This window comes from Fundulus heteroclitus, chromosome 20, assembly GCF_011125445.2.
Source record: "Fundulus heteroclitus isolate FHET01 chromosome 20, MU-UCD_Fhet_4.1, whole genome shotgun sequence".
Lineage (NCBI taxonomy): Eukaryota > Metazoa > Chordata > Actinopteri > Cyprinodontiformes > Fundulidae > Fundulus > Fundulus heteroclitus.
This window is the reverse complement of record NC_046380.1, coordinates 20,980,372-21,052,460: the sequence shown is the minus strand read 5'-3', so window position 1 is coordinate 21,052,460 and position 72,089 is coordinate 20,980,372. Positions and strand designations below refer to the sequence as shown.

The window sequence follows — 72,089 nt, the reverse complement described above, 5'->3', positions numbered from 1 at the left end:
CGCTTGAGCGGTTGATATTCCTACCAATGAAGCAAAGCCAAAGGCAACATAATCACGCTTAAACAGAGGGGAGATGTAAAGGCTGATTTTACAAACCACCACAAACTAATACAAAATATGCTTGCTACATCCGTCCATTCTGTCTAAGTGTGGTTTTACCTTTCCTGTGGATTTGACTCCCTTCCAAACACAAAAGTAGCAGATAATCCAGGACAGAAGAAGGCACAAAGAAAGTTCCCATCGTATATTTCCCAAGCTCTCGATGCCAGTGGACAAATTTAAAACTCGCCGTCTATAAGATCAAATACACTTTAAGGGCATACACATAATCATTTCAAACATGGTATAGTTTCTTTTTGCATGGTATAATATATTTTCACTTCTGAATATAAGAGTTGTCTGAACAAGGTTCTCTGTCTATGCTATAGCCCAATTAGAATTGAAATATAATTACGTTGCAACTTTATCATTTTTTCATGTTCGGTATTTTTGTAACAACAGCAACAACAACAAACAAACAAACAACAACAGTGGGCCCCGCTCCCACTGCAAGGAAATGTGGCCCAAATTAGATTTTTCAGAGGTGAAGGGACCAGGTCAGGCTTTTTAGAGCCGGTGGGAATGCTTAGATCTGTTTTTTCTTTAAATCAGATTTGAGCCACTTCCATATGTGGTCCTGAATCTGTGTGTGACTCCAGTAGGAACAACCAAGATGGATTTGATGCGACTTTGACGTCACTTTCCATCAACATCTGTCAGAACTTTGGCAGTTGGAAGTGATAGCAGCTAGCATTAGCAAGACAGACGGCAGCTGCTTGCCACAGCACTGCTCAGTGGAGAGACAGCAAGATATTAAACCTCATTAATATATGGAGAGAAACCATAATTCAAACCAAGTGGGCCACTCGCATAGGAACTGTTTGGTTAAGGGACATAGCAAATGGCTGGGCATAATTTTTGTACAGGCATTTTAACAGGTGGAGTGTGTTGTAATTTGCCCCCGTTGCTACAAAGGGTCTTTGTTTAGTAGTCAAGAGGAAAGGTGCTGGTATATAATTTTAAAACTTGCTCTAGACATCCTAAAGTAACAAATGTACTTGGTTTCTGTGAAGTTGGTAACAATCCCTGTCGACCATTCCTGACTGCATCCCCTCATCCAAATAGATCAATAAAGCTCAATAAAGCTCAATAAGCTCGATGCCAGTATACAGTGTTTCACTTTCCTTTCCCCCTTAGCACCTGCTGATACAGTAAAAGGCTTCACTTGGACACTTTAAACCATAAAACCTAGTTCTTCCATGATTGCTGGACCAAAGTGTTCTGGGTGTGAAGTAACTGTTATCGTTCTTTTGCGCATGCCAGTAAGTTTGAAGTTGCAAACGGTTCACGCTGGAATCAGATAGGTAGCATTTTAAAAGGAAAGTGAATGACCCACCAAAAAAAAAAAAAAATATCTAATTTTAGAAAAAAAAAAAATCACAACTGAGCATTAAGAGCTGCAGTGGGAACAATGCCATAGTTATTCAAGAAAGCAAGTCCAAATCTCAGAAACATAATTGTACTAAAATGTTTCTTAACAGTGAAAACAAAAGGTAATGAAATGTAGCATGCTATTGACAATTATTATTATATGAATGGATTTTATTGGCTTTTTATTGACCGTATTCACTTGTTTCAGTGAAAAAAAACAATGTGAATTGAGGCCATATAAATACGCTCAAATAATGGTTTTGAATTACATGTCGTCTTAGTAAATAATCAAATGATTGTCTCATTTATTTAAAAAAAAAGCCATTCAAACTATTGTGTGACAACCTAGAGCAGTTCATTTGTTTTCAGACAGACTAAAGACAGCTACGCTATTGCTTGCAGCCAACTGTCTCTCGAGATGGGCTCTCCAGCTGAACCAGTTTGATTACCACCATCTAATATCATAAAATATCATACCACGTTAAGATCTTTGATGAGGATGACAGTGACATGGTGTGCACAATCAGAACAATCAGAGTCTACAGCTCCTATACCTAAATGTGTTATTAAAAGTTCTTAACATATTTGGTACACAGGTGTTTTCCATTATATTGGGCGATTCGATATCAGTGCAAGCAAGAGGGAGCAAGTAATCTTATATGAGTGATGAAAAGAATCCAGATAAGTCGTGTATGTCCAAAATGTACCAGAACTTACTGCCAGAACTCCAGAACCGATGATGACAAAGATGCGTTCACTGAAGACGTCCAGTTAGCAGAGCCATTATAGTTGTTTATTACCACACAGTGATCTGGAATATATTAAAGGGTTTTTGAACATGCATGTCCAGTCAATGTAAAATGTAGTCCAAAAAAACAAATAAAACCGCAGTGGGTTGCAAAAAACATTTACATGTTTCGTCACACAACAATAAAAACTTAAATTTATGTTTTGGCACCTAATGCAGTAAATTACCATAAAATGTGCATACTACTATCAAGTGGAAGTAAAATTAAAAATGTCCATGATCTTTTTACTCTTGACCAATGACCCCCCCCCCCCCCCCCCCCCTTCCACAATGCTGCACTGATAAGTGGGTATAGGTAATGGATGGATGGATATTTTTTACTATACATATGCACAGATCTGATTTTTTAAAATCAGATCTGTGCATATGTATTCAGCCCCCCTGAATTGTCACTTTGTCAAGGCCTTTTGTGGGATATCCCTATTAGTTTTGCACATCTAAACACTAAAATTGTTGTCCCTTAATCTTTGTAAAGTGGGATAAACTCGCTTGGATTATATGAAGAGCTTCTCTGAACATCTAATTTTAAGTCTTCCCACTGATGCTCAATTGGATTTACATCTAGGCTTGGACTAGACCAACCTAAAACATGAAAATACTTTGATCTATCTATGTCATAACTATTCATCAGTAAGACCCTTGTGCAGATAACAACTATGGACTACAGGAGGTTTAAACGGTTTATTCACACAAAAGAGAAAGTGTTTCTTGCAGATTTGGGAGCGGCTCCAAGGACGACTCTAAGGAGGAGAGATAAGTGATTATCATACAAAGTGACGTTTGGTAATTTGCAAAGATGAGTAAGAAGAGCCTTGAGTCTTACTGCAGTCGGAAATTAAGGGAGTTCCGGGAAAGAAGTGAGTATACCCATGAGTGCTGAAGGTCGACAGGTTGTAGTGTGTGTAACGGATTGCTGATGGTGTTTGTTTTCGTGTTCCAGGAGGGAGATGGAGTGATGGAGGGAGGACGGGTGGGTGATTAATTGGTAATAATTAGGGAAGAGTGGAGAGGTCCAAGTATCGGACCCAGGGCAAAGTGAACAGAGGAGTGGTGAGGAGATTCTTCGGAGAGTATCACAGGGTGTGAACACCAGCGAACTCCGGGAAATGATGAGGCAGTGGGTTGTGGACTGGAGTACAGGGCTTCCTGGAAGGTGCACACAAAAGTTAAGCTGGGAACATAAGCGCTAGAGAGCAACAAAGTATATGAGGCCTGATTTACCTCTCTGCGAGTGAGAACAACCTGGCATCTGCCTCAGGGGAATCTGGTCTTCTTCAAGCTCCTCCTGATTGGTCTAAATGAGCTTCAGCAGTGAAGACACACCTACCTCTAAGAGGTAAACCACACACACACACACACACACACACACACAAATACAAATGCATGTACACACACACACGCATGTATGCACATACACACATACATACATAAACCTGCACATAGCCCTGTGGTTATGAAGTTAGCCATTCCACTGAGGCTCTGTTTATGCTCCTGCTAGGCTTAAAGGTTTTCTTCTAGCAGAATTTTTTCATCCCCTAGATTGCCCTATATTTAGCTCCATCCATCCTTCCCATAAACTCTTCCCAGTTTCCCTGTCCCTGCTGAAGAAAGCATTCCCACAGCGTTCTAGCCTGGCCAGCCAGACCGTATTACACACGGACTGTAAATCAGTCTGGTAAGGCTCCATTCCCTCCGTACCAATCACAGCACGAGAGGCGGGACTTTACGACGAGTCACTCTCAGCGGCAGAATTACCCATAATGCAGCAACGCTTTTCTGCTTCCATTAACGGTCAAGACACACATATAGAGATTTTTGTTGCTTGGCGCCTTGGAAGATTAAGAAAGTGCATGTCAGTACACCGGGTCTCCTCAGATTCTTTTAGACAAAAGCGGCAAAAAAAAAATTGTTCACTGGAGAGTTTGTTCAATGGCATGACATGTTTGACGGTCTACAAATTGAAAAAACACAGCGCATTGATTGGAGTTATTTTGCGTTACATCTGGAGTTATCCGATTGGTTCCAACCTCTTGACGCTGACCCTGTTAGCTTCGTCTTTGAATTCGGGCTCTACCAGCTCCTCACTAGACACACTGTGTATCAGTCTGGCTGGCCAGACTAACAGCATTCTGCTGCCACCACCACGTTTCACCTTGGGAATGTTCTGGCTTGAGACGTGTAAACATAATGTTTTGCGTGTAACACTAAAGGTTCAAATTTAGTCTAATCTGACCAGCACATCTTCTTCTGTGCTGCATCTGGCTTGAGGCACAGCGCAGACAAAACTTCTTTTGGCCGTCTTTCAACATTGACTTTCTTCTTCTCACTCTTACATAAATGCCAACTTTGTGCAGTGCTCACTAATAACAGTCTTATCCCACCTTAGTTGTAGATCTCTGCAGATCTTTCAAAGAGAACATGGACCTTTGTTTAACTCCCTCCTTGCCCAGCCTGTCTGTTTAAGAGCAGATGTGCTCTTTTCATGTTTCAGATGTTAGTTTAAACAGTTTTCTGAAAAATGTTAAAAGCTGATATTGTTTGACATCACTCGGCAATAACCCTCTATAAATCTAGATAAAAGTCTGCGTTTTCTGATTTTAATTTGGAGAATATGTGCCATTCCTGTATCTTTTTTTTGGTCATAATTATGAATTACATTATTTTTATTTCAACAGGACAAAATATTGAAAACTTCAAGGAGTAGGAATACATTTGAAAGTAGTTCTACACCGCTTAAAGTGGTTTACGCCCTTAAGCAGTATACGGTTCAATTAATTGTTATGGCATATGTAAGAGCGATGTGTTGTAATTTATGCATTTACCAGTATTCCACGCGTTGTTACAACTTGTCCAGGGCAACTCTCCGGAAAACGAAGCGAAGAAGTAGAGAAAAGCCCAGGCCAAGACTACAATGTAGCTGATACTAGCATAAAAAATTATCATCTGGCTGGCATATCCCAATCCTGGAAATAACATGGTTTAGTATTTTTGAGTTTTTCTTTAAATTTGATCTGGTGAATTTTAATCCAAATGTCAAATTCTTTGTGAGCTTGCTTACCTTCAAACAAGGGGCAGATCTTCCTCCAGCACATGATTCCCCCCTGACTGGTGTACTGACCCAGTGATGTTTCCAGTATGAACATGGGAATTCCACAGGTAACGAGGAACAGGAAGTAGGGAATGAAGAATGCTCCTGAAAATGCCATAAATTTGTTAATTCAGATTGAACATTTTGTCAGACCCGAGTAAATACAAAACACAGTTTCCAAAGGTAAAAAAAAAAAACAATCCAAACCAACCTGACCATATATAACAGTGTTTCCTTTGTTAAATCAAGAATCACATGGAATTAAGCCAGTGTTGTGCCAGTTCATCCTTGACAAGAACTAGTTCTTAATGTCAAACAGAACCCTGGAAATGTTGTTTTTTTCATTAACCATATTGTGGCAAACTTGCCATTTGGTGTGTTTAGATTAGATTAGATTCAACTTTATTGTCATTACAGAGGTACAGGTACAAGGCAACGAAATGCAGTCTATACAGAGCCTATATAGAGGAAAGCTGTATTTTTCACCCTTTCTGTGTTTTTCTCAGGCGCTGCCATCTTGCCATTCTGTCACTCAAATCACGTGAGAATATTCCTTATTGTGACGTACCAAATGCACCATGCCCTGGAACACGAACATGCAATAGATCCAAGGCAATAGTCCCTGTTTTCAAACTATAAACTGTTTGGTGGGACTTCCCATTTCCCTTTTGATGTCAATACTTCTTCCCACTGTGAAGAAGCCTTAACTTCCCAGTATTCCATTTGAGATTGGGATGGAGGTTCACCTTCTAGGAGGACAATGACTTGAAGCAATCTGCTAAAGCAGCAGTCAAGTGGTTTAGATTTTGGAGAAACATTTTAATGTGTTGGAATGGCCTAGTCAAAGCTCAGAGAATTGACGATCTGTGGGTACTGCTCTTCACAAGCTAAAAACCATCCAACATGAAGGAGCTGGAGCAGTTTTGCCTTGAGGGACGTACAAAAATCCCAGCGGCAAGATGCGGCGAGGTCCGATTTATCCAAAAGTCACTGGCAGCTGTAATTGACGCAAAAGATATTCTAGAAAGTACAAACTTTTCTTTGGGGGAGGGACGGGGGTGGTTTAAAGCTGTAATGTTGTATTATCATAGTTGTTGTTTGCTTCACAAAAAAAGTTAATTATGTGTTTTAAAAGTTTTAGGCATATTATGTAAGTAGATAGGCACAAACTTTGAAAACACCCATTTTAATTCATGTTACTTTCTTATAAATTTAACTTGTTTTTCCTCTACTTTCTGCTAGTCTTATACTACCTGTTGTTGCTTAACAAACTGCTACCTCCCACCATTATAGAACGGCTCAAAGGATCAATTTCCCCCTGCTGTACATGGCTTCTGTTGACAGACTGTCTCTGGTGACTGACGGCTTAGCTCTTCGGGGCACTGGGACAAGTACAACTTGTAAGTAATTAACTGAACCCCAAGGGAAAGTTTTATTTTTATGCTGTATTTCATGGTGCTCTCTGCCTGCATCAGTTTAGAAACGGGGCTTGCTTTTGAGGGCAAAACGTTAGCGGATGCTGCTGCTGTTGCCAGACCGCTTGTTTTGTCTTTCTTCTGTGGAATTTTATCTTTGTAGTGGATTTAAAATATATTAAACGGACGTTGTCGCTTTACCTGTAGTTAATTTGAGCAGATAGATTGAGTTAGCTGTTCAGAATTTAAAAAAATTCCCCTCGACCTTTGTTAACTGTTGCATGGGTTTAAACAGCAGATTGGCAACTGTGTCTAAGTTATGGTTTAAACTGTATTTAGATTATGAAAAGGAAACAATAATTAAAAGCCTGATGTTGGAACCAGAACTGTCCACGTTGATGCAGTTCCCTCCATCACAACACATTAGATCACCGACTATAAGAGCAGTGCTACAGAACTAATTAACAGAGTTTCTTGTCATTACATATTTTCTTTCAGCAATTTTTTTCATTTATTTCTCATGCTAAGAAGGAATATAGCAAAAAACAAATAACATCAAGCATAGCATGTTTGTCTTTTTTATTGTCTTTGTACACTTTTAATAAGATTTTATTCAATTGAACAACTTAGATAAACTAACAAATTTAGAAAAAGCAATACAATTTATAAAAATGTTACATATCATAAAACATATACATTTCTTTTTATATTATTGAATGCTCATTTATTTTAGTAACTCAACAACCTATGTGAACCGCATCATATAGGTTAACTACACACAGCTAGAGTTTTTAAAGCTTTTATTTCTGTTGTAATGATTTTATGCTTATAGCAAATTAAAACAACATTAAAGATTAGAATACTACATCAGATCGATAAAATATATTTCAAAAACCAAAATGTAGGCTTAATAAAAAGTATGTTTATTATCTGCTTAAAGGTTATTATTTTCAAAAGGCATTTTTTATCTGGAAACCCAGCCTCATCTGAATCCATGTTCGAATTTGTTGGCTCTAGCTTTATTTTATTTTATCAAATGTAATAAATGCATGTCATTACCAATGTTATTGATAATACACCCTTGTCTAATCGGTTAATGTTTTAATAAAACATGGCATTCAGAATAAATCAACCCCCACCCAACCCTCACAAGAAAGACAGAAAGAACAACCAAATAATAGAGAGAAAGAAGAAACTAAAGAAAGCATTCGTGACCGAGTCAGTTATAATCATAGAAATGTACTTCTAAAAACTAATGTTTCTATTCCTTTTTTTGAACACTTGTCTAACCCGCTTATATTATTTTCTACATTAAAGTATTACAAGTGCTGAAAATGTCAACTTGCTCTCAATCACTTTACTTGGTTGTTTGAAGGTTAAATGAAATGGACAAAAAGTAGATAAGATAAATAAACCATGAATTACATTTTTATCGGTATACATAGCATGTTTCTTTTTAGATACATTTGAAAAAAGGAAAATGGTAAATATAAGATATAAAACTCATTGTTTTTCATATAAGATATCAGAATAACTTTCAAATAGTAGAGAAAATGTAATGTTAGTGTTCATGAATAATCAAGCTGGGTTAGTCCAACCACTGTACGACATCACTTATGGTAAAGATTAAAATTAGATTAGATCCAAACAAGTTTCGATTTCCTTTGAAAAAACACAAGTAGCATTTTATTTTCACAACCTTTGATTAACAATTAAACTCTTAATTCTGACAAATTATAAACAAATAGACAAGACAGCACTGACCTCCTCCATTCTTGTAGCAAAGGTATGGAAATCTCCACACATTGCCAAGTCCAATAGTGGCACCAGTCACAGACAGGATAAACTCCTTTTTGCTCTCCCACTTTCCCCGCTCCTTAACAGACCGTGAAGCAGTCTTTGTCGGGAGGTGGCACAGCTTCCACAGAGAGTCAGCCATCCTGACAGGTGAACAATTGTAAAATGACGGATGTAGAGCTTCCGCGTATCAATTGTCTTCCTGGGGAATGTAAAGGAGAATTATGGGTTACCTAATAGTTACCTAATTGACAGACTGACCTTTAGTTAAACCACAAGGGGGACCTCTCGCTGCTTCCTTATTAGAAATTTTCTGGCATATAAACCACCAGTGAAGGTTTAGGTTGATTTTTTTTTTCTTTTTTCTCTCCTTTTTTCTTTTTTTGCCATAACAAAAAGCACACCAGAGTATTCAAAAGTAAGATGTGGAGTATTTTTAGTAGACAAACAAAGATAAAAAAATCAACAAATGAACAAGACAGAGGAATGCAAAAATTGAAGAAATTTTTTTTTTTTTTTTAAATGCAACTTAGTAAAAAACAAGCAAAAACACAAAACAAAACTTTTTTGGGTGCTTGCCACAGAAAGATACACTTTACTTACTCTATTAAACGCCTTTCACAGACAAAGCAATCACAAAATGCTGTAAAGAAAACTAATAAAACAATTAAAATAAAATGAAATAAATTCAACAAAATGCCTGTTTAAAAAAGTTTTTAACCGCTTCTCAAAAGAGTTCACAGAGTGAACTAAACGTAGCTGCAGAGGTAGGCTGTACCACAGCTTTGGTGCCACGGACTGAAAGGCTCTCCGTTTGTTTTTAATCTGGTACGTGGAACAACTAACAAAACCTGAGCGTCCCAACAAAGGGAACGAGCAGTGGTATATTTTGTAAGAAGATTACGTAAGTAATCTGGGGCCTGGTTCTTTAGTGCTCTGTGTTAGTATGATAATTTTAAAGCGGATCCTGGTAGCCAGTGTAAGAAATATGAAATGGTGGTGATATGATCTCGCTTTCTGGAGGAGTCTGGCTGCTGCATTTTGTATGGTTTGGAGGTGTGAGAGTTCCTCAGAAGGGACAGCATGTACCTTCTGAGCATTACAATGATCTAAGCACGATGACGCAGTTTAGAAATGGTCTTGAAATGAAATAGGAGCGAGACAGAGATATCACATGTGTGTCAAGGCCCAAAGAAGAATTACAAATCACACCAAGATTTTGAATGCTGGACGTCCGAGTTGGACAAAATGAATCAAGAGCCTGACTGATTTTACAATGAAGTGAAAGCCTATAATAGCAAACAACAAAGGACCCATAACCGACCCTTGGCGTAATCATGTCCTTGAGTTTCTGCTTGTAGCTGCTAACAAGTTAACATCAGTGTATAATTTTTATTGAGACCTCTATTACTTTGTTACCAACTAAATATATGTAACGCAAAACTACTACAATCTGGCAACGCCTGATCTCCATCTCACGTGACTTCAACCTACTAGTCCTATTGGTGCAGAATCCTTTCATGTCAGCGCTGGCATCACAACCAGAAGTAAATATTTACATATTTTGGACCCAACAAAAATTTATAAAATAACAATTTATGTACTATATTTTTATTTTTCTGTACAATTAATACTTTTACAGCACCACTCTAAACGTTCTCTGTGACAAATCACCCTTAGACTCTGGAGACCCAATAATTCAGCCGACACAAAATTTAAGCGTGTAAAAGAGTTCATTGAGCAATTGGTGTAGCTGGAACAGAAACTGACTGGAAACGATATCAGGATCACTGCAAAGATGATAATTAGGTTAGTGGAAGTAGTCAGTGAGAATGTGGAGACACTGAATAAACGGCACTAATCTGTTCAGGAGCTGGGAGGTTGCACTGCCTCTGAAGATTGATCCAGTCAGTTCAGTCTTGGTGATCTGGATCACTGGGTGACTGATTCGGCTCTTGGTACTGCTAGGCAGGACAGGGGCTACCAGGATAATCATGCACGGATTATATAAAAGCATTATATAAAAAGCTACCGTTGGCCAACGCTGCTACCAAGCAAGAAATAAATAAAAACTAAACAAAAAGAAAACTCCACTACTCATGCAGTTTTGTTATGTCATATGCAACAGAGAACACATTGCATGCTTAATATTGCCAAAAGGACCCCACAAGAAACTCTTGTAAAGCTTGTCTTTATTCAGTGTAAATGAGGTTACGGTCTTGTAACATTATTCTCTTTTGACCCTTGAAACTTTTGGTATTAACTGTTGGTACCCCTTAATGCTTCTGAAGGCGTGACAGCACATTCAAATGTGTGGCTTTCCATGTGAAAGCTTCAGAAAGATGTTCATGCTTTACAATTGTGGTTAAAATCACATCTTACGGGGAGTAACAATAAACCAGCAACAGTTTATGATCCTGTGCCGAATCACAGTAGGAGCTCTTTTATTAAGTCCTTTAAATCTCTTTAAATGTCTTGGCTAAGGGGGCAGACATTATACACAGATGTATATGGTCATAGTCAGACATCTGCATTCTTTGCTTGAGCAGAACCATATGGAAAAGAGTTTCAATGCTTTTTTTATCTGATTTTTTTTCCAATTTAGTCAATGTTTTTTTATTTATTTTTTTTAGTGCAAATATCAAAACTGTGAACTGTAGAAAAATACCCAAAATAATCAGATAGCCCTTGATTGTTTTATTTTACATTCATCCCTGCTGCTGAGGAAAAAGTTTATATTCTATGCAAACACAGGTTCTTTATTTTGGTGCAGCTGTACTGTATTTCGATGCCCTTCCTTGAATTGTCATGCCGTCAGTTCTTGATGGCTCACATCTCATCTTTGATGGTAGATCGCTCCCTGTCATGCATTCAGTAACATTTTCCACGGATGTTTGAAACAGAGGGGGGGTTTCTGTGAACTCATTCTGATTTTCACTCTCTTTCTAGCTCTAAGATTCCCAGGCTGTACCCTTTACAAAAGTCCTGAACATTCATGTCCATCAGGGGCTATTAGACAGAAGCCAACCTTTCTACAGAACGTCAACAATTTTTATGTTGCTCTGATGAACTGTAATCTTATGCTTTAATTTATATAAAAAAAAAAAAGATAAAAATTTTTATCTGAAGCAATGAACAAAATGTTGGTTTTAAAGGAAAAAGTAAACTATTCTCTCTGTGGAAGAACAAAACAGACATTAGCAAGATTGTATTTTTGTCATCTGGACATATTTTTGCCCCCAAAAGCATATGTTGTTCATTTGTGTGCTTGTTTCCGAATTGACGTGAATTTTCCCATTGTGGGGCAATAAAGGAATTTCTTATCTTATCTTTCCTATCTTTATATACTAATCTCCCTAATGATTTGTCAGTGTTACCAACTGAGTGTATTGCTGGTGGCTTTTTTGCCATCCAGTGATGGATGTCATGTTTGGAAATGTTGCTCCCCTATGATCACTAACAGTTTTGCTCCCTAAAACTATATGCTAAAGCTGGTCAGAGTTGATGTGAAGATAGATGGAGCTAAATACAGAGCAATCCTGGAACAAAGGTTTACTGACAATGTTTGGATGAAAGCAAGTCATTTATTGACCCAAACAACCCTTGATCCAGTTAACGCCTGGCCCTAAATGTAGCTGAGAATCTGTGGCAAGACTTGAAAAGAGATGCTTGTCACCCAATGTTGGCTATTTTGCAAAGACATCTTGAGACGGTGTCTGTCTCAAAAAAGAAATGTCAATGATCCAAAGATCCTTGATTCGTGAGAAGCAGATGGTTAAAGGAAACTTAATGAAACAGTGTTCAGGGTAAATGGGTGGACGATCCCAGCTTCACTCCTCACCCAGACTCTGTAAATTCAGACAAGAATGCAAATGCCAAAACCAGGGTGCTAAACTCAGAATAATATTGAATACATACTTATTGTAATTCAGTGAGATCTTCTGTTTCCTTGCTGAATCCCTTGAAGAGCCGGTGGTGAACACAGATGGTCTGCAGGTAAATCGAGAGTGCAAACAGAGGGAATTGGGAGGGTACGTCTGGGCTAGGGTGGCCATATGTTCGGCTTTAAGACAGTCAGTCTGGTTTTCAAAAGGTCTGTCCACCATCTGTTGTAGCTTTGAGACAGACACCAATTTGTCCTCCTTTTGACATAATCTTTTTTCGGCCAATTCAAATGGTCTCTAATGAAAATATATATGCACCTAAATACAAAAAAATGCACTCTGTCATGATGCGTTTGTTACAGATAATTGGATTAAATTGATGTCAAATAAATTTGTCATGTCAGGTCAGCTAGGTAGACTAAGTGATCCGACCCAGTCCATCTGCAGACCGCAAAAATGTCTAAGCGAAAGACTAAATTTAATCCCGAATAGACAAAGGAATATGGATCTATCTCCAAAAGCAGGAAGGATGACTGTCATACATATTGTTCGCTGTGTTGATGTAAGCAGCAAAGGTAAAGGCCCCATCCATTGACATGCTAGCACAGACAAAACACAGGAACAAGAATCGAAGAGCGGGTGCCTCATCACGTTTTTCCCCTTTTTCCATTAAGCCACATCTCCCCAGGATGACAAAATATCATCTGCAGAACTTTGTAAAGTTTATCAAGCCGTCGAGCATAATCAATCATACCGGAGCTTAGACTGTGGAAAAGTTTACCGAGAGATCTACAACAACTCTGTTACGAATTACTGCAGGTAAACCCGATATTCAGCCAGACAGAGTTACGCTTAAAAGGTTTATTGAGAATGATGAGTCGTGGCAAGTAAGGCAAACAAATAGAACCAGACCAGGCAGATGAATATTGGCAGACAAAGTTGGCAGGCAGGGATGAGCAGGAGACCAGATGATACAGGGAGGAAGAGACCAGACTGAGCAATGTGGGTCTGGCTAAACCTGAACAGGCAGAGCAAATGGCTGGGACTCAGAAAAACAGGCAGAACTGCAGCAGGCAGACACAGGTGACTTAACTGAGGAGTCCAGCAGGTTGATCAAAAAGTGTCCAGTAGCCAAGGACCCTTCACACTGGGCGGAAAACGAGGACGAGACAAGTGCGAGGAGAAGTGAGACGTTCTGGCAGGGATGAGTAGGCAGAGGCAGGTATAGGTAGGTTGGTGAATAGGTGTGCTGGTGGCTGGAGGTAGACAGAGCTGATTGGGTAGTGGCTGGTGACTGAGAGGTGACAGGCTAAATGAGAAAAGTCCACAAAAGTCCAAAGGCAAAAATAAACAAAAACCCAAATCATGACAAACTCATCAGTAGCTGAAGGGGTAACCTGTGAAAAACATAAAGCTAAGGCTTTGTGTGAAAATGTTCTAACGCCCTTCTCCATCCAGGCACATTTGGACTACATAAAATATAACAATCTGCATTATTTAGTGCTGACTAATGTGTCAAACAAAGCTACGATCTAGTGTTTTCCCACGGTATTGAAATATTTTCCCTTTAAAGAGGGTGTGCAGCATGCGTCCCTCGACTTTTTACAGTGACAGTAACGAGACATCGGAAGCTATAATCTATAATCAGCTATAATCAGCTATTGGCAAAACTCGAGATGTCTGGTCTGGATTTGGAAAAAATCTCAGCGTATTCGTCAGACAACACCAGCATTAACTATGGAAAACACAACAGTGTTCATAATAAGCTGAAAGCAGCTCAAAGTGATGCGTTTGCCACTAACTGTTTAGCGTTTATTTTGCACAATACCACAAGATGAGCAGCTGACAACTTGGATCTTGACATTGAAAATGTTGTGTTAAAGGTGTACAGCCACTTTAGCACCTCAGCCAGTAGAACAGTGCAGCTTAAAGAGTTTTGTGACTTTGTGGAGTTAGGTGAGTGCAACCTGCTGCGGCAAGTCATCACAAGGAGGGCTGTCTCTGTTGCCATCCATTAGCCGTTCATTGTATCACCATTGTTCTCACTGTATACTTTTAACATAGGTAAGAGTCGCAATAAACTAACCATGTTCATGTTTATGAAAAGAAGAGGAAGGCCTCAGTAGAAAGAAATAAGACCAGATTTATTTGTGAGATTTTTTCACAACATCCCCTGAAGAGCAGAAGAGTAGGTAAGACGGCCTTTTGTGGAGGTGCTTTGCAGGGGACAGTAATGAAGTGTCCGAGAGGTTCTTCTTTTTCCTCACTCACATTCTTAAGATGTTCTCAAACTGCATCAAAGCACTTGAGGCCAAATCCTTCAGCATTGCCTCTGTCTTTAAAGTGATGACTGAACTTAAAGGGAAACCCTAGAGAAGGATGAAGGACCATTTTACTGGCTTTGCTGTGAACGTCAGACTTAAACTGGTAAGTCCTGATTTGACAAAGAAATGTGAGGCTGATTTTATTCGGTTCTGTGAAAAAACAAAGGAACATTTGAGTGAAAGTTATGACTTCTCTGAGAACAGCTTTCACAGCAAAATGTCAAAGCTCTGCCTTGCAACTGCTGTGTCTTATGAAGAGTACAGTGATGATGTCCAAGCCTGCAAACTGAAAAACATTGATATTGACGGACTATATGAGGAAAATGGCATGGTGGAAGATATTCTCAGCTCCCCAAAAATGGTAGGTTGCCAGAGTGAGGAGCGGTATCTGAAATCTGTTTTCCAAAGCAGATGTCCTTCTGGTGAACCTGAGAAAAGTCAGCGCCTACATCTTCTCCATGCCATGCAGCAATGCACATAAGAGCGCGTCTTTTCACCGATGACCTTGGCATGGTGAAATGAGAGCAATCGTCTCGATGTGGAAAGTATGAAGGCAGAGCTGCAAATTTGTGTCAGCATCACGTTGGAGTTCACAGACATGGGCAGGATATTTCACTCAAACAAAAAACGACCGAAAGCAGCCAGGAAAGGCCAAAAAATAAGAAGTAGACCTTCATGTCAAAGGTGAGTACAACAGAGTCATACCATCACATGGGTTTGATATTATATTACAGTTTTTATTCTAGCTTTGTTGAGTCTTGAAAAGTGTCCTCCTTTTTGGTGTTATGGAAATGGCCACCCTAGTCTGGGTGGTCCAGGCTTTGGGAGGAGGGTAACGGCTCAAAGATGATCACTGCCTTAAACTTGATTCTCACTCCTAAACCCCTGTGAAAGTGGATTGAGGATATAATGAGACTAGAGGTAATCTTGGGAAGATGCTGTTGGAAGGTCCCATGTTTGAACAGGGAAGGGGATTTCAGGAATCAAAACCAGAATCCAGACAGTTTGTTTTTAGCTAGGCTAGGGTCACACACTGAGGAGGGAGGGAGGCAAAACTTACTTGGAGACGTGAAGCAAGACAAGAAGGTACGAGAGGACAGGCAGTGGTTCAAGATCTTCAGGGCTCCAGGGAAAACTTGGTCCGACAAGGATTAGCCAAGGTTCGTACTTGATGAAATGGAAACAGGGTCACTATACTTGATAACAAAGCAACTGCTGGGATGCTGTAGCGGTGCAATCAAATTGTCTGGTACTGGAGAGGAAACTGAGGAACAAATGAATACAAACATTAGGAGATGACTGAGCTCAGCTGAGTTACATTGCAGAATACATTCCATAAGAGTGACCCCTCCTGAAGGAGCAGCTCCTGATGACCATCAAGGTTATTTAGAGGGAATGCGATAGAAGGCCCTAATTATTGTCGGGTCCAAAATACGAACCCAGGAATGTTCCTTCGGGCTATATCCCTCGCAGTCGACCAGATATTGAATGATGCGACCCCAACGCCTAGAACAAAGGAGGCAGCAAACTGAGTAGGCAGGTGTGCAGGCAGTAATCTGGGTAGGTTAAGGGAGCCTGGAGGAGGAAACAAGTCCAGAAGATACGGTTGGCATACCTTTTGGTATGTTTATATACATCTTTAGATTAATTATTGACTCTAAAGCTACATGATTGTCAATATGTGAATGGTTGTTTCTCTCTGCACTGGACAAGTCGACCGTCCAGGATGTCCTGAATTTTGAGCTCAAACAAAGATTTGTGCAAGTGAAAGTCATTGAACTATAAATGCATGCAGAATGTTTTCTTAAAAAAAATCTGCTGTATACTTCCCAATTTATCTGGTATGCTGACCCGAAGGATAGCTTCACAAGAACGCTCCACAAAACCTGGTGATGTTTGTCCCACCCTGTTGTCCTATCTCAACAATGTCAGATAAAATGGTAGCTTCAAGATACATGTTTTACTTTTTCATGACCAGAATTATTCTGTCCTTTGCTTTATTTATCCATCCATCCATTTTCACTACTAATATTTCTGGGCTGTTTCCTTAGCTGTGTAATGGAATAATCTATGATTTGATTGAATTTACTTTTTTATTATTATTGTCAAGTGCCTTGAGGCAATACGTGTTGTGTATTTGTGCTAAATGTATTTCTTTCTTTAATGTTTCATCTTAAAAACTTTCAATATTGCAAGAGTTGATCACATAAATCTACAAATCTATACATAGAAAATGCAAAATATTTTAGCAGCATAACTTAAAATATAATATTTGCAATGATTTTGCTGAGTTTATTCATAAATGTATGACTATTTCAGCGTTAGCATTGAAACATCTGTGATCCGTCCATATCAGATACAGTACATGGTGGAAAGGGCATATCCTCCTGTTTCCGCTGGATCTGAGCAGAGCATCTTGGATTTTTTTGTTAATATAAACCTTATACCCCCTGCTGTGGTGCAGTTAGCCAACACCTGTCGTTAGCTGATCATGGCCCCATCAAAAATAATCTTCAGTATCTTTGCCAATGCTCCAGGAACTCACAGAGATTACTTTCTCACATACTACTTATTCACAGTCAGCATTGATGCAATGTGACAGCCCTGCTCCTCCTCCAACAGAACCCGCTGTGTGTGTTTCTTCTTGCCAGTAGTTGATATGTATCACTTGCAGGTATTTTAAGGTCACATTTTTTTTATAGGTGCAACTAAAAAGCACCCAGCTAGCCTCCCAGGCGTGTTTAAGATCTGCTGTGGGGACAGTTAGGAGCTTTTTTCCTCCGATACCCTATTTTGGAACACTTTGTTCTCTTTGCCAAACATTTTCACATGCAATAGCTTCTTTTCATCATTCAGTTAATCATCTATTACTTTACAATAGAGCAACTGTGATTAAACATTTCATCTGCTGTTATCTCTTTTGGGTTTGGCTTTGGAAACTGGTAACAGTTAAATCAGTACTAGTATTAGTGTACTGAAGAGCAGGGATTCCCAAACTTTTCAGCCTGCAATAAAGTGACCAAGACTGGTGACCCCCGTTTTAGCAGGTGAGATTTTTATTATTTTTTTGTTGAGGGGAGATTATGAGAATAAAGTCATAATCTTACAAGAATAAAGTGTTTTTTATAAAAGAATGTTTACAAAAAAGCACAGCCTTCCCCCTGCGTTAAAATTAGGAAGATTGAGCATCTTGTAATCTTTAGTATCACTTTCGCAAAAATAAGAGAATGCTAAATAAGGTGAAGTTCTACTGGCCCACTCATTTTCGCCCGACTGACTTGGCTCCACCTCGCTCGGATCATCTTCGCATGATGATCCGAGTCAGATTGGTAATCTGACCGGCCTAGAAAGGCCTGGAGGAGGGAAACGCCTGCTGGGCATTGCTTTAGCCCCCGTCCCCTCCATCCCCCACCCCCTCCATCCCCCACCCCCTGTTGACACGTTAAAGCAATCGGCAAGAAAATGGTAAATTCTAAAAATACATCATTACGAATGAAACATAAATGAAAGAAAAAATATATATAAATGACGTTTCTAGATGTAGATTGTCTTGGATATTTTTAAGGAGTAAGCCACCTGGATACATACTGTATCTGGATCACACGTCTGATGACAGAGACAGAGAGAAACACAAGTGGAGCTATTTAGCCTGTAAGCTTCTGGCCTCTCAGCCGAGTTTCGAGCTCCCTAGAGCGGCTGCCCGTGCCAGGGGCAGACCAGTCCTTCTTACGGCTGTTTTCAATCACAGAATTTATATTAGCAGATTTATGTTAGATCTTTTGCCTCAGCCATGGCGGGAGCAAGGAGAACAGGTTAATAGCTTAAAAGATTTTTAACTGCAGTGATATTATTTCTATTGTTTTGATTGCTAGCTTACTACCAGTCTGTGGGCTGCTCTGCCAGCTGAGAGAGCGTCATGCTTTGACCGTGCTCCAGCTTCTTTCAGCGGGGCCTACTACAGAAAGACAAGCCGGCAGTCAGGGAAAGGCAGACAGCCGCTGCTTTGTACCACAAGAGGTGGATGGATGGGAACTTCAGAGACAAAAATTAACAGCTTTCAATGAGTGTAAAATAAAAGAAAGCCTCAATAAATCCACAGATCTGATACAGCTCTTCAGGGGAAAGAAAGCTGAAGTCCATCCATCCATCTTCCAAACCACTTAATCCCTCATGGGGTCACAGGGGTTGCTGGTGCCTATCTCCAGTGTTCACTGGGCGAGAGGCGGGGTACACCCTGGACAGGTTACCAGTCTGTCACAGGACAACACAGAGAGACAAACAACCATTCACACCTAAGGACAATTTAGAGAAGCCAATTAACCTAACAGTCATGTTTTTGGATTGTGGGAGGAAGCCAGAGTACCCAGAGAGAACCCACGCATGCACAGGGAGAACATGCAAACTCCATGCAGAAAGACCCAGGGGTGTACTTGAACCCAGGACCTTCTTGCTGCAAGGCAACAGCGCTACCCACTGCGCCACTGTGCAACCACTGAAAGCTGAAGTGTCTTTCTTAATTTTTTTACCCTTCGGGTGTGGGGCATGATTTGAAAACAACAAAATTATGTTTTAGTTTGACCCACTCTGTTCATAGTGGTGCTTAATATTAATGTCTCGCTCTCCAGATTTTCTGGAGAGAAAACCTTCACATTTCTCCTCACCCCGCAGCCAAAAGAGGTGCGTTCACTCAAAACCCCTCTCGAGTCAGCACGGTTTGACCCTAGTCTTCAGCGGAGTTGGAGGAACCTAGGCTGGCCTTGAAAGAAAATGTTCCTGAAACACTCGAAAGTGAGCGGAGCCGTGCGGTGTGATGCTTGCAGGGAGATTGGAGGGCGGTAGATGCTTGTTACAGCTGAGCCACGTTGGATTGATGCAAAAAGGGAAAATGCATTTTGTTCAATAGAGACTTAAGTGCACGGCAAAAGGTTAATACTGCACAGTTTAGATTAGATTGAAGGGGAGAATTTGACAGCTAGTTATTTTCAGGAGATGGGTAGCATATACTTTCTTTCAGTGTGCCAGGATTATGTGATCCTTGTCCCCTGTCTGATTAAAGCTGATTTAAAAAAAAAATCTAAATGAAAAGCATTTGTTGCATTTAGTTTATAACAGCTGTACCAAAGCATCAGCTGATTATCGACTGGTTCTGACAAGACAGATATAGTCAACTACTTGGATTAAAACATAGTGTTAATTTTTGCATTTTCAGAACACATACAGACAAACGTCCACCTGCATGCTGTAGTTGATCCAAAACTCTTCAGCATGTCACCATTTAAACATGTATTATGCATTCATCTAAACCCTTCCACTGACGCTCTGCTACATGTTGTGGCTTAAAACAATGGCCACACCAGGTTTTCCTCCATGATTGCCCTGTATTCATCTCCATCAATCCCCTTTCAGTGGAAAACGCTGCTGTGAAGGGGGTTCTTGTTGGGGATCAAACATTCTGTCTCTGTGGGCTTTTCCTGGAATAGAGAGGCGAAAAAAAATAAAAGGCAAAGCCCGTAGTTTTGGCAAAGCTCCAGTAAAGCCTGTGGCTCTATGTCCCAGTCTCTTTTTTTGTGAGAGTTTGTTATTCTCTAGCTATAGCCTGCTGTGGGGCCCAAATGTTTTAGTGGGGACATCAGGGAAGAAGTGATCAGGGTCTGCTTTTTCCTTTAAGTATTTGTATGGATAGATTTTTTTTTGTTCAGTGAAATAACAGGTGTAGAGATATGTGTTTGCTAAGGGTTTTCCCGCTGTTTTGTTTTGTAGTATGTGTAAAGAATATTAGGACCAAGCTGACAGGATTCATGGGTTAATTGCCATTTCACAGTTCACCCCTCATTTTATCCCCTAGATTTGCTTGTATCTGCTAATAGGTAGGACTTTTAAGTTGTTTCCAGGCTGGCGGTGAAGCACACTTTCAAATGAATTAGTCCATCCAGCCAGCCAGCCAGCCATCTAGCCACCTAAATATATGTATCCCCACAGACATCCCTTAGCTAACATTTCTAGGTGATCTCAAGGCAGTCACAGGCCAGACAGGATATATGGTCCCTCCAGTGAGTTCTGGGTCTTCCATGTTCTCTTCCAGCAGGATGAGCCTCAAAAACCTTCAAAGGAAGGTGCCCCGGTGATATTCTGATTAGATGTACAAACCATCTCAACTGGCTCGTTTTGAAACAGCGAAGTAGCAGCTCTACTTTAAGATCCTCAACTGACAGCATGGCCACCCTCTGGAGAAAGCTAATTTTGGCCGCTTGTATCCAGGATCTTGTTCTTTTGGTCATGATCCATACCTCATGACCATAGGTAACCAAAGCAGTGCCTGCATTACTACAGATGAGGCCCCAATCCATCTGTCCATCTCCCTTTCCATCCTACCCTCACTCGTAGGCAAGACACCATGATACTTAAACTCCTCTGCTTGAGGCAGACTACTTAAAGATTCTCCTCGGGGAGCAGCCTTTGCTCCCGTGGCTAATCTGCACTTCATCCGATAAGAATAATTCACTATTCCTGTAAATCTAAATCACACCTCTGACAGCTCAGATGTGCAGGTGCGATTGTCACTCAAACACAGCAAATGCAAACAAAAGAATCCGACAACAAGGACGACAAGACGTGAGAGAATGCAATAGAGAAAGAAAATTCTGTCATTTACTTATTAAATAATATTTACTGAGATATTTAGTGGTGGAAAAAAGTGGATAAAGGAACTTGTACTGGACCAATGTGGCTTAAACGTCAAGCAGTGGGCAAGGCACTGTGGCCAGGTTTATGTTCAAGTGGATTTTATTGTTATGCTTCAACGCCCCTTTGAGTCATATGAAACTTGGACACTGTGCTCCAACACAATCACAAATGCCTTTCACTGTGTTATATCATTTTGAAATACTGGAAAATATGTTAGAATGAATAATTTATGTTGTTTTTAAGCATTTAAAACTAATTTAAAACTTGGAGGGTGAACCCAGAATGGGTGTCTATCGTCGTATGTGGGTTGGGAGTTGTTCCAATGTTAGTGTTAGGGTGGGATTAAACTTTCATTCCTCAGTGGGGGGAGGGGGGTGGATGTTTAGAGGGCTCCGTGTCGGACTCCTTGTCTCGATCCTGGTTTATGCCATCTCTCGGTGCTGGTTCTATCCAGGTGTGGTTGGCGGAGCCTCCCTCTTTGGGTGGGTTTTCGGAGAACGGGGGTGCCTATTGGAGTCAGCAGGAGAGCTGGCTTCCTGGTAGAGCATGATGCTCCCCAGTCCTTTCCTCCCCAACTCTGGACAACTCGCTCTGCCTGCTCCATCACGCTGCCACACGTGTAGGACCTTAAGGGGTGGGGGCGTCACCTGGGAGAGGGGAGGATTTCTCAGTCACGCTGTCTGGTGACATCCCTGACCCCAATTTTATTTTGCATCTTAGACACTGTCATTCATAACATTCTCACAACACAGGGGAGGGTGTGGAGGAGGTAGCACCTCAGGGCCTGTGGTGGTGGTGGTGGTGGTGGGGGGGGGGGGGATCTCTGGTTGGTTGGCCCCTTCGGTTCATGTTGGCCCCTTCTCCGGCTGGGTGGGACTATGGGTCGTCTGGTCTGGGGCGGGGTGGGGAATTAGGACCGGAGCATGAAATAGGTAAGTCGGGTTGTGGTCCCCCCCCCCCCCCCCCCCCCCCCAAATCTTGATTTTAGGGTTCCCTTACCGGGTCCAGGGGCTGGATGCCCCTCTGGGGTGCTGGACCTGGGAATATAGGATATGTGTGGTGAGTGCGAGTGTGTGTACTGCATCTCCTTTTTTTCCCTTGTAGGAATGTTTGCGTGTGGGGGCTCTAGGGTGGGGACGGGTGGGTGTGTATGTGGTTTTCTGTTTGTGTTTTTGTCAGGTTGGGTTTGTACTGCACCCTCTCCCGGGACATCTCAGGTCTCCACTAAATGTGGAACCCATCCCACCCGTCCTGCTCCCCTCTGCTGGCTGGAGCCTTGGCCCGCTGGTCCATTGATGGTCCTCGGTGTTCAGGGCTGGGTGCTCAGGTGGGCACTGGCTCGCTACTTGCGGCTGCTTCGCAGGGCCTGGACACCAGTGGCTTGTTCGGGGCCCCCGCTGGGGGACGGAGTGCCCCTGGGGCCTCAGGTCACTGGGGCACATGGCTGGATCCACCGCAGCGTAGCTGGCTGCCGCCGGGGGCCAGCGGGCTCATCCCTGTGGCTTCCGGGGGCTTCGGCATTGTGGCTGTTGGGGGTTTCCTGGGGGCCGTCTCTCCTCTTCCCTTGGGTGGAGGAGGCAGATTCCCTGTGTTGGCCCCTCTTGGGAATCTTTGCTCTGGATGTCCCTTTGGGTGTGTGAGGTTTTGTTTCCCCTGGTGTCTGCCTAGGTGCTCTGGGTTGGGTCTTTGGCTCTTCACAACCACTATTGAGCATTTTCCTCATGGATAAACCTTACATACACAAGCACACTCTCATAAACACCTAGAAGTGCTTGGATCCAGGTACTTACAGATTCACTTCTCTACAGAAAACCCCTATTATAATCTTCAGCTGTCACTTTATACATTCCGTATTAAATAATACTGTATATTCTTCAGTGATGGTATGAAGAAGTTGCTTGTTTGAACCTGTAATACTTTGTCGGTTGGTTTTGCTGTTCTTTTTATCTCTCTTTGCAGATGAAGAAGCAGACTAAGGATGTTGTATCGTTCTCTCCCTTTTCTGTCCTCTTTCTCTTACACCTTTTCTCCTTATTTCTCTTCTACCTTCTTGTTTCAGTGTCCATTTAACATGAAATATTCGCTGCATAGATTATAATAAAGCTTATTGCGTATATAAATCAAGCGGAGCACTATGGCGAAAGCAGTAAGGCTATACTTGTGAAAATAAAATCTGTTGAGCTCTTTTTGGCATTAAGACAATAATTCTTATTGCGACATTGCCAGATAGAACACACACACACACACACACACAAAAAGTTTAGTTTTATGTTTCTACCTGTTATGTTATACCTGGATTTACAATGTTGGTTTGCCCCCCCGCCCCCTCATGTTTTTAAAATAAAAACAAATTAAAACCCAACACTTGATCAAAATTATTTTCTATATTTTATAGCACTTTAAGTTTTCAAAATGCTTGTTTTAGGTTAATCCTGTTAAAGTTCAGTTGTTTCCTGTCAGTGTATTTTTTTAGCTGAAGTATACTTTTTGCTTGATGCTTCTTTCCTAGCTTTCTTTAGTAAATGTTTGAATTAGTTCAGGATATTACGAGTGTTGCTAACTCTCACTTCAAACACTTGAGGACACAGCTGCACTAAACTTTTTCTGGCTTTTCTGAGCCTGTTTCCCCGGCTAACAACCTGCTCCTGGCAGATCCCACGATCAGTCAAACGTTTGCGTAACTTCTGTTGCTTCTGTGTGACTCACAATATATCACTCCAAGTTTTATTAACTACATGTGTTGTCTAGACTAGTAGATTGAGGGAATAAGTATTCTTATGCCCAACAAACTTATTGGGCTAATATCATGTTGTATGTATATGTATATGTATGTATATACGAATAATTTCTAATAAAACAACCTTTTTTCTTAGTTTTGGAAACCTTTTCATGTCCTCTCCTGTCAATAAATCAAACCTCTTTATTTCACTGTAACACCCACACCTGAATCAAGCCAATACTTGGTCATGAATGTAAAAGAAAGATCTTTGGAAAGAAATCTCAACTGCTGCTGTCTCCTTACCTGACATGCAAATTCTGTTTAGAAAGCCAAAAAGGCAAGGCAGCAACATGAGGGATGCAATTCATCAACACGAGGATTCTGACAGAACAGAGGACCAGATTGTTTCCAGTGTAGACAATTTATTGCTAAAACAGATGGCATATTTAAAAAAAAAAAATATTTGCTCATTTACACATCTTTGCTGATTTCTTTCCAGTTTTGTGCATCAAAGTCCCCTTTTTTGCTTGTGGAATGCGGAACAAAACTGGTTTGCTCATGCTTTTGCAGCTGCGGGCCTTTATTGTGGGTCCGACATGTTCTTTGCCTTTTTCCCAGGGATCGGGTATTTCACACTTACCAGGAGAAGACTTGTTAAGATCCTGAAACATCAGGTGCTAAGCCAACTCAGAGCTAGTTTCATTTTCAAAAAACAGCAACATTTCAAAACAATGAAATGATAAAATAATATCAATCGTGCTGTACCAGTTATTTGTTTTGGCTGGAGTTTTCAGTGTTAATTAGATATTAATAAAATCCTTGGTGGCTATTAAAAAAGCATGTAAACTTTGGGGTTACTTTTCCAGAATTCACCTGTTGCTTTGCAGAAATTCACGCAGGATAGTTCACTTTACAGTCAAAAGTATTGGGTCTCACATTCAGAGGAACTTGATTGACATCACATTCTTAATCCATATGGTTTGACATGATGTTGCCGCATTCTTTATGGATAGAACAGCTTGAACTCTTCTGGGAAGGCTTTCCACAAGGTTTAGGAGTGTGATAATGGAAATGTTTGACCATTATTGCACAAGAGCATCTGTGAGGCCAGACACGTATGTTGGGCGAGAAAGCCTGGCTCACAGTCTCTGCTTTAATTAATTAATGGGTTGAGGTCATGACTGTGGTGAGTCAAGTTCTTCCAAGCCAAAATCACTGACCCATGTCTTTATGGACCTTGCTTTGTGCACTGATGCACAACCATGTTTGAGCATGTTCAAGATGTGCTTTACAAAACTGCATTCAATGCTTTGCACTGCACTTGATGACATGGGAGTTGGTTGCACTAGATCAGCCATGAAAACCAATACCATGAAACTATTTACCAAATGTTCTTGTGGTAATCTGAAGGCCACATGAAGTTTGGAGATGTGTAGCTGTTTAGACTGCAGGACGTCGGTGACCTATGTTCACCCTGCACTGCAGCATCTGCGTACCTCACTCTGTGACTTTATGTGGCCAACACCTTTATTGTTGTTGTTTTCAATTGCTTCCTCTTTAATACCTTAATGCTAACAGCTGACTGAATATTTAGTAGCAATAAGAGTTCATGAAAGAAGTTACAGTGTAGAACCCCCTTGGATTGCACAGACAGCAAGCCAGTCTTTCACAAATGTGTGTAGGAGGATTCTTCCTGTCTAGTGGCTGGATTTTCAATAGCGTAGCCAATAAAGTGGTTGGAACACCTGAGCTCAACGATATGAGGGGGCAACCCAATACTTTGGGCAATATATAATGTGATGAAGCACACATCAGTAGATGAAGGTGTAGGGTTGCAAAGGTTTGTAATGTATGAAAGGAGAGAAGTGTCTTGGATCTAAATTAATTCAAAAGTCTTTTTGTAATTTACACATTTTATCTAAGGAAGGTCCAAGTTGGATAAAAACGTTATTTCTAAAATGTTGTGTAGATCAACCGTGCACATACCTTCTCATTTTTGTTTTGGATCACTAATGTGATGGAACTCCATGAGAGCATTTATGACGTATGAATACTCGGGTCCAAAAGAGCAGCAAGCAGTTGATGATTATTTGAATCAGAACTAATCAGGATATTTTTGCGTTAGTGTAAAAACTAAAAGAAGATAAAATGGCTGAGGCTGTAAGTTGGCTAAAAGGAGTAAAAAAAGCTTGAATACAGCTTTAGTAATTGGTAATGCAGATGTAATCCAAAGAACACGCACTGCTATTATATTTGTTCATATCCCAGAGAAATGACCTGTGGGGCATGCTCATGTCCTCATCTGACGCCACTTTGAACACAGCTCAGGCATCACTGGACAGCTCGTCGCTGCAGGAGACGGGAGGCCAGCGGGACTTTAAACACAAAACCTTCTTTCATGATCCAGAGCTGACATCAGGCGGGATGGCAGGCTGCCTACACATCTGTGAAATAATGTGGAAAGTCATTGACTGAAGTAGAAACATAAAGGATATAAAACCCCTTTACTAAGAACTTACAGTTAAATTGAAAAAGAAAAAAAGGAAATCTAAGCTGCATTTAACAAACTGTATTACAAAGAGGACATAATAATAATGCACAAGAAGTACAGTAAAACTTCTGTTTCAGATATTTAATTGTAGAACTACTTGTAGATGCTTTAAATCAACTCCAGTTTTACCTTTACATGAGGGAAATAGACAAAGGTTACTCAAAATTACATGTGCAGCTAACGTTTTTGAATTGATTAGCAGAAATAAAATCATAAAGAAACAAAGAACCTTTTCTGAACTTCCATCCAACAACACCGCTGTCTATAACACGACCTTCAGTGTTTCTGGACTCTCCAGTAAAAGATCAACCACACAACATCATGTTTAATTTTAATTCACAAGACACTGATAATGTCATAAGTGTATTAAATCAAGAAAACATTCCTGGATCTATTAAAATAATAAATTATTTTTGGTGTTGTTAGTGTTGCTAGCATTGCAGAGGACTTGAAAGCGTATATTTATGTATCACTTGCTGGCATTGTGAATAGAGGAGATAAAATATAATATAAAATATTTATACTAGGACTTGCTGTAATATTTAAATGTGTTACACATCAGGTTTTGGTCTTACAACAATTATGATAATATCAATAATATTAATGAGAGGGAGAAGAAAAAGAGGATGATGTGAATTTATATAAAGGTTGAAGTGCTCGTGCCTGAAGGGACATACAGTCACTCCAGCAAAGCCTGGGTCTACCCTGAATGAGGCTACAAGGTTGTCAGCAAGAAGCTTGGTGAGAAGGTGACAGCTGTTGATTAGACCTTTCAGAAATAGAAGAAATACAACAGACTTCAACTGATCAGCAGCAGCACAAGTCTGCCCCACAGTGGGCAAAATGTGTTTGGTTTAATTTGTTGAAGACAGAGGAAATAAATTCTCTATTTTTGTGTGCCCTTTATCTAAATATCCCCCAATGAAGCTAACTTATCAGAAAATCTCCAAATTGAGATCATATTGACTGCAAATGTCCTTATTTACCTTTCCTTAACAAAAGTGAAAAATGTCCTCCCATGGAAAAAGTTGAAGCTTTTATTCTGCAGTGTTTTGCAATTATTATTATTATTATTATTATTATTATTATTATTATTATTATTATTATTATTATTATTATTATTATTATTATTATTATTATTTTAAATCAAGCTGCACTTCACTCATTTTACACAGACATAAACATTATCAACGAGTAAAGTCCTACTACCCCACAAAGTATTTTACTAAACAACTTTATGTATATATATGGCATATTCTTTTTACGCATAGGGTCACAGGCACAAGTCAATTCTTATAACCACTCACTTCAGATTAACTGCTCAAAAATGTCTTTATACTATAAGAAGAGGGAGTTCTCTTATGACTCCTCTATTTTAATGTGCATTGTCCCTTGCAAAAAGATGAAGATAATTATCTGGAAACATATTTTGTCAACATAAATAACTATTTAAAGAAAGCTTTTGTGATTTTTATTTTATTTTATTTTTTTAGGGTTAGTACTTTGCTGATTCTGTCACAGTTTGAGAGTATTAAAGATGGAGGCAAATTACAAAAAAAAAAAAAAAAAAAAAAAAAAAAATATATATATATATATTTTTGTATCTTTCGTTATATAGCTCAGTGGTTTCGAAACGACGACGTGAGTTTGACCCATCGACGTGAGTTTGACCCATCGACGTGAACACGTGTTTGTATCTATAGATTTCCCCAGCAGGGGGCGGTGAAGTTCCCCCCAACATTCTGAGCAATCGACGGGAAATAGAAGAAGAAGAAAAGGAAGTCACACCGGGATCGTTTTGAATGAACCCGAAGCTGTGATAAGTTGCTATTTTAAAAAAATATACCAGCATTGTTTGGTTTTGCTGGAGCTGCGGTCTGCTGTTCGGCCTTGTTATGTCCGGGATACCTCCAGACACATGGCAGCCGCCCACCGTGGCTGTGGAGACGACGTAAGTCAGTATGAAAACACTGTATGCTAGGTTTGTTAGCTTTCATTCTAGTGTGTACCGAACCTTGCTTGTGGATCCCACTTAAAAAAGCTTACCTATTATATGAATGTATTAATTTATATATTTTTTTTACTACAAAGTGGTGCTGGAGATGCTAAAGGCAGCGATGGTGTTGTTTTCCCCCAGGATGGGGACAGTTGTGGTGGAGCTCTACTGGAACCATGCACCAAAAACCTGCAAGAACTTCGCAGAGCTGAGCAGAAGAGGCTACTACAACAACACCAAGTTTCACCGGATCATCAAAGACTTCATGGTGCAGGGAGGAGACCCTACAGGGACAGGTGGGTTCAGCACACAGCAGGACGCAGGCAGAACTAAAGGAAGGAAATGATACCGCGTGTGTTTTTACAAATGAAAACCTGACATTTGTATTTAAACCTCTTTACTCTGATGCTCCTAAATACATGCAAGTTCATCTCAGTTCAGAAATCGCCTAATTAGTGAATGGACTTTGATCTCAGGATAGACACAGCTGTTCTGCAGCACGTCTCACTCACTTCATATGTGCCCTGTTAAGGTATTCTAATGACCATTTGTAACTGGAATGAGTGGTGTATAAGATTGCACTTTCCTTTTAGACTCAGCTGTGTCTTACAGACAGATCAAAATCCTACAGAGATCAGAGTCAGAGTTTTATTGGTATCACACACACCGTTCATTCAGTTTATAGCTTCACACACCTTCATGTCAAATAATCACTCTGCCTGTTATACATTCATTGTCCACTTGATGGCACAGCAGAGTAAATTAACTTTTACCCTGATGCCTCGGCGGAAGTGTTGAGCAACTGGATGGAAAGCCTCAGCTCCTCAGGAGGCTTCATATTGTCATCATTGGGGGCAGCATCTCTTTGTTTTTTTCCTGTTTTGAAGAACCACTTGGTGTTGAAGGGAAGGCGAATGGAGTTAAATGAAGGCAAATAAACAGAAACCTAATTGATGGTACAAAAAGACTTGTGAATGCAGTGGGTAGTTTCACCTTTCAGCACAACATCCCTAAACTAATCTCTGCAAAAAGTCTTCTTGACTCAGAGAACCAGGTACAGAGGCACTCAATACTTTTTTTTTCACATTATTTGGAAAGCCTTTAAAAACAATGCCGTTTTTCTTCCACTTTACACTTAAATACTATGTTCTGGGTTTATCACATAAAATACCTTTAAAATTCACAAAGGCTTGTGATTCTAACATTTACATTTATTTAGTTACATTTATTTCTTAGGACTGCGATAGACTGGCGACCTGTCCAGGGTGTAACCCACCTCTCGCCCATTGAGAGCTGGAGATAGACACCAGCACCCCTCGCTACCCCAATAGGGATAAGTGTGTTAGAAAATGGATGGATGGATATTTCTTAAGAATTATTTGAAGTTATTTGTTAATATAAAAAAAAATTAACCTACATGTATTGGTAATCAAAATAAGGATTAGATTTTTGTAAATTTATAGTGTCAGATTATGGTGCCGCTGTACAGAGTGAATTTATTTTAAGCTTTTTGCTAGATCTCTACCAGCAGTGCCAGTAAACACTGAGGGTCCTGTATGAGCATGTTTTTATGTTTTTGTTAGGTTGCTTGATTAAATGTGCATTTGGTGATCTTTGTTTTCACCCACAGGTCGAGGCGGTGCCTCCATCTATGGTAAACAGTTTGAGGATGAGCTTCACCCGGAGCTGAAGTTCACAGGTAATCACAGAGAGAAAGTATAAATCAACACGTGGTCGGGTTTGTAGGAATCAATAAATCTCACGTTTTACTAAAATATTTTGTCTCCTGATTTTGCCCAAAAGCACGTTGGTTTTCTGTTGAGTTAAATCGTGCCTTCAGCATCTGTGAGCATCAGAAAATCATCTCTTTTCCTTTGCGTGTGTCTTTAGGCGCTGGGATTCTGGCCATGGCCAACGCGGGACCAGACACCAACGGAAGTCAGTTCTTCCTCACTCTCGGACCCACTCAGTGGCTGGACGGGAAGCACAGTATTTTTGGAAGAGTGAGCCAAGGGATGGGAGTGCTGAACCGGATTGGGCTGGTGGAAACAAACAGTCAAGATCGTCCGGTCGATGATATTAAAATTGTCAGAGCCACTGTACCTCTTTAGACAAATATTTTTTTAATTTGTATTTTTTTTTTACTGATTTGTAAAATAAATATTTGAAAACATTTTCAAGACTTAAGTTTTTTTTTTTTTTTTTTTTTTTTGCTGTAGTGTAACGATTAAAGACTAGCAGAATTACCAAAATACCAATCTGAAACTTAACTAGATTTCTAGATTTCTGCTGAAAATAATGCATGTAGCTTAACAAATTATAAAAAGTTAAGCTTATTTATATCCCTCCATTCTGACTTTAAACTACATAAGCTCTTTTCAGGAGAACTTTGAAGATCTCTTTAAAACATATATCTGCAATTACTAACTTCCTACCGTTAAGGATGTCTAATTCTTTCTGTGAAAATCATGAAGCGTTGAAGCTCCTGTATGTAAACACCTCTGAGTTTTGGGGGTTCTGTTTTTTTGGACATTTGTTAAGAAGATAAAAAAGGGTTCATAATGCATAAAATAAGCCCCGGTCATGATTATTTAAACAATAAGCCTATTTTTATATCGTACAACTACTCAAACCATGAAAGATTCAAACAAATAATTCTGAGTTCAGTGAAGAGGTCTCCAGATTCAGCCACTGACTAATATCCATATGTAAGTCCTAAGGGGACAACTGTGACTCAATGGGTAGAGTAGTTGGTTGTGATTATGCCCCTCGGAAAGGCACACCCAAGTTGCCTACCGATCTGCGTATCGAAGTGTGTGCACGTGTTAGTGAGTGCGATTGGGTGAAGTCCACACACGATTGGTCAGTATGACTGGAAAAGCGCTATATAAGTTTAGCCTATTTATAATTTATGATGGGTGAAACAGAAGATAAGCAACACACAAAAATATTAACGCAAACATCCATCATTCTTCCTGGCAACACTCTCATTCTGGGATATCCCGTGGTTTTCTCAGGCCTGAGAGGAAATGGAAAGTTGGGAAAAAAATTTTAGGCTGATTGTCAGGTCCAATATGGCAGCTCCTTGCATTAATGATGGTAAGCGGTGATGAAAACCTGTTTATTTTACAAGAAACAGTTAAAAGAGCGTGTTTTATTTTTTCAAATCTTTTTGTACAAACAGAAACAAAACCAAACTGCACTTCATCCACTCCGCACAGACATACATTAACAATAAACAGAGTCATTCTACCCCAGAAAGTATTTTATTATGCAACTTTAAAGTCCCACTTACAGACAAAAGGCTTTATCAAGGTTTAAAGAAAATACTTTGTACCAACATATATAAGGCTCTGTAAAAGTAACAGTATATCATAGCTTAACAGTTTAACAGTCAAAAAAATGTATTTGGTTTTTCCATTGTATAAAATATGTATGTGTTATGTAAACAAGTATATTAGATAAAAGCCATTATAAGCAGTCATGTCAGATTAACCATGCTCAAAATGTCCTGGGAACATAAGAGTTCACAGACTCGTTTTTACTTTTTTCTTTGTTGGTGATGGATAAAAGTCACATCAGAACAGGTTCAGGCACTGATAAAATGTCAGATATGGCTTTACCCAAATGCAACCTACAATTTATTGGAACGATGCAATTCTTTCTATCACAAATTCTAAGTTTAAATTCACGTGTTTCTAAGTGAAAAAGTTTGGTGCTTGAGTCCTTTCTTGTACACTTATTTCAGCATTGTGAGGTAAATTCTGGTGATCAACAATATAAAACAAGTTGAATGCCCTTACATTGAGAGGTATTGCTGTAAAGCAACATGGAGTTGTAATAAGTGCTGGAAGAATATCACCACTTGGCTTTTCCTTCTGTTGCTAAACAGGCGCACAGGGTTTGTGTCACTGCGAAACATCCCTGAAGTATTTCTTCCAACACACCCACACAGATACGACAAGCGCTGTTTTTCAACAAGGCACATACTTTGAAATGAAGCTTCTACTGACTTTCTGTGTAACGTATAACCTGATTTCTGCCCGGCACTTGTGGTCCAGCTGGCAGATTTCTATTTATTCTCTTGAAACAGTCATTATTTTGCTTCCTGATTCATTGTTTTTCCACCATCTTTGCTTAGTCACAGCAACAGAAGATAGTTTACTCCTACAAATACTGTTATTTACGCTCCCACATATGTTGGTATGTCTAGTACCATGTCCACCCCCCCCCCCCCACACACACCCCCCAAAAAAAGACAACAACTGTGTGTTATGTGTGAATATGTGCAATCTGTGCCAGTCTCTGCCCCACCAAAAATGTAATTATGGTAACATATAAGGGCATTAATGGTTCTTGATTCTTAATGTCTTATCCAGAGGTGAGTAGAGTGGCCACAAATTGTACTTTGGTAGGAGTAGCACTACTTCAACATATTTTTACTCAGGTAAAAGTGAAAAGTAGTCAGCCAAGAAATACTCTTACTCAAGTAAGAGTAAAAAAAAGTATTCAGTAAGAAGGCTACTCAAGTGCTGAGCAACTAATCATAACAGCTGATGATTTAATGTTTAAATGATGTTATTGGACAGACAAAAATATATGGTTTTGCGCAAATACTGGTATTTTAAAGACAAAAATTAAAAATATATACAAGGAATAACATGGTCGCAAAATAAGGAATTCAGGCAGAAGAAACCCTTTTCTAAATAATTGTTTTCAAAGTTAAACCTCAAAGCAATACTTACAGCACTTAACGTATATAGTGCATGTTAGAACAGTGCAAAGTTCTTCCAATGACAATCTCTGCTGTTTACTGTACGTTCATTTGACCTACAATTGTCTCAATAAGCTCAGTAGATGGAAAATCCCATTAAAATAACAAAGCCTGTGCACCAGTTAGAAGTCTCACTTTAACAGAAACTCTAGGTTTTTGTCTCTCTGATGCATTTTTGGTTAAAACAAGTATGTTCTTTATTCATGAAGTTTCTTGCAGTAGGTAGAGTAGCCAGATATTTTACTCAAGTAAGAGTAGTGATACTTGAGTGATAATATGACTCAAGTAAATGTAAAAAGTACAGTGCAGTAAAACAACTACTAAAACTAGTAAGTAGCCACCTCTGGTCTCATCAGTCTAAACTTTAAGAGATGAAATGCATTTTGACAAACATCAAAGCCTGTCACATCTATGAAGTATGTATGTTGCTTATTCTTCCCTGTTTTGAACATTTTGTGGATATTAGGATAAAGGGTGTAAATAATGCTGTGTATTACAACATTGGAGTGTGTTACTTTTGTCACGTTACCGCCTCGTCTTTTTTTTCTTTTCCAATACATAATGTGACGAGTGAATTTCTCCATTGTGAGATCAATAAAGACTATCTTATCTTATCTTATAATTAACACCCAACCATTGAGGGGGTTAAAGTTCAAAGCCTATAACACGAGTGCTCCCCAAGTCGTTAAACAATTACTAGCAGAATTTTAAAGAAAACATTGTAGTCCGCCTTGAGACATGAGATTATATTATGTAATATTTAAATTTTAGATTGCTACCCAAAGCCAAGTAGGACCATCCTGATAAATCAGTATTTTGAATGATCATTTTAGTCAAATGACATAATAAGGAGCCATATAATTTGAAGAATCCTTTCCTAATGTTTTTTTTCCATACTTGGGCTGAACCTTCAATGTCTGAATTTCCCCATTGTGGGACAATAAAGGTATCTAAATTCTATAAGAACAATATTTGAGTGTTTCTAAGTGGTCCAATTATTATTAGCTAAATCAGCCAAACAATAGGCCAGTCTCACTCACTGAAGCACCCACTTCAAGCATTTGGCATGCTGAAGGGAGTGAATTTTCACCAGTGCAGACACAGCGTTTGCATAGACTATTACCCGTTGAATTGTCCTCAAAAGGTCAAATGACGGTTAACCAAATTAATCAGAAATAAGGTCTTTGTCCTTTATTGTGGCAGCGACTTTAAGTACTGGGAATGCTTAGGCAAGGGGAATCACTGCATACTGATTGTCAGATGAACGTAGTATGTATTTATGTAACATTATTATTGGGTAAGTTCTCCAAAAATGGAGCATATATGTGGTGTATGTATGATCCTCATGGCATGTCTAAATACATCTACGGCACCGTGGCTTAAAGCTGCACTTAAAATGCAACAATATCAGCATCAAAGAAAAGCATGGCTAGAGGTTAATTTACCTGAAGCTTTGTATTATTGTAAGCTACAAACACAAGGTAAATTTGCAATTGTGTGACTGCCAATCTGCTATTGTGGCTGGTTAAAATAAGTGACCATGGAGGATATTGAGATAAATTGCCAGCAGGCCTTGTTAATGGGGTTCCGATTTTATCTACAATATAGTTTGTCCTCTTTACACACAGTTGCTAGTCAAAATGTTCCAGCACACTGCAAAAACAGCATGTACTTATCAGGAGTCCAAACAATACTGTAGGATACTTAACTTGGAGGAAGGTAAAACATTTCCTATAAATATTTTAGCAAACTTAACCCGTCAACAGTGTTTTGGCCTCAGTCTGCCACTGTCGTCCTACTAAGGGATGAACAACCTCACACTGACGGGCTGTGCAGGGTTTAGCAACCAAAACAGAAGCACGAGTTGTACACATAAGCAAGAGTGAAAATGTCAACACAGGTCAGCCCCTAAATCCTCAGGGCCCTGCAGAGAGCTGTCAAGCATAAATTGATGCTGTATTTCTGGCTTATTGTGAATGCTTGAATATTTAGCGGCAAGCGAACATCGGTTGTTATTTAGCCCCTGCTGTGAATGTGGAATGCAACGCAAATAGTTGGATACCAGAGCTTTGCTCAAGTAGCAAAATCTCATGAATACTGCAGCTTTAACATTCAAAAAGTGGAGTTTTACTAACTTTTTAAACTTAAAAAGTAAAGCAGTTTTTGGTCCTCTATATAAAAATGGATTTCCCTGTTTACGTGTATGAGGACATGGAAGAGAAATTTTACAAAGTTTTATGAGACAAAGCAGTTTTTTTTTTTTCTTAAAATGGTATTAGGGTTCCAAAAATCATATCAACGGTAAATATCTACCCTGAAGCCAGCGTGGACCGTCCTTAATCACTGTTACTCTGAGTAGATTAAAGCATAAGCACCTAATCTAAAGAAGCATTTTCCGAAAGTCAAGCTTGAGGGACGAGGACTTGGACAAAAAAAGCAAACCACTGAGTCAAAAATAATGAACTAAAAGGATAAATACAAATTACAATACGTAGACTGAAATCCTTTCCCAGGGCTGTAAAAGGAAACAAAGATTACCCCGAAAAACAAAACCACAGATGTTATTAATCAAGAACATTTTTTAAATGAAAAAAGAGGAGATATTTGCTTTTGCTCACTGGGAAAAGGTTTTCATTAGTTGTTCATGGCTCTTTTTGTAAAGGTGAAGAAAACAGTAAGCTTTTTAAATGCATCTTTTAGATGAATGCTGCAGTCTTTGTTTCTTTCCTCTCGTCACCACAAGTAACTTTATGGTGAAATAAAAATATACCCTGAACCACAGCTAACTATGTAAATAGTGTGGACTTAAAGCAAAATATATATCGGGTCCTCAATAATAAAAAAAAACATAAATCACTCGTATTGTTTAGGTCGGTTACTCAAAGCTGGAATTCCCATCATCCCTATTTCTCTCCTCAACTTGTAGAAACATTAGTTAACCCAGTCTCTGCTTTTAAGGTGTTTTTAAAAATTACTTTTCAAAGTGATATTTTGTAAGTGCGTACTAATATTTTTTAAATTCATTATCAAATAAATTAAGCTACATCTACTTTTAACAGATTATCTCGAATATTTCTGAATTATTAACAATCACCACATATATAAACAAACCAACCTCTACAATACAAACTTACCCCACAAATAAAGGAAGTTTGTGTTTGGTCACCTATTTCTTTGTTGTAGCAATGTATTATTTCCCCCGGTAAATTTATACTGTTTAAATCCTGTTTACTTTCCTTTAAACGGTGACACATTTGGAAGGAAAATGCATTTATTGGGTGAGTAGCAGATTTGAAAATATGGGTTGCAACCATAAAAACTTGCAGCTTATTCTTCTGCCGACTCTTGTTAGGGGTCATTATTAGATTATATGGTTGAAGTTGAAAGGAAACAAAATGATTTAGAAATGCATTAATAGAACAAACACTGGCTTAAGGGGAGAGCCATACACAGCCCTGGCACCTCCTCCTTATGTTGGCAAAGTTGTGGGAGAGCATCCTGTTCTTCAACCCACCATTTATCATATGTAGAGCCATGTGTTGGTGTTTGTCACCCTGGCACAAGCTGCACGGCCAAATCTTCACTGGGGTTGAGGTCAGGACTGAAGGCTAGCCAATCCCATCCTCTACGCTCCCAAATTCTGGAAGCAGTCTCTGAGAAACGCTGCTTTGTGGGGAAAGTTTTGACATCTTGGTGAACGGAGTTCATTCTCAAAGAGATATGGAATTGCCACATGTCGCAGAATCTCATCCGTATATTATTTATCTTGCCTCTGATGACCACGAGCCCTTCATATCCAGTGAGGGAAATGCCGAACGCCTCACACCATCCCACTGCCTCCAGCCAAAGCTGTGTTGCGTGAGCAGGAGAGGATTTTGAAAAACATTTTTATGGGTCCACAAACTCCACTCTGCTGCTCAACACCCAAAAGCATTTTCCACATTAAATATGTCATACTTTAAAGGGATATCTACAGGTTTTCCAATGCTGTGACGTTTACTGCCAAACCTTTCCTTAATTTTTCTTTCTTTAAGACTTAAAAATAGCTGATCTGAGTTTAGGTGTGCTCTAAGTCATGGTGTGTAAATGCCACATCCTAGTTTTAATTCCAGGAGAAGGAATCATTGAAAGGAAAAAAAAATGATACAAAACCTTATCCTTCCATTGTTTTACAATGGTAGGAGTCTACCATTTACATAAAATGTGAACACATGTCCACAGCCCTGAAAGAAGGTGCTACATCGGCAGATTTTGATACGTTTTTGCTGCTTCTTCTACTCCTCTCTCAGTGTGAGTGTTTTTGTAATTCGGTCTCATTTGGGTTAGACCTCTGAGCAAGAGAGCAAGCAAACATAGTCAGATTGAACATAATAGCAATATAATGTGGTCTCTATAATTTTATCGTGTCTTCATGCTTTGATTCCAGGTCTGCTTGTTTGGGATCCTGGATGTTGTTGTTGGCAGATTGCTACAAACCCTTTGCTCAAAGGCTGGATTAAAAAAAATGTCTCAGAAACACCATTGTGTATAGAAAATATGGAAATAGTAACTGACACGCCACCATATACTAAGAATATTGAAGCTGAATTTTGTTTAACATATGTGCATATATAAGTTCTGTTTGTGGAAAATGTATACTTTTTATAACCTAGTGTCATTTTGGTCCTCGGTCTGAACATGCATCAATGCATTGGTACATTGCATCTCCTTCTCCATTCCTGGAAGGTCATCAGCAGGCTGGGAGGTTGTCTTGAGCCGCTGAGGAGAGTATTAATAATGTGAAAATATGCTTCCTGTTTCGACAGACATACAATAAAAACTTCAATAGTGTTAATACATTTCTGCATTAATGCTTCGTCTCACACTGACCTGCCAGATAGATCCCTTTTCTTTGGCCAGTTTGAAGATCATGGTAATTGGGATCATAGATAGCGATGACATGGCCAGAAACCAGCCAATCCAGTAAGCCCACCAAGGATAGACATACGTGTTATTGAACCTCATTGGGGTGTATCTCAGGAGCAGAAATACAAGAGTTCCCTTAAAAGGGAAGAAAAAGCAAAAGTAAATAGTTTTAATCAAACTTACAGATTATTTATGCAAATGTTTTTAACTACTTTGGACTCTTACAATGCAAACAAGAGGGGTGACATAGAGCCAGCAGTACTTGAACAGCGGCAGAGGTTTGTAACCAATCATGTCCTCGATGTTGTCACAGAAGCGTCTAGCACCTAGGACAATAGATATACTTTATTTTACTAAAAGAACATTGTATATGAAAGCAGCTCACCATTTGACAGAAGCTTATTTACAAAATATCCACTTGTTTTATGCTGTAGGCCCAGTGGAGTAATAGTGCTAAGTGTAAACTCCAAGGGTCAGAAACGATGTTTAAACACCAATGATATGAGCATAATGTTTCCTGTGCATAGACTGGTATTTATGATAGCGGAACATGGTATGATAATGTGTAAATTAAGTCTTCAAACCCAGCAAGTGCATATTCTTGGTTATTTAAGATGGATGTGGTTGAGGTGGAAATAAAAGAAATACACAGAAAATGGACCCAATTTTTTATTACATTTTTTGTGGCTATTGGTCATTCATTATTCCTTCTTTTGAATCTATAATGTAGCCACCCAAGTTCCATTTAGCCACTTCCCACTTTCATTTTGAACCCATAAACAAACAGTTGGTAATTAGCTGGTGACTAAAATTGGAGGAATTTCAGCTTGACAAGCCCTGACCAGAGAATGTCTGATAAAAAACTGAAAAATCTGCTATTTTTTTTGTGTTGGTCAATGCACCCGACCAAAGCACTATCATTTAGTGGCAATGGCAATACTTAACAGCGTGAATGCAGTTCCTGAAAGAAAAGGACTCAAACTAATGCTACAGTATTTTCAGTACCAGGTGACCATAAATGCACATTATATCAGTGTTTTTTTTTTTTGGTGACTGAATTGTTTTTTGCAGTTAGGTTTTCATTTCACTATGCTGTTTGATGTTTTGTGAAGTTAATCTTTGTGAAATATTCTAACTAGAAAAAAAAACAACACTTTTTTCACATGCTGCTAACAAGACAGCAAGCATTTTTATTGCTCTTATGCGTTTTATTTTAGTTAACCTCAGTTATTTTTTAGAACATCAACAGCTCAAAAAACATAATCTGAAGGTACTTTACAAGACACACAGGTCTAAAAAACTATATGAAAGTCAGTTCAGACCTAATTCAATGAATACAAATTAACTCCAATACAATACAATCATGTAGCCCAGTCAGTTATAGCAAAAATATGCACACCCCTTGAACGTTTGATATTTCAAAAGTGTTAGACCAGAGACACAACAGTTGCAGGACACCGGCCATTGAGGACTGGAGTTTGACACTCCTAGTCTAGAGACAGAAATCTTGGCCCATTCTTGTTTTCCACTAAACTCAAGCTCAGTCAGATTGTGTGAGAGTGTGGGGGATTTTCAAGACTTGTCACTGTTTTTTAATTGGATTTAGGTCTATGCTTTGACTGGGCCATTCTAATAGGTAAATATACCTAGAAATAAACCATTCTATTGTAGCTCTTGTATGTTCAGGGGTTGTTGTGCCACTGGAAGGTAAACTTCTACCCCAGTCTCAAGTGTTTTACAGCCACTAACAGGTTTCCTATTGGATTGCCCTGCAATTAGCTTCATCCATATTCTCATCTGCTTTGATCAGGTTCCCTGTCAAAGAAAGGCATCGCCTCAGCATGATGCTGCCACTATAATGTTTTACTGTGGGTATAGTGTACCTGGGGTTGAATATAAAAGCACATTAAATAGAAATATAGATGGTGCTAAACAACCAGTAATGCGGGAAGGAAATCCTGTTTCAGCCTCTAGATGTGCAAGGCTGGTAGAGAAATACCCCAATAAATAATTCAGAAGTTTGTATGTGCAATGGGTCAAAATGTAGAAATGTGCAAAGGTTATGATTTAATTTGCAGGGCACTGTATACGAGAGGAGAGTAACATCCAGTAATAGCTGAATTTGGGATTTAACGCTCATAAAGTTTGACAATAATATTTTTAATAGCAAATCCACATCTGCGGAGAAAGGTACAGACATGTTTCTGTGTATTTCTTCACACATAGTTTCATCTCAAATGTACGTGTCATGGAAATCTAATTTACCAAAAATAACTACAGAAGTGAGGCTTTCTTTAAAGATAAAGAGAGGTAAACTTAACAGAGTAAATTGTTGGTCTGTGAAATGTGGCCAGAGAGGTTCTGATTAATCAGTCTTTTTAATTATCAAGAATCTTTATTGTCACTATGTGTTACCATAGTGAAATTTTTGATGTGCTAGACACCGGCTTAGGGTGCACACTGATTACATGTAACATTCAGACACGACAAGAAATAATAGTCTCACATTTTATTACATTAAATTTTTATGAAATCAGTTGCACATCTCTTTAACTTTAGGTTCTAAACAGGGTCTAAGCCAAGAAAGATGACAAGTAGCTGTACAGTAAAACAACCCACTATGTGTCCCTGAGGAAAGCTTTCCCTGCATATCAAGATTAAAACAAGAGAAAATACATTTGTCCCTGACAGCCAAGATGACTTTTCTCAAGGTTGCACACCAGCTGCTCCACAAACTAGGGCAGAGATCAAACATTCCTTGTCACTAGAGTTAACCTGCTTTAAAAAAGATTTTACCAACTTTTGCATAACATCTTTTAAATGGTTACAGTGTTACTGTAACATATTTAAACCAAAAACTGTCTTACCATAAATCCATCCAATGATCACTGACTGGAAGATGGCCATCAGGAGGAGAGTGGGGCCGCTGCACACGTAGTGATCGAAGATCTGCAGAATGTACGCTCCAGCCTAAAATTAACACATACATTAAGTGTTTCGTAATATTTATTTACCATTTTGTGTTACAACAAGGAAACAGTTAAAGTGGCACCTAAAATAATTTAACCCACACTACAAATTAGGTTCATTGACAAGAAACAAACAAATCAGCTGATTTCAATAAACAAATCAAAGAAGGATATCAATGGTTCATAGTATTTCAAGTGGTTTCACCAATTAGACAAAAATACTCCTTTTAATGACAGTTTCTTAACTTTTCAACGCCTTCATGACAAGCATCTTCAGTACTCAGGACCGCATCCTTTCAGTGTTGTGACCTGCTGAAAACATGACTCCAGCTTCTGGCAACATCTTAAGGAAACTTTGTTTATCTTCATAAACAAAGTTCTCCAATTCACTAATGTTCTGCATTTTTTAAAATCCCATCAGAGATTTGTGGTAAAGTTCAGGACAGGTGACTTTGTTGTAACTTTAGTATTTTTCAGGATGTATATTTAAAGCAAGCTTAGAGATATAGTTTGGACCATGTCCTGGTTGAAGGGATACCTGAGTTTTAGCTTTCTCACAGATAGCATGACAAGTAATTCTATGATTTCCTTAGAGTCGATTAAATCCATCTTGTCCAGCACATGCCGCAGATTTCTAATACCAGAGGAAGTAAAACTGCCCCAAAGCATCACTGAGCAACCACCACGTCTCACTGTAGGTATGGTGTTTCATCATTAGCTTCATTCTACTGTATACATGGTCTTCTCAGAGGTGGCCCAAGGCCATGTGAACTAAGCCACTAATCAGGGCCCCCGATCCATCTTGGGCCTCCAATAAATGCTTTAATTTTAATAAACCATAGATCTAAAAAAAAAAATGTATTTATTTATTCAGAAAGTAGGATAATATTAAATTTGAATGTATATAATGTTTTGGTATAGATGAATTAAAAATCATTTAGGTTGCTTAAAAATTGTATTTAAGATTTAGAGTAATTGGCAATTTTACTTTGTAAGCGTGTAAAGAATAATCTTTGTACTACGAATGTAATATTTCCTTTTTGTTGAGCTTCACAAATACATCTCAACAAGTGGTAACTAATTATCCATGATTACTTTTAAGCCCAGCCCATTAAACTTGGCCTCCTCTTCCAGATTCTCCAAAATCTGTATTGAAATACTGTTAGCTGCAGTGATGTTCTTAACAGGAGGAAAAACATTGCTTAAAGCCCCTTACACACTTTAGCCAACACTAGGTCTTCTCTTCAAGGCATAGCGCTAAGCTACGGACAACCAAAGCCCCAGTTGTGATTATTAACTCCACTGTGGAAATTGTACCCTCAGTGGTCGCTGTCACCTAGTCTTACTGCAGATCTTTTGCTGCCGGTTGAGGGTGTTTGACAACCTACCTCCTCAGGCAACAGTTAGTAGCTTCATCCCTCAGTGCCCACTGTTCTTTATTTTTTTTTTTACTTTATTTCTAAAAAAAAACATTCACTAAAAGGATAAGCTTTACTTGTTGGCTTATTTGTCAACTTTAAAATGATGTTCAACAACTTACCTCTGTGACCAAAAATAAGCCAAGCAAAGAGCTAACAACACAGAGCAGCACCAGAAGAAGCTCTCTGCGGTATCCCTTTCGAAGGTAGGAAGGGTAGAGATCTGTTAAAGACGTCATGTTGCTTTCAAGCCCTGCAAACTGAAAGAAAAAAGCACAATAGCAGGTTAGTACAGAGACTGAAAGAGTCTAACTTGGAACAAGGTTTTAAGTGATCTTAAAGGAAAGAATTATGCCGACCTGTCCATCGATACCCAATAAGATGATCATGAAGAAGAAGCACACAGACCAGACCTGAGGCCAAGGCAGCAGAGTGACAGCTTGGGGGTAGACAATGAAGACAAGTCCTGGACCTGTAGAGTGAAAACATAAAGGAAATCCTTAAAAGCCGTCAAAACTTGTCATCTAAAATATTTGTTGCTAAAAAAGAACAAAATCTGCCGGAATATCTGCACTAAACTTAAATTAGTAATGACTCAAAGACCGCTCTTTTTTTTTCAATCACAGTGTAATAAATAAGGAAAGCAGAGTTTAATTGAGCAGAAAGAGGAGTGGCAATTTATAGGCATTCCAGTCGGTCTGAAGCATCTGTACCTGATTCAGCAACAGCAGAGATGTCAACACCCTGCTGTACTGACATGTAGCCCAGAACAGAGAAAATGGCAAATCCAGACATTATGCTGGTCCCACTGTTCAGCATGCAAAGATAGAAGGAGTCTCTGCAAATCAGATTAAATATTATAATTATCCCTGTTGCTCTTGATAGTCCAGGAATCAATTATGTTACAGTAAACAGAGATGGTATCTCAACTACATTTACAGAAATAACAATTGAGTTGACATTACACTTCAGAAAATACAAGAAAAAAACATTTAAAGGGTTGAAATCAGTAACATTTATGATCTAGCATGTGGAATGAGGTTCTGCACAGGGGAATGTGGGATGCTGTCTACCAGACACGGTTTACGCTGAAGGAGTCCATAAAAGGTCCAGATTTATGGCCACAGAACCTCACCCACCCATGCAATGCACTGTTTGTCCCGCTTCCCTCAGGTAAACGATTCAGGAACATTACATAAAAAAACAACAATAAAAAAACTTCCCCACAGCTGTGAGGGCTATTGCCTCCTGATGAGAATCAATTAAAACCCCAGCCCAGCTCATAATCTGTTTCCTGTTTACAAACATACTACTGGTTCCACAGGTTCTTGATCCAATGAGAATTATTTACTCTGTCTCTCACATGCTAATGTCTATTCGCACACTGTAGTTTCTCAGGGAATGTTTGTTTGGATAGCCATGCAAATACAACATTTTTGTAACTTGAAGATTTAAATTAACTGCACAGTATTTTTTACATTATCCTCCAATGTACCACCAACCTAAAAGAGCCCTCCAGAGTCGATTAACCTGGACACTCAGACTTTTTGCACGCTTTAAGCCTCTCAGGAAGTATTGTTGGAAAAAGAGAAAAGAAAAGAGAAAAAAAGGTGAAAACATTATGTCTTGTGTCTGCATGTTATGTGTGCTCTATGTGCATTCTTAGCTGACGCATAATGACAATAAAATAAAAATCCTTGATTCTTGATTTCCAGGGACAGCTTTTTACTGGGACCAACTCGTCCAAAACTGTCCTGGAAGTTGGGGACGTCTGGTCACCCGACTCTTTGGTGAACAAGTGAATTATTCAAACATACTGTTTATTGCCAACATGTTAGCTTATGCCCTCCAAACAATGCCTTCGGGTAGTACAATTCCTTAAAATTGCCACACATTTATGAAAATCCAGCACCTAGCCTCTAAAAACATTCTTGAAACCATGGTTTGCTACTAAATACTCTACAGTCAGCTGTTCATTGTATTATGAGAAAGTGAAGTTGAACAGCTCAGCCATGAAATGGTAGGCCAAGTAAAATAAGGATGTTTTCTGGCAGTGGGCCCAAGTGCAAACAGACAGACAGGCATAACCAGCATGGTGAGGAGAAAAGAGTTTAATGAAATAAAAATAAAAATGTACTGTTGACAAGAGAGCTAAACAAAAACCAGTGTGGCAAAACTTAGTAATCGACATGTAGAGGCATAGGATAGGCATGAGCAGAAACAATATGTTTTTGCACAAACCTGACAGAATAATCCAGCCACACCAAGACCTAGCTACAGGATTTTTAACCCAAATGAGGAGGAGAAAAATAATGTCGGCAGCAGCAACTGGTGTTACCATTGATGACCTGCGGGAGCATTTGGCAGCAACTGTTAAGCAGTTAAAACTTCTGCAAGGTCTGTTGAGGTCAACGGTTTGGTTCCAATCAGAATCAGCTTTATTAGCCAGCTTTGCATGAACAAACAAGGAATTTGATTTTGGATTTCAATGCTTGTGTTGCGAAAAAACAAAACAGCAGCAACTGTATCAATGGTGGTTAGGCCGACATCTTAGCTCCTCCTTAGGAGGTTCAGACTGATTTTTCTGCTACCGCCTCTGGTGGTCCCCTTAATGGCTCTGCTTCTGTTCTGGAGGGTCCGAGACAACGTCTACTGTCTGCCTGCTGCCAAGCTTCTTTTCATCACAGATAACGTTGCCATCGTCAGGCTTCAACTCAGGCCTGCGCTTCACCTGTAGAATCTGCAACGCCTGTCAGTGTTCCTCCAGAGAGCTCTTCATCAGACTCTGGAGCACCTGATCCTGAGCTCCTCATGGAGATCAAATATAATTTACTTCAAGTTCTGGTTCCAGAGTTCTTCAGTTCAAGGATGACCTGCTCTGTCTTCCTCAGATCTCAGAGGAGATCAAGAATGACCCTTCTAACACACCAGATTCAGAGTCCAGCAAGGGTTTTGAGGATGAACCATGGCGAGACTCCAAGTTCCCAGGGTCCAGGCGAGACAGACTCCAGATTTCTGTTTCCAGAGCTTCTGCATGGGGTCAAGTCTACCAAGCTCAAGCCTGAGACTATGTCTGCCAAAATCTTCCAGGGGACCAAGCTACCCAAGCTCTGCCCAGAGGTCAAGTTTTTCAAGCAGTGGTAACCTTCTTGATGCCTCCAGCTCTGCTTAATGTACCACCAACCTAAAAGAGCCCTGCACCAGTGATGCCAGCCTCCAGAAGTCCTGCACATGTGCCATTCTCCAATGTTCCTGCATCAGTGTGGCTAACCTCCAAAGTTAATGCATCAACATGGCTGGCCTCCAGTGTTCCTGCGCTGCCAGTCTTCAGACAAGGTTCTACACCGGTTTCTGCTTCTCCACCGGTGGCCTCCAGACATGACCCTACGCTGCCGACCTCAGGACATCAATCTGCACTGCAGACCTATAAGGTTCCTCCTGAACTCCATGCCTCTTCGGGACAATCACCTGGTCGCCCTCCTTGAACACTGTACAGGGGTGTCAGTGGCGAAGGAGTTAGAGAGTTCATCCTGTAACTGCCGGGTTGCCGGTTCAATCTTGCCACTTCACCCGCATTGGCGGTGGTCAGAGGGTCCGGTGGCGCTGATGTATGACAGCCTCGCTTATGTCAGTTTACCCCAAGGCAGCTGTGGCTACAATGTAGCTTATCACTGTCAGGGAGTCAATGGGTGAATAACTGAATGTACTGCAAAGCGCTTTGGGGTCGTCAGACTTGATAAAGCTATGAAGTACAGGCCGTTTACCATTTACTGTGCCTTGGGAGGATAAACTTTAAATAAACTTTATTTATACATTTTATAGTAATAGCTACCTGTATATCATGCTCACAATTCTGCCTATAGTAATAGCCATCTGTACATATTTTCATAGTACATGCAAACTCTGTTATATTAACAATCATCTGTATATTATGCTACTGTACATACCTGTAAAACTCTACTCATAGTAATATCCACCTGTATATTATATTCGGTACATATCCAGCTGTAAATTTAGTTCACAATACTAGTTATCTATATATTATACTCATAGGACAAATCTATCAGTAAAATTCTGTCTATAATAGTATCCATTGCTATATTTATTCAGTAAAAACCGATGTCCTGTACATATGGAACCATTGTTTATCCTGCAGTTGCTGCTATTGCACTTCTGGTTAGACCTAAACTGCATTTTGTTGCCTTGTACCTGTACCTGTGCAATGACAATAAAATTGAAACTAATCTAATCTAATCTAATCTAATCTAATCTAATAATGTTCCTGTCACCCTCCTGAACTTTGTGTTTTTGCCCCCTCCACCTGCCCCTTTTAAGGTTGTTTTTTTTTTGTTTAGTCTCACAAGTCCTGGGTTGTGAGACTAGTTTGGTTCTTTAGTTAGTGGATTGTGTTGGTTCATTCTGTATCATTTTGGTATTATTTTCTAGTTGAATTCTTCTTATGTTTCCTCCTTTTCTGCTCAATCTATTGTTGTCCCTCAGCTCTCTCCTATTATTTTGCTCTCAGCTGTCACCCAGAATGACCTGATTATCTACACCAGCACTCCATGGTTTCCCTTCTCACTCCTAACCGTATAAAAGCTGCCAGGATTTCCACTTTCTTTTGCTGGTTTTTACTGTTGTCAGTTCCTCTACCAAACCACATAATGACAAGAATTGGGTAAGAGAAGGTACACTGCGTACCTTCTACCTGAGGTAAATCCTCAAGTTTTGTAATTGACCTTTAGATTTAATGTAGCTTTCAGATTAACTGAAGAACAGTACCAAAAGAGGTTCATGAGATGGGTTTACATGGTGGAAAAGCTACATCCTAGCCTTGGAAAGCAACGCATTAGATGCAGTGGTATAAAGCATGCTGCCGTGAGAGTCTAGAGCAGTGCTGACTCAGTGGTCCTTGGAACAATTTCATGCCATTTCATGAGTTTGAGTTTGGCAATTGCCAGGAAAGTGGCACCTTTTTGGCTGCACTATGTCAAGTGTAATTGGAATATTAGATGTGGAGGAATTTGACTGGTCTTGACTAGTCTCATAAAACAACTTTGGGATTAATTAGAGATTAAAGATTGGCAGCCATGCCAATCATCCAGCATCGGTGTCTGACCTCACAAATGTCCTGAGAGAATTCACATACTGTAAAAATACACTCCCATACCTTGTATATATCCTTCCAAAAAGGGTTATAACTATTACAGTTTTTGTATTACATTTGGGATGACAAAGTTAATGTGTCTGAAGAAAAGTGACCTAATACTTTTGACAGTATATTGGATGTGATTCAAAATAAAGAAAGTAACAAAAATAAAAAGTTTGGCAAAAATCTGGGCCAAAAATCTGTTGCAGTACAATTTGATGCAAACTGTATTTTTTTAAGAGGAATTCATAAATGAAGGCATGATATTAAAAGGATTACCTGTTTTGTTTTTCAGAAAAGTATTTGCGTTTGTAAAACAATTCATCCAACCATTCTTCACCTGTAACAGTTGTTGTTGTACTTGTTGTAGCTCCCAAATGTCGTCATGTAACCCAAGCAAATGGCATAGGAATAAAATATTTGTGTTCCAGCATCCATCCAGACCTAAAGAAAATAAAATATGTATACATGTAGTTTTAAATTACACTGCTTTTATTGCTTCAAAATTATTAAGTGTTGGATATATGTACAGTAATGTAAAAAAGTAGGACTCTAAATGACAGCCATTGTGTTCTTCCTAACATATTTGGACATATGGATGTTTAATATCAATCTTGACTTTATGTAGACATTTAAGTAAATTAAACAATAACATCTGAAGACCTTCAAAATGTCTTTAAGATTTCTAGTTATGTTCCCATGACTGCAGATGTGGTAGTACCTGTGGGTCAGCTAGCCGTGAAGGATCAGGGTACAGGTAGTATTTGATACCATGGAATGCTCCAGGAAGGGTCATTCCTCTGATGAACAGCACCACCAACAAGATGAAGGGGAATGTGGCAGTAAAGTAGGTAGCCTGCACAACAAACCCAAAAACAAAATCATTTGTGATAGTTCATTGTATTGGGTAGCAGAGACTTTAAAAAAAATAAATAATAGAAAACAGATTTTGCAGCTAAGAAAGTCACAAAGACACAGTTACAAAACTCACCAAACAAGGCATTATCCAACATATCAGAAGTTGTTTTGTAATGGTTGGATTAGTTACAAAACTCCCACTTTTTTTCCCCTTTCTACACACCCCTTCCTTGAGAAGCATAAAACAGATCTATTCATGAGTGAGAGAGGAATTATCATCAGGTTACCTTACAGGCGCCAATGATCTCTAAGTATTCAAGTGGCAACTAATCCTCAGGCACTGAGGAAAAACACTTGGAACTGAGTCAAGCTACCGTAAGCAACTTATGTGTCACAGACAGTCCATCTCACGCAGGAGTTTGCCGTCGTCATTTGCACTTTGTTTTCTTTCAATAATAGGCATATCTGCTAATCCGTTGAATCACTAACACGTGAGAGTGATGGCTTATGTTCTTATTTATAACCTACGGGGAAAACATCCAGCAGCAGATGTTATATTTTGTCCCCCCCCCCCCTTGCATGTGACTGCATGAGTGCCCTTTTATTTCAAGGAAATTTCCACTTTTACCATTCTCTCACAATGAGATGGCATGAAGACCTTATACTAAATCTATCTTCCATTGTTTGCTCCAAATGAACATGTGGTACGAGTTTGGCTTTTTGGTGTTTTGAATTTAGATTACAGAAATACACTTGATGATCAAGGCTGGAGGAAATCAATCGGCAGATTCTTAACTTGTACAATGCACACAAACAGTAGCAGATGGTTGGGAAAAATTTTAAATTGTCTTGTTATGTGGGCTTTAGAAACAGCATTTGTTGATAAACGACACAATAACAGAGGCCAGGCATAAATCCGCAGAGTTGTAGTGATAAAAGCCAAAAATACTGCGCAACTTAGCACAAATAAACACATTTTGAAGTGTATCCACTTGTTTGTTTTGAATGATTCAGATAAAGAGATACCATCAAATAAACCAATATCGTCAAAACACAATGCCCACAATGTCCATTATCAGATTTTGATATGGGTGATATGGCTCAACACCCAGGATACCATTCCACTGAGGGCGGCACAACCACTTGAGAAAAACATATTTGTCAGTAGCACCCTAATAGCATTTTTGAATATTGAGTAACATGCTCACTCAATGGAGAGTGTGGCTCGCCTCTAATGTGTTATTTGTGATCACTGTTAGAGAACACTGAACACCAGAGATGACTAATAGTGCTGAAAATTGATATCTGATTTATTACTATTGATTCAGAGCTAATAAGCTATTTTACTGTTTTTAAGTAGCCTGTCTGATGGCAAAGTTTGATAAAAACATCTTTTATATAAAAAAAAATGACTGGTCAAACATGAGCTGGAAAAATTAACAATGAACTGAGAGTCAACAAATTTTGTGATTTATACAAACTTGTATTCTATTTGTAAAACACAAGATTAATATATTCTTTGATTTTTCGGAAACACATTTAAGTTAAACAAACGTGAAAATATTTAGATTGGTCAAAACTGGACTAAATAATTTCTTTGTGATTACAGATTTGGTAAATCTTAAATGTGTTTATTAAAACAACAACAAAAAGGAAAGTTATTAGTGTTCATGAAAATATTTTGAAACTGGATCCTACTGTTAAACTGGATCATTTGCCATATGGAAGAAAGCAGGTGATGCTCTCTTTTTCACAGTGGTACAAATATATGTATACGTTCTCAAATATATTCACAGCTTCAGTAATAGTTCAATTAATACCCTGAATAATTATACATTATTTACAGCCATTTGCTTTTTTTAATCCATCAACAAACTTTGGTCTTCCTTTAGGCGTTTCATCTGAAGTTGTAAAGATAATTTAAACTGATTAAAACTCACGCCTAGCTTTTGAAGACCGTGAATTTATTTTCTATTGAGCTGAGTGTTGGGCATCTCCAGTTGCTGAATGACAGCCTAACTTAATAACACTAAAGTTTAGAATTATATGTTTGAGATAGGAGGTGTAACAGTAAATTCAGCTTGAGATAATATACTGATATAGAAAGAATAAAAGTTTCACAAATCCCAAAAATGTTAGTAATCAGTGCACAATATTTTAGTTTAGGTTTGACAAATACATACATAGAAGTAAATATATTCACATAATTATGCTGATCTAAATAATCCTAATGCCAACAGCATATTGAAAATACTACCTTTTGTATTTTCACAAATAAAATGAGGGTCTCAAAAATCAACTGGGGTTGACTAAACTAAATCAAATGCAGTCCTGCACTGATAAAAACTGTAAAATAGCCCTTTAGTACAGCATCGACACTAAGCTCTGAAGCAGGTGCCAACTAATTTTACAGTTACTTTGCCAGATAAAATCACATGTTGACAGCAACTGATGGTAACTTTACTTTGACTGTAAATATTATGGTGGTGAAACTTTTTTAAGATCTGATCACAAGTCTAGTCTGGGACTGGTGTCCTGCTGGAAAACCAAATTGTGTCCAGGTTTGAGCTGTCTACGGGTTGAAAGTGATGTCATTCATGAATTTTGAAGTAGTTCTCCATCTTCCTTATTGCGGCTGTTTTTTTCGATGCAAGAGTGAACCAAAGACTCACTAAGTTCCTTATCCATGTGGCCATCTTCAAATTTATGACGAGCTATAAGAGCAGGAGATATAGTGGACAGTCTTATTTTGGATTCGAGTTCCAGGGGTGTCACCTTATCTCTTGGTTGTCCAACATGGCAATCATTGAGACGTACTCACTTAACACGAATGTGCGTGCACGTTCCTTCCTAGTTTCCCCTTGCAGTGCATGCGCACTTCAAGTGTTTACGTATCCGATGAGCTTCATTGTAGCCCCACTGCTCTCACCATGTACTCTGAAATGGCTGAGAGTTGCAAGAAACAAGCTTTCTTGCAAGTTTATGAAAAGAGGAGGAAGGCCTCAAAACATAGAAATAAAACCAGAGTGTATTTGAGAGATTTTATTCACACGATCCTCCTAAGGAGCAGAAGAGCAGGTCGGCTGGTGTTGCACATGTGCAGTTATTCAAAAAGAGACTTAGTTGTTTCTTACCTACATTTCGTCCGCTATAGTGGACACTATGAACTCAACATGTTCACATATTGCACCCACATATTTGTTTTCTCTGCTCACGCAGTATAGCACTCCTTATTTGGAATCTTTGTATATCACGCTCTGAGTGTGCAAAAACATTTTGTTTTTATGAGCATAAGCATTTAATGTGTTGTTTGTTTCAGGTGTTCCCATTAGGGGGGACCATATTTAAGGATAATTGGATTATTATTAGGCAACTATTCATTGTTTGCATTATTCTAACTGAACTATATAGTAAAACCCCTTTATTTTGACTACAGTAATCCCATGAGAAATCGTTATGTCCCTTTTATCTAAGCAAGTCTCTAGAACCGCTATATTTTACTTGAAAACTCATAACAGTTTTCTTGTCTCAAGCTAATATAGAATCACTAATTCTTTAATGATTGGAGCAAACTAGACAGGCACTAAATTACAGCTCCGTTAATCACCCAGTCATCCTACTAAAGCACTTGACTCTCAGTGTGCAGATTTAATTGAGGTTGCAAGAAGTTGTGAAAGAAGACTGGGAGCTAGACCCCCAAGCTATTTGGCTGGTCTCCAACAAAACCAGTTTTCAGTTTCTGACAAAATCTTTTATTCAACTGCTAACCCTGAAACCTTTCTTTGATGCAAAGCACGCACTATCTCAGGGGGTAGGTAATTACACCTTATACTTAGTCATCCCGGTGGGTGTCTAGAATGTTTCTAACAAAAAGATTTTATTCAGTTTCAGTTTTTACAGATGTCACTACATCTCCTTACTCCTAAAAATAGGTAACCAGAGCTGTATTTGTGCTAAACTTTTACGTTATGAAAAATGCTATTAGGTTTTTAAAATTTAGCAGAATTGTTTAGCATGATAATAATAAAGATATACAATAAATTTCATTTGTAAGGCATTTTTTATTTAAAAAAAGATCTCAAGGTGCTACTGGATTAAACAATAAAAAAAGGACAAAGTACAAATACAATTAACTTGAAACTAATAGATCACTGGGGAATGTTTGTTTAAAAGGGAAAGTCTTTAAAGTCTTTTTTAAAAAAAATGCAAGTTTCTCTGGAGCTTTCAGGAGGTCGGTGGGTGGGGGTGTGAGGTGGATGGAGGAGGTCGGTGTTATGTGAACGGATGGGGCAGATGGATGAGTAGGGTGTGAGGAGGTCTTTTATGTATTTTGGAGCATTTGTCATAAATACACTGCTGGGTGATGGAATGGATTCTGCAGGTAATAATAATAATTCTTATTATTATTTAATGGGGTATCAGCGAAGTTCATGGACAATTGGAGTGATGCTTTCCACTTACAGGGATTCTTGCAGCACAGTTCTGTATGTGTTGCAGCGTTTGACAATTCTTTGCAATCTCCATGAACAAGGCATTACATCACCTGGAGGTGACAAAGCCATGGACCAGTTTTTAGGTTCAGAGAAGGATGAAGTTTGGTGATGAACGGAACAAGTTTTAAAACAATGATTGATGTGATTATCAAATGAGAGGTAAGGGTCCAGTCTCACACCAAGGTTTGTCACTGTTGTTAAGAGATTGGAAAAATATGTTTTGTAAGATGGTTGGACCAGATAAGCAATGCTCCAGTTTTGGAGATTTTGTTGTGGCTATCTGTCACTTTCCCTCAGCTTTGCAGAAATTTGTTGATTCCATGAAACTGTTACCTCTGCAGCTGTGGTGCAATAAGCTAAACCGCCAGCATCTGTTTATGTCATATCTTTATGTAATTAAGCACGTCCATTCAAATCCTGACCAATCACAGAATGGTAGTTTGACACCCCACGAGAAAAAAAGTTCATAGATTTATGTTAGGATTAGGTATATACTGGTAAAGGTTAGGGTTAGGATAGAGAAAGGCTTAAAAAAGAACGGAAGTCTATGGAAATCAAAGCACAGGCCTCTCTTTGCACTTTAAACAAGGATGTGCGTGTGTTTTCATGTGGCTTGACTTGTGATTGCATGACAGCGTATCCCCTGCAAGAGGAAACAGTAGAATTAATCATTCAGGGCAGTCAGTGCTTCGTTCAGATTCACTGACAGGACAGCAGAACGCAGAAGCTCCAATACTGACCGGGACGTGCGCTGACCTCCTCCTCAACTGTGCTCAGAAATGTACGAATCAGTTAATGAAGTGATTCGATTCAGCTCGTTCACTCAAACGTGTCGTTCTTTTGAACAAATCATTCAAGGACGGCACAACACTAAGTCGGATATCTTCCGCAGCTCCGCATGCCATTTAATTTCAAAACCTTAAAACAGAGTCTGGCATGACACACCTCCCCCAGATATTTTACAGAATAGTGTGATTTATGGTGACACTTAAATAGTTTGACAGCTAATAATGTGATGATTTTCCCTGACAGATAGCTCAGAGAGATAAAAGGCAAAAGGCACTTTACCACTTATCTAGGCTTATGCACACCAATCCTCAGACATGCCTCTGGATCTTTTTGACTCATTCTCTTACGTTCAGGTGGAAACTATGGGGAAGTTCATATGCTGACCAAGAAATGGTCTGAAGCACTAGGTCGCTTATTCTGCCTAAATTGTATTATAGAAGCTTGGAAAGGTACAGAATTTCCACACCTTAAACATTTTAACATTTTTTAACGTATGGACCAACACAAAGCAGCGCATGGTTGTAAGGTGGAAGTAAATTGTACATATTTTCACACTTTCTTTGCAAATTAAATTTGTATTAAGTCCCCCTGGGTCAAGAACATGTCAAACCGCATTTCACGGCAATTACAGCTCCACACATCCTTACAGAATGGCATTCTGTCCAATCTTCCATGCAAACTTATTTCAAGCTCAGTCAGACTGGATACAATGTTTCTGAGCAGTAATTTTCAAGCTTTGCCACAGATTCTCAGTTGGGTATTTATCTGGTCTTTGACTTGGCCATTCTAACACATCTAAGCCATTCCACTGTGGCTCTGGCTGTGTGTTTAGGGTGCTTGTTCTGCTGGAGTTGAACTCCCACACCAGCCTAAAAGTCAAACAGGTTTTCTTCAAAGTTTACTTTGCATTCATCTTCAACCGTACATTTATGTGCAAATCATTCATCCCCTTTCTCAGTTACCGTCTTACTTTTACAATAACCTAGTTCTAGCAGCTCTGTAATATTTCTAAAAGAAAATAAGTTATAGGGAGTTTATAATTGCATTTTAAATTGTAGTATATGGAGTATTACATAAACACTTCAAATATGATGGCAGCTTCTTCAATACTGAGCAGCTTGTGAGCAGCTGGTCAACTCTTTGAGGCAAAGCACTAACTGTCTTACATTGATTAAGGATTTCCAACATAGATACTACCTGGTATCAAGCTTAGAAACACGGACGTTCATAAACTGAGTTTCTACGAATCGTCGCACATGGACCCCCTCTCCACGGTTGCTTCATGCTTGCTCAGTATGAGGGATTGCTGCAAAGCCATCAACAATGCAGACGACTCTCCCTGTGGCTCTACGCTCTTTCAGGAGGAGTGAATGCTGCTTGTTAAGACTAAATGCAATCTGCTGGGTTTCCTTAGATAGGAAACCTTTTGACCAATCTGTATGATTTGATTGATTTTGACTTTGTGTTGTTAATTGGTGCAATATAAATAAAAATTTAATTTAATTGAACTTTCTTGACCAGAAGAAATCACATGCTGACAGGAAATGACTATTGTTCTGAGAGATTGCCACAGGAATCCTTAGGAATTTGGTTCCTTCATAATTCAAAGCTTTGGGTCTTACAGACATTCAAAGTCCTATGGTGGAAGTAACATAACCACCTGAGAGAGTGCCCTCTGGAGCCCAAAAAAGCTGTTTGTGCAAAGATTTAGACATCAGCTGAACTTAGAGCCACATTATGTAAATGTGCATCCCCAGAATCCAAGTCCAGTGCAAATTGTATTGATTAAATTCTCAAATAACTGGTTCCTTAAGTATTACAAATCCTTGATTTGGACCTAAAGGACGGTTCTGTATTATTTTTGGTGTGGTTCCTTTCGTTTGCTGGTGGGTCACTAAGGAGCCGCTGTAAGTTGCATTCATCTGCTTTTTCTCTCTTTTTCTTTTGATTAAAGCTCGGTACTAGAATTCACATGTACCAAATAAAACCCATTCTTTATTAATTTCTGAGAAACCAATCAGCTTCTTTACAATTTTTGGACATTTCATCAGGCTAAACACTGCGGTGTGGTGCATTTGTTTCTGTGTTAAAAGTTTTTCATTGATAAATAATACGAAAATAAGAACTGCTCTTGTTTATATTTTAAGTTAGCCTTGTTTTGAATGTTATTTGTACCCTGAGAGTGGTTCTAGTTTGATCATGGTTCATAATCTATAGTATTTTATAAAACTAGATTGACCAAACAAGGACCAGAAACAAGTTCAACAAAGTGTGATACAGAGATTTCAGAAAAAAAAAATAATAATTATTAATAATTAAATTTTGATACAATTTAATTTAGTTATAGAGGAGAGTTGAGCTTTTTCATAACAATTTATTGTCATGATTTATGCAAATATTTCTGTACAACAAAATGGTTGTGAAAGGAAAAAAACAAAATGCCAATGCTTGGATACTAAATGAGGGTTTAGTTGACAAAGGAGTTAATTCATCCTCTTTTGTTCAAAGTTGTATATCCTTTTGTTTTAGGTAATAGGCAGTAAATGGATATTGGCTGTTTGATAATAACTAGACTATTGTCTTTGATTTGATTTTTAATAAATACATGATTTTTTTAAATACAGAAATAAAAACCTCAGGGATCTCCCCGTTCTTCTTTTAGTATTAAAGGTTGAAAGGAAGTATTCATCCTTTAAATTAATTGTGAGAAGTGATGGCATTGAAAATATCACTCCAATATCCTAAAACTGTGACCATTAAAATATTCCTGTTTGGACGAAAGGTAGGTGTTCATATTAAAGCCCATAACATTTATGATGCACATTTTTTTCTTTCAGTCTTACCTTTCCTGTGGATCTTACTCCTTTCCACACACAGAAGTAGCAGATGACCCAGGACAGCAGAAGGCACAATGAAAGGTCCCACCGAATGCCTCCCATGGTCTCTATGCCAGTGGATATGTTTAACACCCGCCGCCTGGAAAAGAATGTACTGTCAGTACTTACAAACAAACAATAGAACCTGTATGCATATTTAAACTCCAATTAATATGGTAAAATTATTTTACAACTTAAAGAAACAGGTCAACAAAGTTGTTGTGAAGTATCTGAACCACTTTCAGATTATTGGGTGCTTGGTTCCATTTGGAGGCAGTTTGCAAAAAAGCATAATTTATGTCTGTTTCTTAAAATTGCAACTACAAAAAAATACTATTGATATCACAGTTACATACACAGGTAACTTTGTATCATGTATCTTAGTTGGTGTTACCATTTAATGGTTATACTTCTATGGCGTGAACAAGACCAAATGAGGACTTAGCGTCAATTGTTTAAAGCAGGGGTGTCAAACCATTTTGTAATGTGGGCCAAAATTGTCAAGTCAAAACTACTTAAATTACTAAAAAAATACTTAAAAACAAAATGATCAACAAATTATATCATAATATTTGTTGTTGTTGTTGTTTTTTTTTACCTGCTCCCCAGAATATGAGGATGCAATTTTTAAATGAAATAAACAATCAGATTTTGGGTAGAAAAGAGATGTGTAGATAGTTGTTGATTCAAAACTCGAAAAGGGTATTTCATCCAATCAGTAGATTGTTTTGGGCTCGATGAAAAATAAAAAATAAATTTTTGGTCTATTCTCAGAGGTAGGAACAGGATTTCGGTCTGTCTTTCTTTAAAAAAATGCGGGCTGCAGCCAATGTTTATAACTGGATTAAAGGCCAATTTTAGTGTAACAAAGTCCGCCTTTGAATACAAGTTATCCCCATTAAATATTTCCTATTAAATTAAAAAGAATGTGAATTGTGGTTTTTAAAAGACAAATACTTTAAGTTGTACCTAAAACTTTCAACTATAAGAAGATTCTATCTTCTCTGTCATAATTTTTGCTCTATTTGAAAATGTAGAAAAAGTCTCCATTGGCATCAAACATGTGTGCTGTTGGGCAGAACCATTTTTGAATCGCAGTTTTTTTCTTCATAGTCAGAGTGGCTGCACAAAATGAGTTTCACATTGGACACCCCTGATCAAAATAGTCCTAATGGAACATCTTTACTGCTCGAGAGCCAGAGATCATTGCTGTTTAGTTCTGCAGATTTTAAGCATTTGTGGCTCTTTTACTTGATCTACAAAGATGATTAGGCATCAAGTCAACTTTTTACCAAAAGTCATATGAGTCCATTTAAGCAAAAGATAAAAGAGATAAGTGTGAAAGCTGTCTTGCCCTGCAATCCAATGTGAAATTAAATTATCAATCATATCCATCAATCTCATGTGGTCTCCAGCTGCAGCAAAAGGCCCATTAAGGTATTTCTATCAGCTCATTATACTTACTTCTGTATCGACAACTTGTGTAAATTCAGGGCAACTCATCTTTTCTATTTCCAGAGTAAATGGCAGCTCTTGTGTTTTAGATTGACAAGATTTATTATTATTATTATTATTATTATTACTATTATTATTATTGTTGTAAACAGCAAAAGGTTAAAGAGATGGTAAGTTGTTTTTCTAAGTTGGGATCTGTGGTTTACAATCAGCAATTATAAGTGCCAGCAGTAGATAACGATGTTTTGTTTTCATTATTAGTTACCCGAAGGAGAAACTTGTCCTGGAACACATTCAGAACAACTTTAGTTTGAAGAAACAGAGAGTGGTTCTTACTGAAGACTCAAGCTGCATTTGGAAAGGGAACCGTCTCAAAGTTGAATTCTAACATTGTATTACATAACTATTTCCCTAGATGTGTTTATTTAAACTGAAGACAGAGTTGGTCCATGATGCATTAGCGGTGATGCTCCATGTGAAACACATACTGAATGTTGATCATGACCTAGCAAAATCAGCTACAATGCCTCTGAAACTATTTATATCCCTTGAACTTTTTAAAAAGTCCAGTTATTCTTCTACTTCTTTTACTTTTTTTGAAGTTTTAAATAAAAAAAATAAATCAACATCTTCGTATTGTAAAATATAGTTTTTGTTCCATTTCAGGATAACCTTTTCACCAAGGTGTGAAGAAGGTATTTCCCAAGACGCTCCCTGAAAAAGGTTCCTCTATGACTTCATAATTTAAAATGTAGTAATGTAGTAAACTAAAATCACTGCTGATATCTACTGTATGAATCAAGTTAATTGACATTCTATCAAAAAAGTATGTGTCTAAAACTAATCTGCCAAAATTAAGATTAACCACACAGTCTTTAGACTAAATAACCAGAGTCTTCAGTCTAATGCAAATGTACAACACTGTAAAGATAATAAAACATTGTTCCTGGAGTCTTTTGACATTTCTGGGATCAGACTTGGTTCAAGATGGTAGAAATTTCCTTCTTACTGTTAGCTCAACTCTTTGGTCAGAATTTCTTATAGGTTTTCTGTATATCCAAACTGAGGTGACTTGTCTACCGCTGGTAATATACTAATTGCTAATAAAAACTCTATTGAATCTCTCTTCAAAATGGCCCATCTATCCCCTCATTACACAATAACAGTTGCTGTCATCCTCCCATCCATCCATTTCCCAAACCCTCTGTCCTGTTCGGGGTCACAGGAAGGTTGGAGCCTAATTATAAAGACTTACCGCCAAAACTCTACAACAGACGACGAGGATGCATTCAAAGGTGAGGTCCAGTTAACAGTGGTATTAGAGTTGTTTATTTCCACACAATGATCTGGAATACATCAGATCTTCATTAGACATGCAGGCTTATCATTACGGTTTGTGGGATATGAAAAACGGATTTTGTTTAGGCAACTTTTAACTCCCTATAAAATGATGAAATAAAGTAAAACTGCATGCTATAACATAAATATTTGTAGATAGTCATGAACCAAGAATGTCACTCACTTTTAAAAATGTTTCATCATTGTATTATTTACCTGTATTCCATGTGTTATTACAGCTGGCCCATGGCAACTTTCCGGAGAATGAGGAGAAGAAGTAAAGGAATGCCCAGGCTAAAATCACAACATAGCTGATGTTTCCATAGAAAATTATCAGCTGACTGGCGTATCCCATACCTGGAAAAACAAACCATTCCTATTGGATTTTGTTGTGAAGATAGATAGATAGATAGATAGATAGATAGATAGATAGATAGATAGATAGATAGATAGATAGATAGATAGATAGATAGATAGATAGATAGATAGATAGATAGATAGATAGATAGATAGATAGATAGATAGATAGATAGATAGATAGATAGATAGATAGATAGATAGATAGATAGATAGATAGATAGATAGATAGATAGATAGATAGATAGACTACAAACAATAAAAATCGTCTGAACAGAATAAGCAAAGAAACAAACAGGTAAACAGATATTGCTTGATAACAGCTGATCCATAAAAGAACATTGACACATTCACACATCCAGCAAATTAACAAGCAAATCAAACCAGCAGATAACACCAGAGCATAAGAGACATGATTAGATACCATATACCTGCTTTATTTAACAATCTGATTGACCAATGGACAAATGAGTTAGGCGGTTCGCTCACCCTCAAACAACGGACAGATCTTCCTCCAGCACATGATTCCTCCCTGACTGGTGTACTGGCCCAGTGATGTTTCCAGGACAAACAGAGGAACCCCACAGGTAACAAGGAAGAGGAAGTACGGGATGAAGAATGCACCTGCAAGTGACAATGTTACAAACCTCTGAATGAAGGACACCATCAATACATTAACTTTATTGAGGGTGGGGGGGGGACGGGGACACACGCCGGTCCGTGGTGTGCAGTGTCTTCACACAGAAATAGTGCTGACCAAGACAACCACACAAAAAGGCCTCTCTCACAGAGCAGAGCTCATTTCAAGTTCAGATTTGAGTCCAACCGATTATTTATTTACAAAGATGGTAGGCTTAATCGAAACAATATATTCATAGTGAAGTTGCTACAACTGTTTTATATTCACAACTGGAGCCATAGCTGTCCCTAGTTTAGGAAGATTACCCAGTTTCCTCAACAGTGGGCTATGTAGCTTTTGTTTCTAGGTGGAACTCTAAAATCTAGTTAAACATCAAAGCAATTTTGGAGGCGTAAGGACAGTTTTTCAAGCCACTGAGGAAAAAAATATTGTTTCTCAGCATGCCTGAATGTATGGTAATTTAATAATTTGCTAACATGTATTGCACCTTAGCCAGTTTTCTTGTGATATGTTGCATACACTGTTGTGATAACAATTAATATGTGAAATATTCTGCAGCTCTAGCTCTGACAAACGTTTTGGGACATTTTGGCAGTGATGACCCTTGCACACATAGTTAATCTAAGTTTTAAAGAGACTTGTTCCCACAACAAAACCCTGCAACATAAACAACTGTCATCTGCACAAAGATAAAGGAATGTTTCAGGAACATTCTGGTCCACAGAGTTAATCCAAATTATTAAAAAGCTAGGTCTTAAAACAGAGGCCTGAGGCAAATCTGGAACACCCTCGTCTGAAAAATATAATTTACGCTCTGCCTATAGCTTAGTCTGACAAGGCCCTGAGGGCACTTGTAATAAGATTTTGGTACCAGATTCTTTTAACCATTTTACAAAAGTACAGCACATAACTTGTTTAGAAACTTATTTGTTACTAAACTATTTTTTTAATGTATCTAAGTCATATTTTGTATATGCTTAAATATATCATGTGCAGTCTACTCCTGAATTCCCTTGTGTGGATGAAAATGCATTTGCAGCACTTAGTTGGGAGGAAAATTTCTCACCCTTTGCAAGATTTAAAATATTAGGAATGTTGATAATAAATCAGTGTTGGGGTGGGGCAGGCAGTGTTTTCTATAATACAAAACACCCTATGTGTATTTTATTTTGAAAGAAACAGTTAACCAGTCTTCCTGACAAGTTTTGCCAGATTAAAATATCAACATTCACAGTGAAACATAGCAGTTCTTCACATACCAGAATGTTTTCACTTTTGGGTTTGGTAATTCATCCCTCAACATGCTGCTATGTTACAGATCACTACATATGTTCAATCTCAATCCAACACCTTTTCCAAATTAATGCAAGGTTGTGCTGCCTGTAGATGGTGTGATAAGATCTTTGTGACGTGTTGAAAAACCCAAACAGCCTGTACGAGCTAGAATGTTACTGTTATAGTCCCAATACTGTTTTATTTAGAAACTTGCCATGCTGTAACACACTTGACTAAAATAAATGTCCTATAAATTCTGTGTCCAACAGGTGGATGTATTATTAATCTATAATACATCTTAAGCGTAAAATTATTGATTTCACCTTTAATTTTTAATTACTTACAACTCTGAGTATGTGTAATCTATCTTTACTTTAGACTGGGCTCCACTGCTTGACCTGCAGTTGTAATCTGGTAGTAAGTAAAAAGTCCCGGGGGCAGAGGTTGACTCTCTAAACACACATTCTTTTGACTGAAACCTCAGGGGGCCAGGGGCCAAACTTCACTCTTTTTAAGAAAACAGCCTTTGCCCTAGATCATTTTTTAGAGACCATGAAACTATGGTATACACATACAGTTGATAGGTGTGTGTAATATTGTGGGGCAAATAAACTGCCAAACGATCTCCAATAAGTTTATATTGTGTCCAAGAGTATTTCTACACAACTCCAATTAATGCACATTAAACATACTCATCTGCATTCCTTGTAACATTTCACATTACCATGGACACACATGCAAACACCGTGTGGGGGGATCACAGGGCGCAGTGATTAGGGACTGCTGTGTGGGGCCACCCTGACACCTGTGCTGGTTCTATGGAGACTAGCCTGGGGATGTCTAAGAGCATCATGGATGGTCTGGTGTTGTTTATATGGGTGCTGGGGTAATTGACTCTGATTGGTGGGCTTCCATCTGGTGGCCCATGGCTCCCAGGGATGTGTCAGTTTGGCCGTGGGAGCTGTGCTGGGGTTCGTTGCACTTCGTCTCAACATTTTGCCTGGGTGCTGCTGGCCTTGTGCTTCACTGACAACCTACCTCTGTGCGGAAAGTATGGCTACCCTAGGATGATGCCTTCTGTTTGCAGGGCGCTGTTGCAGCTTTCCAAAGCCGAGTTCACCTGTCCTTTGCTGCTCTTGGGCATTGTTTGTAGAAGAGCTTCTACTATTCTCGTCTCTCTAACAACTGTGCCCCTTTAGGTGGCCAACTTGCTCACACACACACATGCTTAATCTAAGTTGGAGGTTGGAAAAAAAAATCAGGTTGGTATTACACCAATAAGGCCTGCCTATGTTAATGCTGGAACCAGTCTGGATTTAAAGGGGCCATGACAACAAATTCAAATTTTCTGAGGTTTTTGGGATATAATATGTAACCTGACTCTCGCCAGATGGATTTCATTCTGCAGAGCTCCGCACATCCATCTGGGATTGCTCCATTGGAGATGTATTTTAGAAGGAGGGGCCTTAACAAAAATCTTTCTATATATGATTAGATAAACCACTAGTCAATCATCTTCACTGACGTTCTACTTCAACCACTCACATCGGAATCAACATTGAAACCAAAACCATCGTTTCCACTAAGAAAAGCCTTCAAAGCTGTTCTCTGGTGTTCTTTTAAATAATTTATATTTGGTAGATTGGACAACACTGATGAAACAGCAGCACCAATGTTACCGGGTGATGAGATTTATCCAATGAAAACTGGGGATGTCTCTGACTTTGCTAAACGGGCAGCTGGGCACAGAGTCTCTGTTGGGGATTGGTTTGTTTGGCCCGATCTGCAACACCGACGGGGCGGGGAAGGCGCATTCAGCTTTGCTCTTCTATTACGTCTCAGTCAGCGGCAGGACCTGGTAAAAATCTCATGCTGCGTTAAACTTTTTTACTCCATCATGATACACCGAAATCCGGGACATTTCCAGGGACAACTTTTGCTGGGAACAGGTCATCCAAAACGGGCACTCTGGCACGTCTGGTTACCCTTGCTTCTTTGCTGCGAGCCCCCATTGTTGTCTGAATCCAAACAGTCGCTTCTCTGATAAGTCACATCTACGAAAATCCAGATTGGCTCGTCAATTTTATGTGGTATTGAAATCCCTCCCAATGACAGTGAATCCAGATGGATGTGAGGATCTGTGTGGAGCTCAGTTGGCCAGTTTTCCAAATAGGAAAATAGGTAGAGCCTCATACCATTGCTGCACCAAACCCTTTTACTCATTTGGCATGACAGAACAACAATCTGATGTTAATTTTTTTTACTAAATTCTTTGGAGAATTTATATATGCAGCAATTTGAAATAGTTTGCACAGTGATGTCACAGCCCCCCTAAAAAAGTCAATCAACCAATTAGGATTCTATCTTGAGATATATATATATATATATATATATATATATATATATATATATATATATATATATATATATATATATATATATATATATGTGTGTATATGAGATTTTTTGTATTAATAAAATTCTGCCAGGAAACTTAAATGGCCGGAAATAAAAAAACATGTTTATATTTGTTAGGGATTATGAGATTACAGAGACTGGACTGCAAAATCGGTCACCATGGAAATTACAGACTGATTAAGGGAAGATGTGTCAGGTCAATTCTTTAACATACTTGAACACCTCAGTATAGTTTTTCTCACAGCAGGTGATGACCAATTCAATTTCATGGGATTCAGTCATTTATTCTCCTTCAGAGTTAATTATGTGCAGGATTTCAAAGCCACAGCGGGGGGCACCTCAGGATTTGTGGCCCTCCTGAGTGCACAATATTCTACTATGCTATTGCTACATCTTGTTGGCTGGTAACTTGGGTTTTTTAGCTTTCACACAGGAGACTTCCAAATGTCTGATATATAACCTGGGCTGAAAAAATAATTAGCTAAATTCAGATTATTAATCATTGTGTAACATGACTAGAACCAAAGTTTAGGAAGAGGTCTTTATTTAATTTACATAAAGGAACAGAATTATTTGGGATAAAATTCACCGAAAGGGGAAATACTTTCTTTGCAGTTTGTGTTACACTATCATAGCTTGTTTTTTCATTCCTATTTCTTATTGTGTCTTGGCTACAATTTCATTATTTTATGTGTATATATTAATAAAACTTTAATTTTCAAATTTACCATCTCTATCCAAAAAAAAACAATGCTGCTGATGGTGATTTACAGATGAATAAACAAACAAAAAATAAATAAACAATTGAATAAATAAAGCTTTTTCTAATTCCACACATTTCAAATAATAAAATAACTTTATGTTTTAGTTTGCATTTTAAAGTTTTAAAATAGCCAAAATAAATAAAAGTCTTACGTTGGTACGTAGCACTGTTGTGTTGCAGCAAGACGGTCCAAGGTTCTAATCATGGTCTATGGGTTTTCTTTCTGGAGTTTGCACATTCTCTCTGTGCATGAGTGGGTTCTCACCAGGTACTCTGGCTTCCTGACACAGTCCAAAACATATGACTGTGTTAATTGGTCTCTCTAAATATCCTTTTGGTGTGGGTGGGTGTGTGTGCTTGGTGTTTTGCCCTGTAATGGACTGGAGACTTGTCCAGGGTGTACCTCTCCTCTCGCCTAATGACCACTAGCAACAGCCCCCTGCAACCCAAGCTGGATAAAGGGGTATAGATCTAGGATGGACGGACACACGTCCAAATGGTCATTGTTGAGGAAAAAAATTAGGGACATGTCTTCAGTATCAGTCTGAAGCTGGACATAGTAACAAAGCTCTGGAAGACCTCCTGTGTGGTGCCAGTGCCTAAGACCACCCAAAGGACCTCAGCAGCTACAGGCTGGCAACACTAACAGCTCAAGTCATCCGGTGAAGACCCATGGGAGGTTAGTTTTAAACCATCTGTTGCTCCCTGGTGAGGCTGGGGGGTTTGAATGATGTCATTTTCCAGAGCTCCTAAATGGGTTTCCAAGCTTCCCAGCTGGCCTCCAGGATACCTATCTGATAGAACCCCCCACCCCCCATATATATATATATATATATATATATATATATATACATATGGGGGGTGGGGGGTTCTATATATATATATATATATATATATATATATATATATATATATATATATATATATATATATATACTGTAAAAATAGGGCTGTCAGTTTTAACGTGTTAAAACTTTGTAACTTTGTAACTTTGTTAGACAATAACACCGACAATTTCTTTGTCGCCATTAATCACGCGTCAAAACACAAACACCGTTCCTAATGGTTTTTTCCCCCGCAGTGCTCTCCGGACTGTGTTTCTTTTATCTTCTGTGCTTTCTGTAGTTCCAAGAATGCTAGAGACTTTAGCATAACAGATACGTGCTCACTGTTGCCAAGTCCGCTTATTTCATGCGACTTTGGGCTTCTTTTTTCTAAAGTCGCTTGTAATTTTTGGGCTTGTTACTGAAAGTGAAATTGCTTATTTGGGCTCTAAAATAAGTGACGATAAACAGGAGTTATTAAGACACCTGCTTGCTCCACAGACTCTTTGAGTATAATCAGCTGAAATATCCCTTCGCCTCATCACGTGCTGGACCGCATCCTGACATAGGAGGCGAGAGAGTAAAGGCAGAGAGAGCAAATCTGCCCGTATTGTCTGCAGTTTACGGCTACAATAACCTGTGATAACTGCTGAAGGTAGATTACACTGTGCAGATCACCATTTTGAGCAGAGATTGGTTCTGAAGATGAGTTTTTACATGTTGATAACATTGCAGAAACCCAGAAACAGGCTGTACAATAGCTAAAGCGTACTCCCAGTGGCAGGGTAATAACACACGAGCCAACTCACCAAGGCAAAACACTGAACAATACTGGAAAGGAATATGGGAGAATGATATAGATTAGTGCATAGTGGCTAATAAATCTAATGGCAGACCACAGCAATCTCCCTAAACAAAGTCCAGTGACCATCACAAAGGTAGACATCCAACAGAGACTCTCAGGCATGAAGAACTGGACAGCACCAGGCCCAGATATGATCCACTCCTACTGACTGAAGAAGCTGACTTCTCTCCATGAACGCCTAGCATCATAAATGAACCAACTACTGACGAATGGGACCCACCCCGAATGGCTGACAGAAGGCAGAACAGTCCTGATAATGAAAGACCCCCAGAAGGGGACGGCCCCAACCAACTATCGGCCAATAACCTGTCTCTCCACAACATGGAAGCTCCTGCAGGCATCATAATGGCTAAGATAAGTGGGCACATGGATAAACACATGACAGAAAACCAGAAAGGCATAGGTAAAACCACCAGAGGAGCCACACACCAGCTGTTGGTTGATAGAACAGTCGCCCTAGACTGCAAAAGCAGACATGTAAACCTGTGCATTGCCTGGATTGATTACTAGAAAGCCTACGACTCAAAGCCACACACCTGGATCCTGGAATGCGTGAATCTGTACAAGGTCAACAGTTCTCTGAGAGCCTTCATTGCAAACTCCATGAGGCTGTGGAAAACCACCCTTGAGGCCAACTTCAAGCCAATTGCACAAATCTCAATCAAATATGGAATATACCAAGGAGATGCTCTGTTCCCTCTGCTGTTCTGCATAGGCCTGAAGCCCCTCTGCCAAATAATAAGTATGGCTATGGATACCGACTCAGAAATTGGGCCACTATCAGCCACCTCCTGTACATGGATGACATCAAGCTGTATGATTAGAGTGAGCGAGACATTGACTCACTGATCCACACCACCAGGATCTACAGCAGGGACATCGGAATGTCATTTGGGCAGGAGAAATGTGGCCGGATGGTGACAAAAAGAGGGAAGGTATTCCACACAGAGAAAGTTGCACTCCCAGAAGGGACATTGGCAGATGTTGAAGAGAGCTATAAGTACCTTGGAATACCACAAGCAAATAGCAATCATGAAGAGGCCACAAAGAAAGCAGCAACAGCCAAATACCTGCAACGAGTAAGGCAAGTTCTGAGAAGTCAGCTCAATGGCAAGACTAAGGTCCAGGCAATCAACAGCTATGCCTTTCCAGTAATCACATACCCTGCTGGGGTAATAAGTTGGCAAAGGAGGAAATTCAGGCCACTGATGTTAAAACACGAAAGCTACTCACCATGCATGGTGGACTCCACCCTAAATTCAGTGTCCATAGGCTATAGACTAAGCACAAAGAAGGAGGCAGAGGCCTATTGAGCATCAGAGCCATCATTGAGGATGAAACATCCAAGCTCCAAGAATATATCAGGAAGATGGCCCCAAAGGATCAAGTGCTCAGAAGTTGTCTCAGACAATGGAAGCTGGTAGAGAAGGAATGGGAGGAACCATCATGGGAGGAAAAACCCCTGCATGGAATGTACCACCGACAGATAGTCGAAGCGGATGATATGACCAAATCCTACCAATGGCTAGAGAGGGCTGGACTGGAGGACATCACTGAAGCACTGATCATGGCAGCACAGAAACAGGCCTTGAGCACCAGAGCAATAGAGGCCCAGATCTACCATACCAGGCAAGATCCCAGGTGCAGGCTATACAAAGAGGCCTCAGAAACCAACCAGCATCTCATAGCAGGGTGTAGGATTTTAGCAGGGAAGGAAAATATGGAACACTATAACCCAGTGGCTGGTATAGTGTACAGAAACATCTGTTCAGAATACCAACTGGAGACCCCCAGGTCAAAATGGGAGTCACCTCCCAAGGTGGTGAAGAATGACAGAGCTAAGATCCTGTGGGACTTCCAGATACAAACAGACAAAATGGTAATGGCCAACCAACCAGACATTGTGATCATTGATAAGCAGCAGAGGACAGACGTTGTGATCGATGTGGCCATCCCAAGTGATGGAAACATAGGAAAAAGGAACACGAGAGACTGGATAAATACCAAGGGCTCAGGGAAGAACTAGAAAGAGCCTGGAAGGTGAAGACAACAGTAGTGCCCATGATTATCGGAGCACTCGAAGCAATCCCCACTCTGGAGAAGTGGCTCCAACAGATACCTGGAGAAACATCAGAGATCTCAGTCCAGAAGAGTGCAATCTTAGGGACAACTAAGATCCTAAGAAGGACGCTCAAGCTTCCAAGCCTCTGGTAGCGGACCCAAGCTTGGGAAATGGAGAACCATCCACCTGCTCAGGAGTATGAGGGGTGGGTGAGAGAGCAGTTGTTTTTTTGTTTTTTTAGTCACGTTTTATCATTCAATTGAGTTACAAAATGAATAGAAAATATAGTCAAGACAATGACACGGTTAGAAATAAGGATTTGTACTCAAAACAATAATTTTGTCCTTCAAAGTTTGCTTTCATCGAATAATCTTACACTTGCAGCACTTACAGCCTTGCAGACCTTTGACATTCTAGCTGCCAATTTGTTAAGGTAACCTGAGGCAATGTCACCCCATGCTTCCCGAAGCACCTCCCACAAAAATGGCTTGATGGGCATTTCCAGGGGGGGAGGGGCAGTCTGGATACATGAATGGATCTCACACTTATCCAGTTTGGAGTGCCACACAGCACATTCTGCAATGGATGATGGAGCGTACGAGGCACATAGTCAGTGTGAAACCGGCTTTATGTACCATACGGTCAAGATGCTCCCGTAATAGCTCAATATGGTTGATATGTGGTGATTGTGCTGGCCACACCATTATAGAGACATTACCACATTGACAATGTCTAGACTGTATTTTAATTGAAGAAAATAGTGCTTTTCGAAGTGACCCCGAACTTTTGAGCAGTGGTGTATATGTATTTTTAAAGGCTCATCTGCTGACTATCTTCTGTTTTAACCTTTTAAATGATTTGAAACCTAATGGAAACATTTAACTTTTAATAAACATACAATAAAGAGAGGTCCTCTCATTGCTAGAGCTGGGCAATAAGAGAATAGCAACACACACACTGTGTGTATATATATATATATATATATATATATATATATATATATATATATATATATATATATATATATATATGTATATATATATATATGTATATATATATATATATATATATATATATATATATATATATATATATATATATATATATATATATATATATATATATATATATATATTGGTTCTGTGATCCAGGGACCAATCTATCTTTCAACACTCCTCTATTCTACTCCCAGAACTGTGCCATTTTATGTTGGTCGTTTGGCCAAATATGACCGCTTTATAAAAGCTGTAAAATGCTGACAGGTGAGTGCACATTAATATCAAATAGATGAAATAGTGAAATGATCAATATGCTGAGTAAACATAAACAGCAAATCGAAATAATGACGAGGATGTGATTGATGTACGTTCAAACATTTTGATGGTGTTTGACAATTATTTAATTTTGTTCAGTTTCATCATCATGCCACAGATTTCTTAATCCAGTCTCATCAGTTCATTTATTTCCTTTGATTACTAGGACTGCATATATTTGTGGGTTTATTTTTCTTATACGATTAGCCGATCACAGCTCTTACAAGACTGTGTCACACCTAGCCACGGGGTCAACAACAGCTCTTCACTAAGATAACAGTTTCAACTCAAGAGTTGCTCTCAGCAGCTATTTGAATCACTCTTAAAGGAGCATAGGTTCCAGGATCTTTGCAGTCTGCCCTCTCTGGCCACAAGATGAAATTACACCAGCGCTGTGCACGTGCATGGGAGAAGAGGAAAAGCATCTGCCGCTGCGACTGCACAGGTCTTTTGTTCAGACGTGATGTCTTTTGAGGTAAGAAAGCTTGAAGTTAACCTATGTTTTCTCACGAATGCATCAATTACGGCGGAGACTCATCAAAGTGCCCAGGTGAATGAGAGTGTGCAGCAACATCACACCCCATGCCCAGAGGCTTCGGCCCGAATCACTCTCTTATGACCTGCCTAAGCCAGCGTATAGAGCCAACTGCGGTAAATACAGGATAACTCATGTTGCATGTTGGGCAATTGTAAGAGCATGCATGGGAAAGAAAATAAATACTTGACTTCAAAACTTGCACCTTTGAGCCAAGACGCCTAGGTAGGAATTTGTTGGAGCTCTCTGAGAGGACTTTGAGATGCTTTGTGAATACAGGGCACTGATATTTTCAAATCTCACCTAATAGTATCAGGGAGCATTAAAGACTGGCAAAAATTGTGATTGGTTTTATATTGTGATAAACATTGATAAACCAATATGGAAACTATTATAGTGATAGGATTTTTTTTTCTACCCTTGCTCATTGCATGAACTCGGGTAATGAAATACTGCAGCACACTATTCTTAACCTCACAGTATTTTTTTTTCTTTTCCCACAATTTTTTCTCTCATTACATTCTGTTTTTATATGTTTACCTTTGTGTAAATCTGCATGCTTCGACTTGCCTTTCACCTTGTTCCTGGTTCACATGAATACCTGGTACACCTGATTTCACCGTGAGGAGGAACTTCTATTCTATTTTATTCTGCTCTACCAGTCTTTTTAAATCTGTCAAATTCTCACTTTTAAGATTTTTTAACAACTTTCAAGACAGCAGTTTTTTTGCATTAGTATGTACCTAAACAACAAGTCTGCAGAAGACGTCCCACTAACCAAGAAGAAAACCAATAAAATGACTCACCCCCACCGTTCTTGTAGCAAAGATATGGAAATCTCCACACATTGCCAAGTCCAATAATAGCACCGGCCACGCTCAAGATGAACTCTTTTTTGGTCTCCCACTTGCCGCGCTCCTCAGCAGCCTGCAAGATTTTCTTTCCTGGCAAATGACACATTTCACAAGGAGAGTCTGCCATTCTGCTGAGTGTGAAATGATCTGGTGTGGGTGTTTTGGATTGACTAGATGTGGGAGCTCATGTTATGGGCTTACCTAAATGGTTACCTAATTTGAAGGCTGCATGTTTTATTAGCCACAAGATGGAGCTCCAGCTGTGTCCCAAAACAGAAATGTGTGTTTGAAACGTGAGCAGTGTAGTTACATGACTTTCATAGGTGTGTTTCACACCTGGTAAATGAATAATAATTGCAGTAACACACAGTTTTCCCTCAGGCATCATTGTACTGTCAGTCACACAGATAAGCTTGTCAGCTT

At 39.1% G+C, this 72,089-nt stretch overlaps 3 protein-coding genes across 5 annotated transcripts in view; 1 reads left to right on the top strand and 2 right to left on the bottom strand.

The window, feature by feature from the left end:
• The window catches only part of LOC105933230 (sodium- and chloride-dependent GABA transporter 2), a 15,722-nt gene extending 6,465 nt beyond the window's left edge, over positions 1 to 9,257 (bottom strand). For all 3 annotated transcript variants that reach the window (XM_021321568.2, XM_021321569.2, XM_036151380.1), the window contains exons 1-6: positions 9,182 to 9,257; positions 8,546 to 8,780; positions 5,337 to 5,471; positions 5,101 to 5,241; positions 2,188 to 2,281; positions 160 to 292 (exon numbers count right to left, since the gene is read on the bottom strand). In XM_021321568.2, coding sequence (XP_021177243.2) covers positions 160 to 292; positions 2,188 to 2,281; positions 5,101 to 5,241; positions 5,337 to 5,471; positions 8,546 to 8,720 — 678 coding nt within the window. In that variant the 5' untranslated portion in view covers positions 8,721 to 8,780; positions 9,182 to 9,257. The remainder of the gene's footprint in view (positions 1 to 159; positions 293 to 2,187; positions 2,282 to 5,100; positions 5,242 to 5,336; positions 5,472 to 8,545; positions 8,781 to 9,181) is intronic.
• A 19,235-nt stretch (positions 9,258 to 28,492) lies between these two features.
• Positions 28,493 to 30,911, top strand: ppil1 (peptidylprolyl isomerase (cyclophilin)-like 1). Its single transcript, XM_012872717.3, has 4 exons — positions 28,493 to 28,691; positions 28,878 to 29,032; positions 30,367 to 30,435; positions 30,627 to 30,911. Exons 1-4 carry the CDS (start codon positions 28,636 to 28,638, stop codon positions 30,845 to 30,847), a joined length of 501 nt encoding a protein of 166 aa, XP_012728171.1. The 5' UTR covers positions 28,493 to 28,635; the 3' UTR covers positions 30,848 to 30,911.
• A 2,837-nt stretch (positions 30,912 to 33,748) lies between these two features.
• LOC105933243 (sodium- and chloride-dependent GABA transporter 2) lies at positions 33,749 to 71,817 on the bottom strand. Its single transcript, XM_012872693.3, has 14 exons — positions 71,619 to 71,817; positions 60,607 to 60,741; positions 59,977 to 60,117; positions 59,678 to 59,768; positions 56,935 to 57,067; positions 48,673 to 48,807; positions 48,292 to 48,395; positions 43,516 to 43,640; positions 43,162 to 43,274; positions 42,925 to 43,062; positions 41,283 to 41,385; positions 38,641 to 38,741; positions 38,380 to 38,550; positions 33,749 to 38,268 (listed from the first exon to the last, which is right to left on the bottom strand). Exons 1-14 carry the CDS (start codon positions 71,791 to 71,793, stop codon positions 38,152 to 38,154), a joined length of 1,782 nt encoding a protein of 593 aa, XP_012728147.2. The 5' UTR covers positions 71,794 to 71,817; the 3' UTR covers positions 33,749 to 38,151.
• Positions 71,818 to 72,089: the final 272 nt, after the last annotated feature.

Excerpts from the sequence above, each read along its gene's own strand:
- ppil1 (XM_012872717.3), top strand. The coding sequence starts at position 28,636 with ATGTCCGGGATACCTCCAGACACATGGCAGCCGCCCACCGTGGCTGTG. Across the intron at positions 28,692-28,877 it reads ACCGTGGCTGTGGAGACGAC|GATGGGGACAGTTGTGGTGG; the intron begins GTAAGTCAGTAT and ends GTTTTCCCCCAG. Across the intron at positions 29,033-30,366 it reads AGGAGACCCTACAGGGACAG|GTCGAGGCGGTGCCTCCATC; the intron begins GTGGGTTCAGCA and ends TTTCACCCACAG.
- LOC105933243 (XM_012872693.3), bottom strand. The coding sequence starts at position 71,793 with ATGGCAGACTCTCCTTGTGAAATGTGTCATTTGCCAGGAAAGAAAATC. Across the intron at positions 59,769-59,976 it reads TAATAACACATGGAATACAG|ATCATTGTGTGGAAATAAAC; the intron begins GTAAATAATACA and ends GATGTATTCCAG. Across the intron at positions 43,275-43,515 it reads CTCTGCTGTTGCTGAATCAG|GTCCAGGACTTGTCTTCATT; the intron begins GTACAGATGCTT and ends TTCACTCTACAG.